Below are 59,957 nucleotides of genomic sequence, written 5' to 3' on the forward strand. Positions count from 1 at the left end.
TTTCCTTATGCTCTGTGGCCCCTGGTAGGTTGTCCATGCCCCAGGGGACAGCCCCACTCCCATTCACATGTGTTAGCACTGATTGGAAAAGAAGAGGACATGAAGCTGGGGGGGTAGGTGCTGGGGTCTGGGAGAAGTTGGAGGAGGTGTTAAGATCACAGAATGGATCAAAATACATTGTTTGCTTCTATGAAATTTTCAAAGAATAAATTAAAAATACAACGATAGAAAAAGATAGTATAAGGTGTTTTGTTTTCTCTTTGTTTATTAAATAGATATCTCTTTTCAGTTCTCCTACGATGCTTGGATAATGCAAGCGTTGTGCCCTGTCAGGCAGAGTCCGCCCCTAATTCACCCACAGACATGGGGATGAGGATACAAGAGCAGCCAGGAATGGCTGTCATCTGCACATGCACCTGGCATTGCTTCTCCTTTTATTTAACCCGCTGAGCTCTGAAGTGCCAGTCCACCTAGAAAGATCCAGTTGATTCTAATGGTTATGCTCTCGGTTCAGTGACAATATACAGCAATGCCCCTAGCTATAAAACACACATAAATAGCATATTACCATGATATAGGACAACAAAAACATTTTGAAAGTCATGGCAGAATCCAGTCCTGTCTGCCTTTTGTTGGGTTAGCAAGCAGGAGTGTCAATCCACGAGGAATATCTCCATGACAGACCATCAGGTTTTGCTCAGTCACTTTAAGGAATTCACCAAAACCATGAGACATTTCAAAATCAAATTCTTCTTGGTATGAGGAAAACCGACTCCTCCTGTCACGATAAAGCATCAGCTTCGGTGACTCCAAGGTGGCCTCTTTGGCAAAGTTGAGGCCCAGTCTCAGGATGGAGAGGAAGATGGTATCAACTTGGTGGGTGTGCACAAAGTACAGCCATGAGAGGTCTTTACTATACCAACGTTGCATTTCTGACCTTCCGAGGACTGGCGACGTCAAAGGAAACCCGTGGATGACTCGCTGGGCTGGGCTGGCGTGTTTTGGGTTCCTGGTAACAAAGGCAGAAAGGTCAGTGCTCACCTGAGAAGCACGAGGGGTCAGAGATGAACAACTGTATAGAGACACACCCTCTCCTCCGTTTCCTTCAGCGACACACGCTCTGGTGTGTCCCAACCCAAGAGCAAGCTCATCCCCAGAATCCAAGACCCACTTTTAACAAACGATGTTACAGATGCAAAGATTCCGTTTTGTTTTGTTTGCTAATTTTCCCGTGGAAGTTCTTGTTTTACTTGGTAGGGTTTTTTTTTCCATTTAAAACATAAGATATTTGTGGACATCTTCAAATAACACATATTCCTTCTAAAAGAGCAAAAGCAAACCAGAAGCGCTGACCAGAAATTTGCCACTCCATATCTCCTGTGGCATTGTGTGGTGCTGGTGTCTCATTCAGAAACCTTCCAAATTAACCTGGGCTCCTCTACAAGGCCAGTGACACAAGCCTAACACGTGCTGGTAAGCCTAGCCCCTGGGAGACTGAGACAAGAGTTCAAATTAGCCTGAGCCACCCGGGGAGATCCTGTCTCAAAAGCAAAGAAATTGCATGCAACCCATTTTCCCTGCCAGCCCGGGGAGCCGCAGTTCAGACTGCAGGGCACGGTAAGCACATCGAATATCTTAAATAATGCAGGGGGGCAGGATGAATTATTCAGCAGCAGTGGAACGTTGTGGATCTGTGGGAAAAGTCTTGTGGCTTTCAGTTACAGGCTTCCAATAAGGAAAGGAAGCCTGCTTGGCGGATGGAGCTGTCTACGCCAGGGTCTCTCTGGAGGGCGCCTTCTGCTGGGAGTGCTGGGGTTTTGGCAGTTGTTTGCTTCTGTTTGCGCTGCTGGGTTGCACAAATGTACTGCCGCTTTCTAAATTTATCACGGGTTTATTTCTGTTTATCTCAACAGGAGGAATGGATTAGTGGGCAAGGCACAAGCCGGGTTATGAAACATTCATATGCCCTCGAAAACTGAATGGTAAAGAGATGGAATTGCTAAAAACAACCAGAAAAATTGACTGACAGCAAGTGAAGGCCCCAGAAGAGAAGAAGGAAGGATGGCCATTTGTGTTAAATATTCATCTAGGTATAAAACATTCTTAAAGTCCATGGTTTTAGCCCAAAATGGAAAGAGTTCACTTGTCCAATGAGCTGGGTGTGATTCATAGCAAAAAAATTAAATCCTTGTGAGTTCTGTCCTAGGATGTGTCTACCATGCTACACCTGAGCTCTCTCTACTACCCAGCATGCTCTCTTCTAATAATCAATGGCCTGTTTCATACCTAATCACACACCCTATTGAGACAGAAGCCAGCAATGAAGAGCAGTCACACTTGGCATGTGCCCATTTTGACAATCTATATTTTTTTCCTTCTAACTTTCTTAGACATTTAATGCCTGAGCCGAGGCCTGCAGCCTAAAATCTTAGTCTTTCACCTATATTGAATGTGGTCTGTCTTAGGATGCATCGAAAACACTGGAAACTGAAGAAAATGCTGCCACAGATGACGGGGTGTGTGAGCCTCGTAACTTTACACTTGGTGCTGATCACAGCACCCCAGAAACATCTCAACCTCTTCCTATGATGTAAGGAGCTCACCACAGTGGGCACACCAGGCACAGCTTAGGAAGCCTTCTGGAACTCAGAGAGGGCCCTGCCTTAGAAACAGGCCTGTGTCTACAAAAACATTGTCCCCAAGAATACCACATGGGAACATTTGAAAAGACTGGTTCTTAGGCCTGACTTGGTCTAGATGGTCTGAAAGAGCCCCAAGAGCTTGCACAAGTACACCAAGTGCTTCCAGGGTACCAGACATAGGTTTCTATAGGCTCCATGCATATTCAGCACATACTCTTTAGGAATCCAGGAATCCAGCATCTGGAACCATACCCCAAGTGTCTATCAGGGTATGGCATGAATCAGGCTATACATTCCTAAGTCAAAAGCCCCCTGAGGCATATGCTGCTCTCATAGAAGACCCAAGTCCTCTTCCGAGCAACCACACAGCAGCTCAGAGCCATCCATCCATAGCTTCACTTCCCGAGTGCCTGACTCCTCCTCTGGTCTCTCATGGCACTGCACACACAAGAACATATATAACACTCATACACATGAAATAAGTGAAGCTTTAATACTTCAGTGCTCAGGAAAGACCCCATGAGAGGAAAGGCTGAAATGGGATTGAGCAAAAAAGAGCTTCAGGCATCGGAGGGGTAAGTGATTCTGGAAGCCTGCATCTTACCCCACGGATAGAGCTCACCATCTTCCGTGGTGACTGACCCACAGCAGCCCCTGTCCTCCCACAGCTTCTAGTCACAATGCCTGGTCTTCTGTGGGCACACCTAGAACCACCGGTCCCCTAAGACTCTGTCCCTATGACAATCCCTCACCCTTCTGAAGTTTTACAAGTCTGTGCTGAAACTATCAGAAGATGAAGAAGGGTCTGACCCAAGAGCATCACCTCCACCCTCACAAGACATCACTGTGGCATCACGGACACCAGCACCCTGGAAAGACATGGGACAGAAAAAGTTACAGGAGATGGGGGGGTCTCCTAGACTTCCAAACTGAGCTTTCCTGCAGGGTAACTGCTAGATCTAGGTTGTAACTAGAATCATGCCACACAGCCCGGGATGAAGATGCATATGTAGAAACTTTCACCAGCCTGTAGATGCATACTTCTGTGTAGATCTCAGAGGTTCTAGAAGCTGGGGCAAAGACAGGAAACCTCTGAATAGCCCCATACACTACTGCTTCTTGAGCTGTACATAGCCCTGAGCTCCTGGTTGGCAGCTGTTGTGCTATTTACAGAATTAAGCTTTGCCTGTTCCAAGGCCTATTAGTGCCAAGCAGGAGCCTTTGTTGCTGGTGGCACCCCGTGTCTCTATGGATAGGCCATTTATCTGGCCCACTGAGCTCCCCAGCAGCCCAGACTAGGAATGGTACTGGCTGCAGCCTGGCTCACAGCTAGAGAGCTCGGTTTAGACTGCAGGGTGGAAGGTGGGAGGGTCTGCAAAGCAGCAAAGATGTAGTCAACAGCCCTGAACTCTAACTGGCCAGCATCTCGAGCTGGAGAAGAGCTGGGAGCCAGCACTGACCCTAAGGGGCATGTGTGTACAGAAATGTCCCTTGCCAATGTGAGGGGGGCTGTGACAAATGGGAGCCACACTGAGGCAGCAAAAGGGAGGATAAAAAGACAAAGGATACGCTCTCAGACGCCTCTCTTCGCGTTCCAGGAGCAGGGATCAGAGCGGGGTGGAAGAGAACTGGAGGACAGAGGGAACACAGATGGTAACATCCTCACAGGAGTCAAGAGTTCTGAGAACAGTGCCCATCACACCCTTAAGACTCCCAGACTAGACTGGGATGTGGGATCTGGCCTTCAGAAAGCTCTACAAATGAACCTCTGGTCTTAAGGGTCACCTTGACCATTACTGTAAGAAATGCTTGTGGCCACACTGCAAACTTTCACGTGTCCAGGTGACCTCACAAAATCCCATGTCCTTTTCAAGCCAAACACAGCAGATAGCTGTGCACCTGGCCACAGCCCTCCCTCCAGAATCCCTCCAGCTCATTGACTACTCAATGTGACTCCCAGAGAATACAGCCTATGGCACATTCACACTCCAAATGAGCTACCTAGAGGCAGTGTTGGGACATACACTTGCATAGTCACCTTTTGGCTGAACTTGACCGCCCTGTTCAAGGCATGCTTTCCCTAAAATCCCCACCAGGAATAGAAAGAACCAGTCATTCAATAACTCCACTAAGTTTCTAGCTAGGCAAAGACAGTTCTCTCTGGGGTCTGATTGGTGTTGTACGAACCTCAACACTCTCTGCTGATGCTAAGGTCGCCTTGAAGCTTTGCAGCCCCCCCCCCAGGAAACACAACATAAGCCATTATCGTCAGGTTCAGCACCAGGGCTGCTATCTTATTTTTTTTCCCCACCAACTGATCACTTAACTGGCTATGCATGTCAGTAGCTTGAAACCGTCAAATTTCTCTCCCTGGATATTTTCAGAACAGCTTTGAGAAGCATCCTCTTGAAGTTCTGAAATGTCATCTTTCATTCTCTTGTTCAAGCACCAGCATTCTCATTCCTCTCTCACACCAGAAACATTCCAGATGAAATTATCTAGTGAACCCTATTTGAATCTCTTCCTTGGCAAACACGTGGGTTTGTCTACAGGAAACTTTTGACAGGAAAAGGCAGCCAGAAAGATGTTGGGGAGATGGGGGGCTTATGAAGTGTGTTCTTGGGGTATCCATGTGGGATAGCTTCCCTTCACTGTCAACATGGCTAAACCTGAAATCACCTAAAAGACACACTTTTGAGCCTATCTATGGGGGTGTTTCCAAGGATGTCTAAGGGGAGGGAAGGCCCACCCTGGACATCAGAGCACCATCCTGTGGACTGGGGTCCCATACTGAATCAAAAGGAGGTGCTACAGCAGCACCCATCTCTCTTTATTTTGTGGGACCCATAGTGGACTGTATCTCCAAACCGTGAGCCAAAAGAAACCGTTCCTTCCTTATGTTGCCTTTGCCAGGCATCTTGTTACTTTAACAAGAAGTGTGACTTAGACACAATGCTGATAGCTGGGTGGGAGGGAGCTCCTTGGCCACCTGTATCCTTATCAACCTGTGATTTCACCCAGGTAGAGCTATCAAAACTGGATATATAATACATACACACATAGTTTGCCCATTGCTCCCTTTAACTGTCACTTCTTGGTCACCAGACCAGGGCTTCTAAAGAAAGCCTGTCTCCTTTCCCCTGCTTAAAAAGTTCCAGATCCATCCCGAGACACACAAGCCAAGGATCTGCTTTCCTGAGAAACACTGGCCTCTCTGTTCCCCTGCCACTTCACTTGAGGGGGTGACTACAATGTGTACAATGTATACTAAGAGCTAGTAACCTTCATGTGTGCCACAGTTCCCCCATGTATCTCCTCAGCTGGCTCCCTGTGTTCCCCTAACATCACTTGAGTCCCCAAACTGCCTAACCTAGCATCAGGCAGTCTCCAGCCCATGGAAAACCTAAAAGCTCCATGTCACTGGCAGAATCACGCAGGCAGCTGAATTCCAGAGAGAGGAAGGAAACCACAGAGCAGAACTCCCTGGAAATCTAAGTCAATCCATGTGTTCAAAAAGAATGATCAGAGACCACAAAGGTGCATGTGCTAGGTGCCATCACCACAAGCCAACAGCAATTATTGCACAGATCAAACCACCCAGGGAGTGACTGGAAATCTAGAGGCAGCTTCTCCAAAAGGGATGAGAAGGTTACGCCTCCCTGAATTGGGGCCCCCAGGGTGGGATCCCCTGGAGTGGGCCTCTCTAGGAGTTGCACTTGTACAGGTCAGAGAAGGTTGCTGTCAATGCTCTGTCTACAATTTTATATACAAATTGTTTTCTGTGACATTAACCTCAACTCCTACATGTATGATAACCAGTGTTGATTGTGTGTTAGAAAATGAACATGCTATGTTCACAGTTGACAATTTTAACTGTCTTGTCCATCCAACACTACAGATTTACGCATTCAATTGCACACTGAGTCTCCGATGACATCTAATGGAGACCTCAGAAATGCTCATCATAAATATTGCTCTTTGCACCCAAACCCTCTCATCCCTTAGCAATCTCTGTCAATGGCAGCTCCAATCTCCAAACAGTTCTGGCCATATTCTTGACCAAGGACTCCTTCTACCTCCACCCAAACTCCAATCCCAACAGGATCTTCCTCACTGTCAACCTCATGTCCATAGAACTCACATGCCGGGCAAACCACATCTATTCTCCTGATTTTCAAACCCAGCACCCAGCATGCTTCCATGAGACAAAGAGCCCAAAGTACTAGTGTAGATGTAAATTCTACAGATCCCAGAGAGCCAGAGCAGCAAAGGTCCTGGAGACCGTCAACAAAGTGAACAAAATAAGTGGCATGTTGCTCATGATTTTGTTGGTTCAGGTGACTATTTCCCTAGTCAGAGTACAATCTTCCAAATCACCAACTGGACATACAGCCACTGCTATAGGAAAGCAAGAGCAACTTCCTCTCTCCGCCCCATTCCAGAACTGTCTGCTTGAAACAGAGATGGGGAAGAGAGCCCTTCTTCCGTCATGAATATTCAATGTGTACCTATCACAAGGTATGCATTTTGAAATTATTTTTAAAAATTCCAAAATGTTCTACATCACCTGATAGGGAGAGCTGTAGTTGTGTTGTTTTGGAACGCTGACTTCACCAGATTTAGGAGGAAGAGAAGCAATCTCTGCAATAGAAGAATTTTTTTTCAGTGCAATATATGATTTTTTCTAAGAAACCAGGTTGCATATTCCAATAATTAAATAGTATTTCTACATACGCATATTTGCTCCTATGTAGTTCTGGCTTAAAATAATCTCTGCAGTTCAGACCTGGAATGTTCCTCGAGGCCCATGTACTAAAGACTTAGGGCTATTGGAAATGATGGGTCCTTTAAGGGGTGGAGCCCAGTGGGAAGAAGTTGGCTCACAAGGAAGATGTCCTTAGGGAGAACATTAGACTCTTGCCTCTTCCAGTCTCTCTCTTTGCTTCCTAGCACCATGAAGTGAATACACCACTCCATGATGCTCTGTCTGCCCAGGTCTATGAAACTGTGAGCTAAAATGAACCTTTCTTGCCAGTCTTCGCTGTTGAGCTCAGCTGCCCATGGGTGGTGGGAAGCTAACAGCACTCTGAGCACACAGCTGTTTGTCTCTTTCTGTCACATAAGCTTAGAACTTCATGCTCTATGTAAAAATCAATTTCCTTCTTCACACCATGGCCTTATCTAGACACAAGATAACCCACGGCAGTAGCTGACCATGGAAAATAAACATAGGACACACTGAGAGTAGGGCAGAGAGGTTGGGGTCAAGCCATCATTTCAGTCAAGCTACTTGCAAAATGCTCAAAACACTAATGAGTAATACACACCAGCAAGAAACTCTGGAAGAGGCTGGGGGGTTCTCCAGTATAGCAGCCCATGCTTTGTGGAACTTTTTAATATGATGCATAGAATTTGTGATGCACCAGGGAGGCAGTCAAAGAATGGGGATACTGAAAGCTAGAACCCCAAGCTTAGCAAGGGTCAACTGACTAGGGGTCTGTCCCTGGGATTTTTTTTCCAGCCCACGTGGCTGACAACCCTTTCTAGTGCTAATGGTGTGTGCAGGCTTCCCTTTGGCCTCATCCTTTCAAATCCTACTGCTGTGGTCTTGCCTACACAGAGTCCCTACCCAGTGTGGCTACAGAAGACGAGATTCTGCAGACAACTTCTCAAAGTAGCTTAGCCTTCTAACAACCGTCCTGCCTGGCTGATCAGAAGCAGAGTCTGTGTGTCGGTTGAACTTGAATTGGGTTACATTTGGAAGAAACTGCCTGCATGCAGCACGTTAAAGGGTCATCTCATAGCTTTAAAGGTGAGTAAAATCCTTGAAAGTTATTAACGTTATTTATGCTTTAGGTAGAAAGAGAGAGCGCTTAATTGCTAAATCTACTCCACGTATTGTTCTGTGTGTAGATTTTTCTACTGGAGAAGCTGGTGTCCAGGCAACCCACACATCTTCCTCTGGAGGTCTTCCCGTGCCCGCCTGGTACTCACGTGCCCTCCTTGCTTCTTCTGAACTGTACCCATAATTCTCCTTTCCACTTTTTAACCTTGTCTCAGGCTCTGCTTTGATCGTCTTCACGTTTGCCGTTTTCCTGAAATTGGAACATTTCTGTTACAGCTTCTGCTCAGCAGAGTTAGACAGCCTGTGCATTCGTGCATACCAGCGAGAGGGAGGGATGGGGCTCATTGTGGAAGGTCTGTGGACTCTACTCCCAAAATGCCCTGAAGTAAATACAGGGTCAGTAACCGATGAACCTGAGCCCAACTATTCCACCCTCTGTTGCTGAAATCCGGGCACATCCGCTTGTCATCACAGTTTCTGGGGCTGCCTTCTTGTCACAGCAGAGCTAGGGGTTGTAGACAAGACTTCACGGATGGCAAAACCAAAAGTATTACTGTGTATCCCTTTGTACAAAACAGTGGGTTTGATCCCCGAAATAGAGCAGAGATGAGTGCAGCTCCCCAGGGAGCAAAGTCGGGTGATGGATAGCCAGAGAATGAAAAACATTTATACTCAACTCCCAAGAGCATCTGCTAAGGAAACAATTGTGATATATGCCTGAAGATGGCTCATACACGAGCTACAGAGGACCCAAGGGGCCAACAGAAGTGAGCGAGAGACGTCCGTGCTGCCCATAAAAACGTGACAGACAAGAGCTGCCACATACTGCAGGGGACAGTGGACACAGGACTGCTATTGAACAACTGTGTGTCCAGGCCCTCACTGCAATAGGGATGACACAGAACTCTCAACAAGGTGGGCACTCAAGTTCTCCACAGGGACACGAGAGAACACTCAGAGAATGATACTCCCTCCCTACTGGAGCAAGCTGAAAACTGTCGAAGTCCCACATAAAGCCGAGGAGAATAAACACCAATACAGCTAGAACACAGCATTTTGTCATCAGAAAATATCTCCACCCACATGGCACAGGGTGCATGGTCGTCACTGTAGAAAGTCCTGGAGAGCAGACATGTTTGGATGAGGATGTGTGACGATTCATTTACATAGATCTAAGCTTACGATGTGGGAAAAGATGTCAGTGGTGTGTTACCTTTGGGGGCAAAGAGACAATGGTCTCAGGGAGGTCTGAGAGGAGCGTGGTGGGGCTACTGACTCACAAGTTCTGAATTTTGGCCAAGGTCACATCATAGGTACCTGAGACCTTCATTCTGGGCACACCTTCCTCCACTTACATTGTGAACAAAAGTGTCATGAACCATCACCCTGTAAAACAAACCTATACTGATAAAAATGTTTGACGATGTTTTAAATTAAGCATATATGTATGTGTGTGGTATGAACATGTGACTGCAGCTGCCCATAGGAGTTAAAGGGGGGAGTGTTCAATACCCCGGATCTGGAGTCAGAGGTGGGCATGAGCTGCCTGGCATGAACGCTGAATTCAGGTCCTGCACAAGAGCAGAAAATGTTCTTAACCTCTGAGCCATCTCTCCAGTCACTCTAATAAAATTGCTTTATTTATAAAAAAAAAAAGTCTATAGTGTTTGTTGATATAGGCAGTGGCTTGTGTTTTCCAAGCAGAAAAAGCAGATCCTAAAACTACATACATGCCTTTCATAAAACAATAAAATTAAAACCATCTGAAAAAAAAACCTTTCAGACCAAAGGACCATTTGTTAGCAGAAAAAAAAACCATTCAGAATAGTGTCAGATAAAAAGAATGTGCTGTTAGATAACAGTTGTGAGGGTCTAAATTGTACAAAATGCCTCTGTTCATATCTCTGCTTATATACATGATACACTAACATATGTAACAGTAATTACCTCTAGACAATGGATCTACAGGTAACATTAACATTGTTTCTCAGATCTATTCATGTTTAATTTCTTTTCTACGCTAAATATGTGCTGAATCTTTAAGAAATAATATGTATGGTTATTTTAACGTATAAATGTAAGTGGCTGGAGACAGCAGTGTAGACAAATGGGAAGGAAAAGTGGGGAGATGTGGACAGGCAGTGAGTCATCAGCCTGCCCCCAGGACGAGGCAATCATGCTCGTCCAGGACCTGCACACAGATGAGGGACTGGCTCTAGGAGCAGCTGCCCTCTTTATAACCCTGAATTCACAAGCAGAATGTTAGAAATATCATCTCTCTGCCTCAGTACCCTCAGCCACAAAATGGAAAAGGTCTATACAACCATGGTAAGAAACCAGCAAGACTGAAGCCTGTGCAGAGCTCAGAGCAGCACCCAACTGTTAAGGGAATGAGCACAACAGAGGGAGGGGGTCTTCCCTGTTGTCATGGCTACCCATGTGGTTGTATGTGCCTATTGTTATTCTTCAGCATTTTGCTGAGTAACTATGGATTTCTTTACTGAGCCTTGAAATCCTCTAAGATCCTGAGAATAGAACCAAAGGTCATGGCAACCAGCACCTTGCTCAGCCAAGGAGGAATCCAGGCTATGACCCCCCTGGTAACCATGGTCAGAGAAATACTAAAATGTGCACCAGGATCTGTTTCCTTGCTTTCCCTCATCTCACAACAGGCCCCAAAGAACAGTTTTGAGACTATTGCTGCATGATGTCAGTGTAACTGCCTCTCTCAGAAGAATCTTTTTTTTGTTTGTTTGGTTGGGTTTTTTTGTTTCTTTGTTGTTTTTAACCAGGGCCAGAAGATGAATGAAAGAAACCTGTCGCTTGGTAACCATTACACATTCATTCATGGTACTGTACAGAGCCTAGAAACTATATTATCTAATAAACACTGACTGCTGGATGTGGCTGCAGAAACCTTCAACAAAACTGCTGTATCTGAAACACTCTGGGTGACTCTGTGACTCTGAAAGTAGAGACATTCACACTGGCTACCATGTATTCCTGTGAACATACCAGCTACCATGTATTCCTGTGAACATATCCACTACCGTGTATTCCTGTGAACATACCAGCTACCATGTATTACTATGAACACACTGACTACCCTGTATTTCTGAGAACATGATGACTAGCAAGTACTCTTATGAACGCACTGGCTACTGTGTATCCCTGTGAATATACCAGCTAGCCTGTATTCCTGTGAATCTGGACTTAATTCCCTCAGAAGTGTTTGCAGCAGAGCGGTGGCGGCACACACCTTTAATTCTAGCACTCAAGAGGCAAAGGCAGGTGGATCTCTGTGAGTTCAAGGCCAACCTGGTACAGAGCTAGGACAGAGCTGTTCCAGGACACCTAGGGCTGTTACAGAGAAACCCTGTCTTGAAAAACAATAAATAAATAAAGTGTTTGCGGACCCTCTGGATGGTGTAGGAAGCAGAGGAATTTTTCACTCCTGTCTTCTTAGTGCTGGGACGAGCCGCAGACAGTGTCTAATTTGTCTACCAGAGCAATGCCACATGCCTTATAGGCAACTGTCTGGTACGGCTTTCTGTCCTGCAACACGCCTCAAGTCCTAGTGCAATCTGTGTGGGTGCATTGGCTCAAAGCAGGCAGGACAACAGTCACCAACAGTCACAGGGCACAGCGCCCTCTTGTGGAGAGATCTGCAAATGTCAGCTGCTCAGTCAACCTCCATCTCCTTAGAGAACCTTAGCGAGTCCTCCCAAGGTTGCTTTATAAGTCTGTGATTGGATATGTCTTTCAGAGTGTCTTATTGCAGTACATCCTGAGTAGCATAATCCCCCAAACCCTCAAACATGAGTGTTGCCATGGTTACTTGGCTTAGTTTTGGCAAAAAGCTGAAGAGGTTTCCAACTTACCTTATTTCATTTTGATAGCTAGATTCTGAAAAATATAAGAGGGTGTGGGAGAAAGAAAATCCCATTAGCAAAATGAGGACAGTGGTTCTAAAAACAACTCTATTTTTTATTGACTTGATAAACTTCACTTTGACCTGGTCCGTATTCAGAGTAACCCTGCACTGAATTAGTAGACAACTAAAGCCCAAGAAAAACAGACTCAGTATCAGAAAAGCAAGTACTCTGTGGGAACCTGAAAGATAAGGGATGCCCCTTGTGTACCCATTGAATTCTGGTTGAATTTGATACCCAGTGTTGCGCAGGCTCCATGACCAAGAAGGGCTCTAAGTAGCCAAGCCAGCCCCACAAGCCACTGGTTGCCTACTGTGTGCCTGCCCACCGGAAAGTAGATCCTCATTTGACTATTGCAACCATCCAGGATAGAGATGCTGGTGTTGCCATATTCTGCCAAGAAAGACACCAGTATGTTGATAGAACTTAGTTCCTTAACGCTCAGGTCCATTTTCAATCAATGTCATATGTACCAACAGTGTCATTACACACAGAGCAACAACAAAGCTGCCATTCCTTCCCTAGCCAATGGTACCAATCAACAGACTTTGGGACAAGAGGGATTCCAGAACACAGACTCTAAGCCACATGCCAAGTCTCCTCAGTCTGTGTGCAGGGCCCATGTTCTTCACAACCTCACTCACCTAACCAAGCCTGCTGAGATCTGGAAAATATCCATTTCCCCTATCATTTTTTTTTAGGTAACAGTCTCAACCTATTTTCATTTCTAATAACATCATCTGATTGAGATTTCCAAATAAACTCTGAAACGCTTTTATCTGCATTGCAAGGAACTACGGTGGTCTCCCTCCATCAATACCCTCCATGGGTGGGACAAGCCACATGTCCCAGTCAGGTGGGAATGGGTGCAGGATTTGGGGCCATTCTCTCCACACTGCCATCCCAAGGCCTCTGAGCAGAGGCAGCAGGACCCGCAGACACCCTCAGCCAGCTGTCAATTAACCAGAGACACACGGAGAATTCCCCGGGTGCCAGCAAAGCACCAGAAAACACTCCTGGGGGAAAATGTTTAATGCATTTTATGGATTAAAATGATCATACTGGGAAGACCCAGAAGGTCACTGAGTTTTAACAGTCATATTACTATGCAATATATTCACTGAAGCCACATCTGATCTGGCGGCAGAGGGCAAACATAGTAACTGGGTTGTGGCAGGTCTCTGTTCACAGCCCTAGACTTTTAGCAGCAAGAGAGGAAAAGAAATCCCTCACACTGGCATGGGCTTTTTGAAATTACATAAAGGACAACGATGTGGGATTCCCCTCTGGATGCTGTGAATATATTTTATTACCATTGGTTAATAAATAATCTGCTTTGGCCTATGGCAGGGAAGAATAGAGCTAGGCAGGGAAAACTAAACTGAATGCTGGGAGAAAGAAGGTAGGGTCAGGGAAATGCCATGTAGCTGCTGAAAAACACAGACACTGGAAATTTAACAGTAAGCCACAGCCTCATAGGGATAAACAGATTACTAGAAATGGGTTCATTCAAGATATAAGAACTAGATAGAAATATGCCTGAACCATTGGTCAAGCAATTTTGTAATTAATATAGTTCTTGTGTGGTTATTCAGGTCTGGGCAACCGGGAAACTAAAATTCAGTCTCCATTTACAAGAAGAAATTTAAGATACACATCACAGAAATTTTTTTAAGACAGAGTCTTACTATGTAAACACATGGGCCTGCAATTTACTGTGTAGGCCAGGCTAGCCTCAAAGTTGTGACAATTCTCCAGCCTCAGCTTCTAGAATATTAGAATTGCACACATGGGCCACTGTCCCTGGCTCAGGACTCTTAATATGCATTTTTAATTTGTTTTTTTTTTTGAGACAGGGTTTTTCTGTAGTTTTGGTCCTGGAACTAGCTCTTGTAGACCAGGTTGGCCTCGAACTCATAGAGATCCGCCTGCCTCTGCCTCCCGAGTGCTGGGATTAAAGAAGTGTGCCACCACCGCCTGGGTGCATTTTTAATTTTTAAAACTAATCTATAGGATGGCATTTACAGAAAAGCAAACTAAAAATAAAAAGAAATTACCCAGGCTATTTACAGAACAACACCCACCAATGAACCTTATTAGCGGGCTAAAGTGGGTCAGACAGGAACCTATGAGAAAGGGAATAACCTCAAATCTCAGAACTCCCCACCAGCTTCACTATGTCATGAATGCCCAGCTGAAGGCCCTGCCCAATCCTCAGTACCTCCACAATGAAACGGAATCACTTCAACCGTTCTCTTTTAAAATCCACTACACAGCAAGTGAAGTCTGTGGCACATGGGCAACTCCTTGGTTAAAGCAAAATCTCATCTTGAGTTCACAGACTTTCACTGCTCTCCAGCTTCCCCTTGCCAAGGAATAAAATGAACCCCTAAATCAAAGCCTGATCCATGAAGGAGCTACAGCCAGACCCCGTCCTTACACTAGATCATGAGATTCACCAGGCATGTCTCGCTGAGAGAGACATCAATGGAAAAGAGTCAGTAGATCCACCTGGTGCACACACAAAGTGTTCGCAAATTTAACAACGCAAATCAAGTGACAGGCACCCAAACATCACATCTCAGCTTTTACAAAAAATAATTTAACTGTAGAAGGTGTTCAAATCAGTGAAAAGACAAGGATTCGGCACTTAGGAAGTTCTGGGCTGTCACGTGTCAAATCATCCTTCGGCACTCAAGTTTCAGACTGTCAAACTCTGTAACACGGCCCCTCATCCTAGACCCCGATCTCCAGACCAGCAGCAGCTTCCGCAAAGCTGGGAGTGTCCCGGCACATTCATTCACAGCACGTGTGTGACTTTTCCATTGACTTAGGTGTGCCATGTTTTTCTTTTTACCTCTGCAGCCACCCTCACCTGCACTGCGACATTTTAAACCCCACAGAATGGGGAAAGGCATGTCCTAACCAATGTTATTCTAGAAAGCAATTGTGTGTTATAGGACATATCACCGCAGCTGTCTATCCTTGAAAATCAGTACAGAAGTCAAGTAACTTCCAGTGAGATCTCATCCGACACCTTCTCAGATGTGGGAACAGCCTGGTCTCTGGATAGGGTTTCCTGGGTCCTGGAGGAACGGTTCTCTCTTCCCTGTACCCTTCCCATGGTTCCCGTCAAACACTGAAGGCCTTGCCTCTTAGTTGCAATTTTGCTGTGCTCAGCATTCCTATTTCCTCTGTCCCAGCTCATTAAGGCAGCACAGGAGTGAAAATATAAATATGTAAATTTGCAGGCACTGTGACAAGTTGATGTGAGCAGGCATTGGGAAATTACTAGATGGGGCTGATCTATACACCCATCAACCCATACATGAATCACCTTTAAAGGAAAAACATTTAAGATCTATTTTCAAGCCATGATTTATTATGACTAATACAGGTCAACAGAACACATTTGCTCTAAACAAAGCCTTGCATCCTTTAATCAGCATGTCCCTCATCCCTAACTCTGGAGACCACCATCCCACTTCGCTTCTGTTGTTGAGTATGCCACAAACAAGCAGGATCACACTGCACTTGTCTTTCTGTGACTGACTCCTTTCTCTTAATGTGTTCAGTCTCATCAACAGGATTTCTACATTTACAAAGGCTAAATGGTATCCCCTTGTGTGAATAAATGTTAAGTATGTATGTATATATGTGTATGTTCATGTTCATGCTTGTATGTGTGCTCATGTGCACCTATGTATGGTGCGGGAGAATTGTCTGTATTCTGTCACTCATGTTTTAAATAAACGCTGATTGGTGAGGCAGGAGGTGTAGGTGGGACAACCAGACAGGAAATAAAGGCGATGCAATGAGAACAGGAGAATGTTGGGAAGGAGGAAGCCCATTCCTCCCCAGTCCTGCCCAGATTATACAAGAAGCAAGATGTGATCTGCCCCACTGAAAAAGGTACTGAGCCATGTGGCTAATATATATAAGAATAATGGGCTAATATAAGTTATAAGGCTAATAAGAAGACTGAGATAATGGGCCAATCAGTTTATAAATTATGTAGAACTCTGTGTGATTTTTCTTTGGGACATAATGACTGCGGGAAACAGGCAGGACAGAAACCCCAACAATCAAACCCACAAGTTACATATGTATGTCTTTGTGTGTACGTGTATGTTCATGTATGTATGAATGGATGTGTGTATGCATGTTGGTATATATATATATACATACATACATAGGTATGTGTTCATGTGTGTATATGCATTATATTATTGTGTGAATACATCTGTATGCATGTATGTGTATATATGTGTATGTCTGTGTGTGTTCAGGTATGTATGCACATGTGAATGTAACGTGTGTGTTCATTGTGTATATCCAGATGTGTTCATGTATGTATATGATGCATGTATGTGTACTTGTATACATGTGTGTATGTGCACTCATATGTAGGTGCATGTGTGTAGCACTGCCTTTACACAGTCATCTGCTGATGGACACTCAACCTGTTTTGATATCTTACCTATCATGAACTTCTATGCAATAAACATGGGAAGGCATATGTGTGTCTGAAACATGTGTTTCATTTCCTATGGATATTCATCCTGCAGTGGGAGAGCTGGATCACAGGTAATTCCATTTTAGTCTCTGAAGAACCTCTATACCATTCTTCATGGTGGCCATAGGTGTTCACATTCCAGCCAATAGTGTGTATATTTCCCTGTCAGCTCTTGTCCACTGCCTATGTGATGACAGCCATCTGCCAGGTTGCTGTGACATCTCACTATGGTGAAACTCATCTTTTGAAAACGTTGATAAGCTTGCTCACTTCAACTGCTTGTTCCACAAATTCAAAACCCCATAGAAATTTACATGAAAACAATACCTTCTTTTTCTCTCCTGGAGATGCCACAGCAGCAGAATACTACAATCAGAACGATGATCAGGATCAGGATCAAGGAAAAGGCCACTGCCATCAGTACAATGGCCCAGGTCGGCAGCGATGAGCCTTCCTCACCAATACTGTCTACAACGGCAAGAGGAGAAAGGAGCTTAGCAACATCTGTACCTTGTAGGCTCAGTGGTTCGAGTGGGATCTGAATTATCTTGTGTTATAGTGATACTTTACTTATGTTTTAATAAATAAAACTTGCCTGAAGATCAGAGAGTAAAACTAAGCCACTAGAGGCCGGGCAGTGGTGTCATACACCTTTAATTCTGGGATTTGGGAGACAGAAGCAGATGGATCTCTGTGAGCCAGCATCACCTGGCTCTGTTTCTGCATTCATCTTGTGTAGCCCAGGTTGGCCCTGAACTCACACCACTGTCTGGTCTACAAGAGCTAGTTCCAGGACAGGCTCCAAAAGCAACTGAGAAAACTTGTCTCAAAAAAAAAAAGAAAAACATAAATAAAAAATCACTATGTTGTATCTTGAATAATAGCATAACGTTTCAGCATTATACTATTCAGAAATATGATATATTAATAATGCAGCAGAGCATTCTTGGCCAACCGCCCTCCTCTCCGTTCAGTGACTCAGACCCCAACAGTATCTCCCATCCCAGTGTTTACTGATACAAGTAATCGCTTTGTAACCCAGGTCCAATTATCAGTTGATTGAACCTCCCACATTCCTGAGAGCTGCACAGGGTGGGCCAGCAAGGCTACTCCCAAGGGTTAGAGTTCTGATAACCACACTGGGAAAGCCCTTGGTTAGCCAAACTGTGTACTAGAGAATGGTGGGTCCTGGCATCTATGTTCCCAGCTCGGTGGTTCCACAGACCAAAGGTAACAGGAGCACCCTATGGGAGGGCAAAAGACCCTGGGCACACAGCTTGCCTCGGGGACCACCAAGTCAGAGTCCACCAAGAAATGCATTTCTCCCACAGTTGTGTAAGTTTTCCTAACCTCTTGTGGAGCCGGTACTATTAGTATCTTTCTTTGCCCTCTTACTGTATCCAGTAGGCACGGAGTAAGACAAAGATAAGATGAGACAGAAAAAAAAGCAGGGAATGAAAGGAAAATATGGAAGGAAATAAAAAGGAAAAGGAATGACCTAGGTATTTCTGTTGTTTTGTTTGGTTGGTTGGTTGGTTTTCTTATAACCATGTCTTAGAGCTGACATGCTGGTTTTGGGCAGTCACATAAATTCATTTTTCATTAAAATTAAATACACACTTTTTAAGTTATAGTACCTACGTCACAAGTGCCAAATCAGCCCAAATGGAGCATTTCCACAATCCTTGAAAGTCCTGGTTCATGGAAAGTACGTGGGTTATTCTGAGGGAGCCTTAAACAACATTTCATTCCTCTGTGCCCAAGCAGGAACCACACAGAAGTCAAAGTATAGACAACCACATTGATCTGTGAAACTGTGCATTCGATTCTACAAGGTCTGTCATTCCGCCTCACTGATATCTCAGCGAAAGTGAAGTAAAGACTAGTCCCTAGAAATGTAAATCAGGTTTCCTCTGAAGGAACATGGGGTTTGCTTTGGAACCAGTGGCCAGGGAGGCTAACGGTGAACATCTCTCTTGGGAGCTCTCCCCATATAGAGCTTGCTTAAAATTGATCCTGCAGCTGTAGCTTGCACTTCCTCTGCCAATGTTAAATGATCAGAATACGAGTAAAATGTTTAGAGAGGATCACTTTTGCCTCAGTTCTCAATCAAGAGTAAGCAAGAGTCCAACTGCATAAGAAGTCACAGGCAAGCAAGAACTCAACTGCACAAGAAGTGACAGCAATCAAAAATCCAACTGCACCAAGAGCCACAGGCAAGCCTAGAGAAGCGGCTCAGCAACGAACAGGGCCTGCTGCTCTTGCAAAGGACCAGAGTTCTGTCCCTCATAGGACAGCTCATAAATGTGTATAACTCCAGATCCAGTGGGATCTGAGGCCCTCTTCTGGCCTCTGGGGGCATTGCATTCATATGAGTACACACACACACACACACACACACATACACACACAAATAACCTTTTTAAAAAAGATGAGAGGTGGTGGCGTCACATGCCTTTAATTGCTGCACCCATGACGGAGGCAGGTGAATCTCTGTGAGTTCCAGGCCAGCCTGATCTAAACAGTGAGTTCCAGGAGACCCAGGGTTACACAGTGAAACCATGTCTCGAAAAATTTATTTAAAAAAGCAAAGATTTATCTGAAAACAAACCAGATAACTGTCTATGCTTTGAAGTATTATATGTTATTTTAAAAGATATTTGGTTTTGCTCTTCATGAATTGCTCATATTCCTTTATTTCCTTCCAGAGAATTAGAAAGTGTTGGACAATTTTGATGGATGCTTTATTTTTAACGGCTTATATTTACTGTCACTTCAAACTGTGTTTTTTTTCCATTTCTTCTTATTTATCTTCTACAATCTAAACTGGTCCTAACTCCTTTGAGCTCATGTGTTGTGTATTATATTCCTTATACCCCACATACCTGGAATATACTAGTCATAACAAATGGATTGTGATGGACAATGGATAGATAAATGACAGATGGGTCAGGGGATGGATGAATAGATGGATAACAGAGAGAGAGGATTGGGTAGGTGGGTAGATGGTTAAATGGAAATACAGAAAGATGGGTGGTAGATGGATGGGTAGATGGATGGACGGATGGGTGGATGATGGATGGATAGATGAATGATGGATGGATGGATGGAAGAATGGGTGGATGGATGATGGATGGATAGATGAATAAATGGATAAATGATGGATGGATGGATGAATGATGGATGGATGATGGATGGATGGGTGGATGGATGGGTGGATGATGGATGGATGATGGATGGATAGGTGGATGAATGGGAGGATGGATTAAAGAACTGAGTTCTTATCTTCCTCCTGCACTGGGCAGTCAGATATACTGAGACAGGTCTAGACCTTTCCTTTCTCACCATATAAGATATCCAGAGAAGAATTGCAGGTGTAGGAAGCCCAAACTACTTTTCTAATGCCATCTGTTGCCACTTCCCCCAATATCTTTCTGAAATAAGATAGGAAAGAGAGAGAGCCTTACCCTACACAGAGAACTATAGGCAACTGGGAAATACTGAGAACAGAAGAAATACTTGTCTCCAGGGAAGAACATGCAGATTGTTCACAACCAAAAAGTCAGCCCTGAGAACATGTAAATAAAAGTAGCATTATTCAAACTGAGCAAGTTGTATTTATATATTTAGAAATGCATATATGTATGCATTTAATTGTCATTACACACACATATATATGTATATATGTACATGCACACACACACACACACATATATATATATAAAATGACAATTAAAGAAAAGGGGGCATAAATTTTAAAAAAGAACAAGAGGGGGTATATGAGAGGATTTGAAGGGAAGGAAAGGGAGGGGAAATAACATAATATAATCTCAGAAATGTCAAGAGGACATAACATAATAACATAATATAATAAGAGGAAATAACATAATAATAAGAGGAAATAACATAATATAATCTCAGAAATGTCAAAGAGTCAAGAGGACTGCAAAGGCACGTCATGTGCAAGAGGTTGGTGGCACACACTTTCAGAATATGATTCAGGCTACTGTAGTGGGATTCCCCTCTGTGAGCTCATTAGCAAAGAAGCTGTTTTGGCCTGTGACAGGTCAGACTATAGCTAGGCTGGAAAACTAAACTGAATGCAGAGACAAAGAAGGCAGTGTCAAGCAGACACTATGTAGTTACCCAAGAAGTAAAATGTGAGGTAACAAACCATGAGCTTCATGGTAAAATATAAAATAATAGAAATGGGTTAATTTAAGATGTAAGAGCAAGCTAGGAATATGCCTGAGCCTTTGGCCAAACAGTGCTGTAATTCATATAGTTTTTGTATGATTACTTGGGTTTGGGTGGCCAGGAAATGAAAGCACAGTCTGTTTAGAGACCACTCTGCCCCATTATGGGATATGCCCATGTTTCCCTTACCATGAACACAATAATGATATCATTAAGGTTTGAGCTACGTTCTTGACTCTCACAGTTCAGAATAAAAGCAGACCTCCATCTGTGCGGAAGCCTCTTAATTCTCAGTCATGTTGGGCTTCCCACCAGAGAACCTAATCTATCTTGTGGCCCCTATTTACTTTCTGGGTTTCCTTTGGCCTTTGATTCACTTGCCAGTCACAAGTCTTGCTCTACCAGGTTGTTTAGATTAAAAAAAATGTGTGTGTGAAAGATTCTGAGGTAGAACTCCTGTGTTTACAATCACCATGGACACCCTACATCAAGTTAAATGGACTGCCTTTCTCAAACCTAAGTTTGCAAATGTCACACGTTTTCACGATAAGGGAACTAGCTGGGGTTAGACAGGAGGCCTGGCTCCTGATGTAAGAGATAGGCTTGAATTCTCCCTACTTATGACAGCATGTTTATCAACCACTCAAACATTCCTTGCCCGTGGCCTCTTCTCCTACTTAACATTCCAATCTTCTGTCGAACCAGGCTGGATTCCACAACCTTCCTCGACTGAGTAGAGAGTGACTGCTTTCTCCTTGAGTGTGCATGTGTACAGGGGAAAGGCCGCCTCTTGGGGCTGATGACTGAGTCTAGAAGGGAACGGGAGACTTGTGGTATCACTCACTGTCATCCTACTTCAGCCACCATACCCAGCCACATGCAACAACCCCGCACTGACACCGTCTGGGTATTCACCTCTCCCTGGAAATCCAGTCTTCCTCTGAGTCTCTCCTCTGAGACACACCTGCTCAAGTCTCCTCTACTCCAGTCTATTATGTTTGGGGTCATCAGGAAACATAAAACACTACTGGAACTGTTCAGGTGTCTTATTTTAATAATGTTTTTCATTTACCACCTGTTACATATATGTGTGCACGTGTGTGTGTGTGTGTGTGTGTGTGTGTGTGCATATAAAACATGGACAATCTTGTTTAGTAGAAAGTCATTTTGGAATAAATCATTCACAGCCCATTGAAAACAACAGTCTTATTGTTAAGCCAAAAAAAATGATAATAGATAGAAAAACAGGTTCTTGGAAGGATTCGTGATCCAATCTGTTTGCATGTAGATAAGACAAGAAAGAGCCCTGGGAACCTGCCCCACGGCTCAGCACAAGAAAGCCAGGTTCTTAGCACACTTCCTACTCTGTCACAGACCGTCATTGTGGAACAATCCCTCCAGGGAGGTTCTACCCAGGTCTTAACCTTTTCAGGACATCTGGAAAGGTACACCTGTTGCTTTGCTCAGGGCAGTGAATACATGACTCAGGTGAGTGACAGAGCCCCTGACGAGGGTGGACACACTCTACCTGAGCAACCCACAGTGACTACTAAGGTTATCTTCAGGTTTAAACTCCAAGCCCTGCTCCCTAAGCTCTTCCCACCCCTGTGTGCTCCTCAGGAACACGTCACTGACTTTATGGTGTTCTTGGGGACCATCCTTTCCCAATCTGTGAAGGAAAGAATCATTTCCCCAAATGTTCTGTCTGGAAAGAGTTAGCACAACATTAAAAACAGTTGCGTAGAATTTCTCAACATAAGCTGCATTGCCATAAAATGTCGTCACTGCATGCAAAACCCGTGCTGACCAGAGAGGACATGGGTGTGTGAGGCATTAATGTTTGCGAAAACTGCTCGCCCTTCTGCCCTTCCTGCTCTGGAGCAGGAATCACATTAAAGAATTGTCTTGGACAATTTCTCCAGTACACTGCTTCTCCCAAGGCAAGTGCTACAGTTAGTTCAGCTCCACAGACAACAGAACTGGGGCTCAGAGGGGTGAATTAACTTCTTCCCAAGTCACAGGGTTAGATAGAGCATATGAGAGCTTCTCCATCTATGGTTTGTATAGACTGTGGAACCTGACCAGCTGGAGTAGAGGCAGGACTTTAGATTTTAGGCTAACTACTCTCAAGCCAGTTATTTGGGAACTTAATATCAAAGATATCATATTCCATAAAAACCAATTAAATGGGAGCTTCTAAAAAAGGCTGAGCCTCAGCACATGCATCCAGGCTCCTCCAGTGACTGATTCACAGCCAGGAGACAAGACACTTCAATTCATTGCCTGCCCATCTCACATGCAGGAAAACTGAGCCTCAGATCTCCACATAACATGCCCAGAGTCATGTCATCAAGGAGGCCATGTGGAAATGAAGGTCTAGGTCAGAGGGCTGCTTCTCCATTCCAAGGAACATCAAAGATTGCCAGCAGTCACTGGAAAGAACGGAGAGGCGCAGTATCATTCCTGTCGTGCAAACCCCAGGAGGACACCACCCTGTCTGCCGTGACCTCAGGATGAAACAGGGTCATACTTACCACCTTTTCTGTCTGACTTTGTCAGTTCTCATGGAAATGAATTGAAATCAAACTAGACCATTGCATTTGACAAGATGCTCATGTGCCCTAGAATGCGGCCTCCCTTCACAACCTACACATGAGGAGAACCAATGCTAAGGGGACACCCAAAAAGGCACATCTGGGGCCATGCTGTTCACCGGAATATTTCTTTGTTGGGCTGTTGTGTAACTCCTTCCTCCCAATGGAAGAATCCCACTTAGAGAATGAGAGAGGATCAAAACATTCAGGAAGGTAACGAAAGTCGCAAGACTCACAGGTTCTTCCCAAAGGCTATATAAGCTGTAATAATTGCAGGAAGACCCTTCGATAGAACTGCCTGCATGTCATGCAGAGTGTTCCATAGATACAGTGGTCCCGAATCATCAAACTGGTGATGTATCTGAGTCATTCATACTCCTGTAAGTGACCCCAATAAACTTCTACCTGGAGCGAGTAAGCTTTCATTCACATCTCTCCCCAACACATAAGCAAGGGTCTTTACGTTCTAATGTGGCTATCTGATGCCCAACAGTTTTGTGGTTTCAGTAACTAAGAAAACTGGTTTTTCTAGAACTGAGAAACCAGCTTCTGAAGACAAGCCTTGGCTTCCCACGTGTCTTCTTCAGGGGACTGTTTGATCTCTGGGGCAGCACATCTCTGTGACCAATCCATCAGACTTCCTGAGCTCACCTAAGGAAGGAAAATAATCCCCCAGCCTTGTGGTAGAGATGTGGGTACAGAACTGGGGTTCCCCACCCCCGAGGAAGTCTGGCAACTATCACAGGTGGCCACCTCTCTACTCTCCAGGAACTTGATCCCAGCTCCTCTAGCTCCACAGGCAAGGTGGAATGAGGTCTGCAGCTAATAAAACTTGCATAAAACACACAACACGGAGCCAGATACCAGCTGCTCTGATCTTGATGAATAATTTAGAAATGAATTACCCTTTTGCAAATGAGTCCAATAAAGCAAGACTCATTGCTGCCCACCCGCAGAGCCTTCCTTCCCAGCCCTCTGGCCGACAGCTGCTGTAATTAAGGTGCAGTCCCAGTTAAGGAAGAGTTCCATTGATTGGGGGAACGAAGTGCCTTTTCCTTCAGAGGAAAAGGATGGCAGAGAGCTAATCCGTAAGACTCATTTCTAGAAGGGGCCATCCATCAAGCTCTGTTCTGCATCATTATCTTTGTGAAATGTGAGTTTTCAACAGTCAGTTCTTGCCTGTTTGGTGCCAACAGAATTTTGTCTTTGAGTCTTGCCTGTCAAAGCCTACACCAGACTTCATTGTCTCTAAGAAGCTTGTGGGAGAGCTGGGTTGGACGTGGGCAAAGCAAAATGAATAAGGAGCACCTGGTTGAACGAGAGCCCAAAAGCTAATAAGAAAATGTCAGAAAGTCACCTGAGGGGTGGGAAACCCAAGACCAAGCTGAACACCAAAAATAAGGACAGAAATAGACTATAACGGACAGAATAAAACTGAATTTTTATGAGAGAGAAAGGCTGACAGACAGAGAGAGACAAAGATATGTACAGACACATGCTCACGGAAGCCATGTAAAAATGAAGGTGGGGGGGGATCAGATGGCTACTTTGACAAGCCAAGAAATACTGAAACAGGAAAAGAGAATGAAGAAATTCTCCCTGCTTTCTCCAGGACTTCCTTCCTCCTCTGTAAGATGAGGGGTTTACTGTGAGTCTCCAGGGCTCGTGTGACTGGAGTTCAAGTCAGAGGTAGATCCCTTACTGGCTCATATGAGGCCCTGGGTTTATGCCTAGCAGCATCTCTACCTCCAAATAAACTTCATGTCCTACTACATCACCCCTGTACCCTTGCCAGTTCAGAACTCACAGGTTCCACAGGGTCCTTAAATGAACAAGGTTAGAGTTCCTGCTATGTGACAATGTATTCCTCTGGAAGACAAAAACTTTAAAGTTTTGTCAGCTAGACAATGAGACACTGTTTTGGTTTTTCAAGACAGAATCTCAGTTTATAAACCAGGCTTCCCTGGAACGCACTACATAGCCCAGGTTGGCCTCAAACTCTCATCCATCTTACTACCTCAGCTCCCGAGTGCGAGGATTATAAATATTAGCCACCAGCTTCAGTTTTGAAAAACAGTAAGTCAAGTATTTGTCTCTGAGCCGGGCTGCCTTCTTATCTAAGTAGTGGACAGGGTTTTGCAGGGGTTCATCCGCAGCTAGGAAAAAGAAACACTTTCAAGAAGGAATCGTAAGAACAGGTGAGATCATAGGCTGAGCCCATGCCACTGCATTGACAATATCACTATCTCCACCCAATGTCAAAGTCATAGTCTAGGCTGGCCATGCATAGTGACCAAGAGCCTGACCCTCCCATGAACCTGAAACGGTCACTCCATAGCTTTCTGGCTGGCGAGGCTCACTTACCAGGCGGGGGCTGAGTCACAGTTAGGTTGACAGTTACGGATTTGCTTGCCTGCAGGTTCTTCAGTTCTGCTACACACGTCAAGGTCCCATTGCCCAGCGGTGTGAGAGCCAGGACACTCAAGGTCCTTGTTAAGTTACCCGGTTCCAGAACGGAATAGGAGCTGGACTGGCTGACTGGGACCTCAAGCTCCCAGGAAATGTCTGGGAGTGGGGTCCAGCCCAGGGCAGAGCAAGTCACGTTACAGGGTTCACCCTCTGGGACTACAAGACTGCTGTTGGGAATGTTCAGGGTCCCCATAACTAAAGAGAAGAAAGAAACAAGCCAAGGAATAACAGAATTTGGATTTTTCCAATTATAGCTTCAAATTACATATCAGGCCCCAGGAAGGCTGTGTCTGTCCCAGGAAACCATGGTTCAGGTCTCATCCGCCATGTCTATAAGCACCTGCTGAGCTCTTATGGGAAGGTGAACTGTCTCCTGAGAATAACGAGAAATACAAATCAAGGAGCAATGGTGTGGAGCTACAGGATTCTCTTAGGCAATCCTGGAAACAGAAGCAGAGAGGGGAATAATCTATATTTCTTTTCCCAGAGACTCATAAATAGCAAATCTCTTATGTTAAATCACCTTCATTTTATAATTTGGGGTCATAAACTTTTTTTGTTTTGTTTTGAGACAAAGATTCATGTAGCCCAGGCTGGCTCCAAACATCACTCAGAGTTGGCTTTGGACTCGAGACCCTCTTGCCTCTACCTCCAAGGAGCCAGGAAGACAGGCGTGGGCCACCTCACTTAGCAGTAAACTTCAAAAAAAGAACTGCCTTGGATATTTCTTTAAAATAAGTTTCTAAATTATATCAAAATCAAATCTATTATAAACTGAATTAACCCAACTAAGTCTCAGAATCTTTGACTTAGATCAATATTTTCTCCAAGAACCCACTTGCCAGTGGCAGCCTTCACGCTGCCAGGAATCCATCTGAAAACGATGTTTACTTGGGCTGACATTACTGAACTAGCCTGAAGGATGGCCCCAGCAAAGACACAGCCTTAGTGACATACATATGCATTCAAATGTTCAAATTCAAACGTGCTACCAGGCACCACCCCAGCTGTTGATAATAATGAAAAGAACACGGACCAGGGATGGAAAACTCTGCTCTCATTCAAGGTTCTGCAGCACAACACGGCTCCATCACTCAGAGCAACCATGAAATTTGGGGTCTTCGAGCCCCCACCTCTGCATTTTCTATCCCTAAAGGTGATTAATTTGGCCAGAATACATGATTTTCAAACACGTTGGTTTCAGTTTCTTTTTAAAAGCCACATGAGACACCAATGAACTTCCTTTATGTGGATAGTTCCTCCATAAATTATTCTAAAATATTTACTTAAAAGTAACAAACATAACTCATTACATGTTGATGTAAATGAACACATTTCTGCTAAACTGCATTTTTAAACTAATAAAAAATGAATAAACCAAGTGGCAATGTTGATCTATGCAAATCTGTTATGTTCAGCTAGGTTCCCAAGCTGGTAGCTTCATTCATAGGTAGAAGACTGCTTTGTTTGAAGAGTGCAGCAGGAAATCTGACTTCCACAGATGAGCACAGTGTTGCATAGTCTTTTTAAATAACCATGGCTATCCTTTGATATCATGCCAAAACTCAAACAGGAGTGTTTTCTTGAAGGAAAGCTCACTATAGAACCTGAAACCACAAGGAGGTCTTTCCCTCTCTCTCCCTCTGGATCACAGCCCTAATGTGCATGCCAGAGGTTTTCAGGAAGATGTACAGGCTGAGCGCCTTGGGAGACACTTCAGAACTGTGTGCATTTTCTCAGCTGTACACGTCATGAGCACAGCAGTTAGGAGCCCCGCCTTCCAGTCTGTACTCCTGTGATGCATGGCTACCCACTTCCTCTCCTGACCCCAGAGAACTGGGTGTGGGCTGGAATCCCCACTTCTATCAGTCCCCAGGGGACGGAGTGTAAACTGTGATCCCCATTCCTATCAGCCCTTAGAGGACTGAGCATGGATTAGGGACCCACTCCAACAGCCCCCATGTGGTCTATTTCTACTCTCTCAAAGATACTCCCACGTCAAGAAAACACTATCTATTGGTCTTTAAAATGTCTCTGAAGGTCTGCTGTCCTGAAACTCTCTCTCTCTCTCTCTCTCTCTCTCTCTCTCTCTCTATCTATCTATCTATCTATCTTTCTCTCTCTCTGTGTGTGTGTGTATGCGTGTGCATGTGTTTATGTCAGAGGCCAACATTAGGTGTCTTCCTTAATTATTCTTCATCTTGTTTTTTGAGACAGAGTCTCCCTTCCCACTGAGCCTAGAGCTCACCAGTTTCATTAGTCTGACCGACCAGTAAGCCCCAAGGCCCTTTATGTCTCCACCAGTTGCAAATTGCAGGTATGCACCACCACACCCAGCTTTCCCACGTGGGTTCTGAGGGAACCAAACGCAGGCTCTCGTGTTTGCATAGCGAGCACTTTACCAACTGAGCCAGCCCTCTAGATTGGTATTCTTTTTTTCCAGGAATAAAAAAATGTTCTGTGAGTCAGACACTATGGTAAAGGTTTTCTACCGACTCACCCACCCCATGCTACAACAGCCTGACCATGAGCAACCCAGAGCCAAAGTCACTGTGTGCTTTGTTAAGACTATACAGCTCTAAACAACAAAGACAGAACGGGGAACCCAGGCAGCCAGGTTCCCAAGCCTGCATTTCTAACCACTAGGTCACTCTGGATGCCCAGCTGGATGTACATCAAGCTACATCATCTGGTCCAGGGGTCTCATTGGTGGACAACTGAGAAAGGCAAAAGCAGAACTCATGTCCTGTGTTCTTTTCATTATAACTGAATTAAAATCGGAGAACCTCGGCATGCAAACTAGACCGAGAGTTCTAGGTAACCCCGCAAAAATCACTATATCAATATACCATTAATTGAACAAATTAAAGATACCCCAAAGTAAAGAATCCTGAATTTAATTCAATTTCTAAAGAAAAATTATTGAAAAATGCAAATACAAATTATATATTTTTACATGCTTTTTCACCAAATATTATCACATTTGATTTGACAACAGACAGAATCTGGGATTTCATTGGGGTGAGGAAATAAGTGGATATAAAAAAAATAATCTCAAAGACATAGCTTGTTCTCATAAAAAATACTGTTATAGAAATCAAAACTCTAGAAAACTGGGGACAAAAAATCTGATAGGAATTTTGTAATTCACTAATTACAATTTCTGTCAATAATCTATAAATTTACTTTCTAAAGTGTCAAAGGGTCTTGATTTGGGTAAAATTATCTAAAGCCCCATAAAACACATCCTTTTACCTTTATCATTTTATAATTATCTTCAGGAGACCAAATTACCTTTACATATGAAAATAAGTATAGACTAGTGTCTACCCTTTTCTCTCAAATACATGGCGTATTTGGAAAGCACGCACCTTTGACTTTAACAGCTAAAGTCACTGGGGCAAGAAGAAAAGTAGATTAAAGAAATTCAAAGTCAGAGAGTAGTTAAAGCATTCTTCCACCTTGATAATGGATATAACAAAGTATACGCTGGTAGACAAAGAGCTAGAGAAGGGCCCGTGACCCCCAGGGCCCGTGACCCCCAACTGTGCACATCAGAGGAGCTGCTGCAGCTACATGGCGAAGAGAACTCCAGGAGATGGTTTCAGAAACGCAGTTAGACACTGGAGTAGATTAGATGGGGAAGTGATAAACTCATCTCACGGGGGCTGGGGGAGGAAAGGGTTAAACTAGGAAAGGGAGAAGCAGGAAAGTAGGGAGGGAAAATAGAGGAAAAGAAAGAGGGAATGAGAAAAGGAAGGGAGGGAAGGAGAGAAACACGGAAGGAGAGAGGGAGGGAAGTAGGGAGAGCAGGAAGAAAGGAGGGAGAGAGGGAGGGAGGGAGGGGAAGGATGGAGACATAAGCTCAGCAAGCATTCGCTCAGAATATTCAGAACAATGGAGTCAGACTATGCATGAAAGAATGCAGGGATGGAGGGAAGTAAGGGATATGCACAAAGCAGTCATCAGTGCAGAATTACAATATGCACCACCATACCTGAGCATGGACCCCATGCATCCCGACACATTGTCTCGACTGTGAGCCTGAGAAGGCCCGCCCGCTGACTCACCTTCCACGGAGAGGAAGGCCGTGCCAACCACGACACTGTTCTGCAGGCTGCACTGCACAAGCCCGGAGTCGCTGGGCTGCACAGCGTGGATGATCATCTCCGAAATGAAGCTGTCGCTCCCGTTGTAACTGGCAGAGGTGAAGCGGTCGTCGGTGATGATGGTTTCCTGGGAAGTGATGCTCAGCATCACAACGTTTTTGAGAGTCCACATGATGAGCTTCCAGCCGTGGGTCACAGTGCAGTTGAAGCGTGCTTCTGAGCCCTTTAGGGCTGTTACGTTCTGAGGACCTTCTATGATCTGATAACTGGATCCAGAAGCTAGAAGGCAATCAGTTTTTCAGGGCAGTAAAATGAATTATCTGGCATAAGTCAACGATGTCATTTAACCTGTTTGCCTGCTATCATGCTCTGAGTGTCCATCGGAAGGCTCAGCCTCTCTGCCTTATTGGTCCTGAGGCCAAGGACCAGGACTGCTGGTAGATCCACGGCCAATCCAAGCCTCCAACTGCACTCCCCTAAACAGGCAACCTTGGTTTCACCACCATTCCCTAGAAGCTCTCAGTCACCAACACCACAAAATGCAGCAATTAAGAGTTTTTGCAGATATACTTTGCCAAGGATCCTGATATGAAATCACCCTGGATGTAGGATGGACCTCAGGTTTAAGCCTAGGTTCTCTATAAGAGAAAGGCAGAGGAACCTAAGAGACAGGAATACACAGAGAGGAACTCCATGTGAAGATAGGAACTGACTCAAGTGATGTATTACACATGGAGCAAGGAATGCCAAGGGTTGTGCAATACCCAACAAGCAGAGATGGGAAACCAGATTCTCCTCCACGGCCTCCTAAGGCGACCAGTCCTGTCCACAGGACACCCGGGACTTACAGCCACAGCAGTAGAACTGGAACCTGAGTTCAGGCTTTGCCACAGACTCTTTCCTTTCTGATCATATATATGTATATGAATAGATATATGATATTTATTCTGAAAAATATGTATCAGAAAAACTAAGCCCACAGTTCATTCAATTCTCTCCAGTCTTTAAAGGACCTTTGTAACCTCAAAATGTCCCTAAAGTGTGGATTAAGGGTGGCCTGTTAGCCCCAGGCTCAGTCCCTAAACTGTCCCTGGACCTGGTTGTCCTCTCCACTCTACTGAAAATGTCCAGCAGGCCCCTGCAGGCTGTTTCTCACTGTGAGCTGTTAGATGGGGGATTGCCACACCTTTGCCTCTGGACTCCTCAGCCAGCTGCTCCTCGACGTCACATACAAAAACACCCAAAAGTGGAATTTCACAAACCTGCTGTTTCCTACTTAGTTTCGCTCTGTTTTACTTCCTTTACCACGGCCACAGTCAGCTTTTGAAAGCTCAGCATCTACCCATCCAGAACGGAGCACACAAGCTTCAGAAGGACAAACAAGCACGGCTGCCCACACAGTTAGTAGAACTAGGGGCATCTGGGGAGGGAAGGGACGGCTGCTCATTGGATGTTCTTGTCTCCAGGTTGACCCAAGAATGACTTGGCTTGTGACACATCATGCATGGCCCCTTGGCCTGCAATTTTCCCCGCATCACTTCTGTTCTTCTAGCACAGCAAGTCGTCAAGTTACCATAATAGGAGACACAGAGAAATGAGAAGCCAGATCCCAGAGGCAGCGGACAACGGGTCAAGACCTAATCAGCCCAAAGCTGGGTACACAGACTCTAAAGGTTTTAAGACCTTCAGAGTCAGCCCAGTCCACTCTCCACGGGCCTTGGACCCTCAGGAGTCCACTCCAGCTGATGCCCCGAAGAACTCCGGTTATCATGGCTGTGATGAGGGGTCAGAGAAGTGACTGCCATATTATGAGGCTTGGGGATCCCACCCCAGATATCACAAAAGCCAAGAAGACACAGACAGGAGACACTTGAACCAGCCTTCCCTTGAAAACTACAAAGAGATTGAAGATGAGAGAAGCAAGTGGGACAAGTATCTCAAAAAGTGAAATAATTCATGTCTAATGGGATAAGGAAAAATTCTAATGGGGGCCAGGTGAGGTATCAGAGACACCAAGGGGATTTTCTTGGGGTAGAGTTACAATAACAGGAATGAGAGCTCTTGAGGGGCTGGCCATGAGAGAGACACGCTGGGGTGGTGATGGAGGAGGGTTAACTGTCTATGTGTTACTTTCATTGGTTAATAAAGAAACTGCCTTGACTTTTGATAGGACAGCAGCTTAGATAGGTGGAGTAGACAGAACAGAATGCTGGGAGGAAGAAGGCAATGAGGCAGTCGCCATGACTCTCCTTTCTGAGACAGCTGCAGGTTAGAATCCTCCTGGTAAGCCACCACCTCGTGGTGCTACACAGATTATTAGAAATGGGTTAGATCAATATGTAAGAGTTAGCTAATAAGAGGCTACAGATAATGGGCCAAGCAGTGTTTAAAAGAATACAATTTCCGTGTAATTATTTCAGGTGTAAAGCTAGCTGGGAGGTGGGTGGCGGGAAGCGGCCCACCGCTCCTTCTACAGGGTGGGGGGGGGTACCTAAGGAGGACCACCCGAGGAGACCACCGCTCCTTCTACAGGGTGGGGGGTACCTAAGGAGGACCACCCGAGGAGAACCAACTGTAGCCAGTCCTGCTGCATCTTCTGCTCACCCTGCCTCCCACCCTGCTTCTGAAGTCTGTAAACAGACCACCCACCCACTCCACCTACCTGTCAGCCCAGCCAGGAGGACCAGCACAGCCAGGACTCCTCTCCACCTGCCCTCCATCTCAGCATGATCCTCCTTCCCTGAAAAGTGAAGGGAGGAGGTGATGTTTAGAGCAAAGAGATCTACCAACCCTTTGGATACCCCCAGGGCCCTGCCTATGAGACAGGGCAGTATTCTCTCAGAAGATGCATAGGGGCTCACATGTGGGAAGCTGGACATGGCCCCATCACTGTGTTTACACAGACCTCCAAGAACGCTGGTGTGGCTCACCTTACAGAGTGAAGGACCAAGACCTGCCCTTAAGCCCATGTATAACTGACAAGACTCAGCAGGACAGCCAAACTCAGAGTTCCTGACCAAAAAGTACAATGAGGTTGCCTGCTCTTCAGTTCCACCTCCCAGACAATCCCCTGTCCATCATGAGCTCAAGGGAAGACGGGGCAGTGGCATTTCGAAAGCGGCGAGGCAGAGGAAGAGAAATAGAACTAGGTATTGGCAGTCACTTCAAGCAGGTGCTCACGGACAGGCTCCTGGCAGCAGCCACGTTAACGCTAGTGGAAAAATAGAAGAAAGGACTGGTGCAAAGGGCCTGGGGCGGAGCCATGCTGGGCACGGTTGAGGTGCTACAGAGAGGGTCCTGTGCGGAGTGAAGGGTTAGTGGAAGGAGTGAGGTCATACTCATGAAGCTTAAGGCAGATGTAGTGAGCTCTATTGGCCGTTTGGCAGCACAAGAGCTTCCCCTTGGGCTCACCCTCCTTCTGACGCCTGCTTCTTTGATGATCCGCCCGCCCATCCTTCAGATATTTCCTTTCGTTTTCCCTTCCGGCAGCATCGTGGGTCCCACTGGAGAGTCTGGCACTAACTAGCTGCACAGTAAACCGTCATGAGTCATCTGCAAAAGTATTGCTCCTGCCCTCGGGACAGGGTCTGTTTACCAAATCCGCCCCCCGCCCCCATCAGTTGCAGAGCGGAGACACAGAGAGTCCAGAGAGGCCTCCACAGCCACCACTGCCTGCAGACACCTGGTCCCTCAAAGCTGAGCAATGCTGGGTCCCCGCGGGACTCTGGTGGTGGGATTTTGTCACGTGAAGACACGCCTCTTCAGTCCTCTGCTCTCCTTTCTTCTCTGCTGAGCCCTGAAGCACCACAGCCAGCCCTGTGACCACACTGGCAGAGGAAATGACTACCACCTCTCGGACTGTGCGTATCCCGGAAATGAGACTGAGAGTTTCCATTCCATCGGCACAGATGCTGACGCCTGTTACTCTCCCGTTACACCTAAATTCATCCCCAGGTTCCCCCACTCCGGGGAAAAGGTGGGATTTTACCCCTTTGTCTCTTTGAGGCCAAACCCCAGCATATGCAGTGAACTTTCCACATTCCACCTGAGGGCTGAAACACCTCCACTAAGGTACTGCCCCGCTGTGGGCCTGAAGGACTGGGCAGAACTGGAGACTATGCTTCCTCCACAGGGGTCACCTGGCAGCCACACTGCTGCTGAAGTCACAACCTTTTGAGACTTAGCCCTGAGCCCAGAACCAGTCTTACAAAGTAGGGAATAAATCGTTTGCTAATTTTCAAGCTTAATTAACACAAGCTCGCAAAGGAATGGCTCTATCGGTCAGCTACCTGGAATGCCCGGTCAGCAGGAGAGGAGGGGGATTGAACTGCCCAGTTCTGAATGCTTAACACGTTTTGTTGTTGATGTTCTGGTTGGTTGACTTGTTTTGTTTATTTTAGGATAGGGTCTTGTGCAGCCCAGGCTGGACTCAAAGATACTACAGAGCAAAGGATGTTCCCCATCTCCTCAGATGACTGGTGTGTGCCACTAGGCCCAGCCTGAAAGCTGCACGTTTTAGAGACAGCTACTGATCATTACCGAAACTGCAATAAAGGATGGGCAAAGGTCATCAGGAAATGCTTCAACCACTGATAAATGAGTTATAGAATAAGGACACAGTCATCACACCCCAGGAAGAGCTCCCCTTGGGAGCTTCCTGCCTGCCGGTGTCACTGTGTCTGTCCCATAGACCTATCTCAGCTGCCTCATTGCTGTCCCATGCCAGCAGCAGAATCTAGGAGTCAGCAGTGAGGCCACTGCACCAGGATGTGATGTATATGGACACAGAATCTGACAGTGTGTGCAGCCGCTGACATCATCGAAAAATGGACATTTACAGGATACCCAAAATGATGTGTGTGACTTTAATTAAATGTGAATCTAGGCCAGAAATCTTTAGTTGATACCTCTGTGTGTGTGTGTGGGGGGGGGGTTGATCCAAATGTTGTGGAATATTATTTTGAGATGTGTTACATTTGTTTATGCTGTGTAATGTTTGTTTAATGATGCAAAGATGTGTTACATTCTTTCATGTTGCATTTATTTAATTCTGTGAAGCTATGCTACTTTGCCTGTCTAAAACACCTGATTGGTCTAATAAAGAACTGAATGCCAATAACTAGGCAGGAGAGAGGGAGGCAGGGCTGTCAGGCAGAGAGTAAAGACAAGAGTGAGAACTGAGGAAGGAATGAGAAAAAGAGGATACCAGCCAGGTACAGAGGAAGAAGTAAAGAAAGGGATATAGAATAGAGAAACATAAAAGCCCAGGGGCTAAAGATGGATGGGATAATTTAAGAAAAGCTGGCCAGAAACAAGCCATGCTAAGCACTGGCATTTATAAGTAAGAATAAGTAAGCACCCATGTATTTATTTGGGAGATGGGTGGTGGGCCCCCAAAGAGCAAAGAGAAAAAAAAAATAAAAACAATTACACCCAAACCTTAGACTCAATTTCTCATTCATTTGCTACAAAAATCTTTGAAAAAAATGCCTGTCATCTTCTCAAGAACGTAAGTCTTCTTAAGTTTTGTGAACATCCTACCCCTTCCTCGCTGGCCTGACAACGGAGGAAAACCACTAGGAAAACTTGACAGGTCTCCCAGCAACTTGAAAGACCATGAATCTGCTGCTTCAGAACACTCGCTCCTTGTTTCTAAACTGCTGAAACTATTTTATACTGGGGAGGGTCGAAAGGGGCTGTCTCAGGCAGAGCAGAGAACCAAGGCTTCTCGGGGACAGTAGATTCAGTCAGAGCAAAGCTGAGCAAGGGGCTTCCTCTGACTGACCTCCAGAGCAAGATCCCAGCATTCCTGCCTCACTTTGGAGCCTGGAACTGAGCTCCTGCCTTCAGAACTGCTTCCTCACTGCAGTGTCCCTCCTGACGGGGCCTTTCACCTCCCAAGGATCCTGCCTCCTCACTGGCACCTGTCTCTTAGCTGGGGCCCTGCCTTCCCTTGCAGTCCGCCCTCGCTGAACCCCCAGTGACAACAGCAGCGACCCACGAAGCTACTCATCAGGGAGATGGCAAATCACAAGTTTGCCCAGGAATGAGGAGACTGCTTTCCCTGCTTGTGAATCTGAGGCCCTCCACTGAATTCCACCAGAGTCTGAGCCTATCCCCAGAACAGCTATGTAGGAAGGGGAGGCTCACTGATAAATCACTGGGATTTTTAGCCCCGAGAGCAGCCTCCCTGTTTAATTTTCAACCCTGTGGAAGCTGGAAGGCAAACACTTTGGGCATTTTTGTGAGGAGCCCCAACAATGGCCTACCAGGCACCCACAGAGCCCTTGAGAAGAAACGAGGGAAAACGCTCGTTACAGGATTGCCACACTGGCCTTCCCTCCCTTACCTCAGACAGGTAAAACTCTTGTATTCTGTTCACGCAGGGCTTCCTGGTTGTTGTCTGTACTCCACACAAACACAGGAACACTTCTGACTGGACACTCCTTACCCGGTAACAGGAAGTTTCTTGTGAAGTGGCCCTATCCCGTCTGTGACCCAGACTATAAACATGGAGGTGCAGAACGGTGTGGGTGCCCCTAGCTGCAGGGACATTCCCAGTTAACCATTAGCCAGTCCAAACACAGGAAGTCCAGGCCCAGGCTAAGAAACAGAGGCGGAGTCTCCACTCTTCCTCCTGGAGCCTTTTCCAGTCCTTCGGAGTCAGGGCTGTCCGGTGTCTTTGCTCAGTAGTCCTTTGCTATGGAGTCTGACAGTCTCAGTCAGCCCCAAAGGCTGAGCCAAAACACTTTGGCCTGGCCATCCACCTGCCTTCAGCAGAGGCCCAAGGTCTGGTGAAACCGGTTTCCTCCCCAAGCAAACAGGACAGCCAAAGGAGCAAAGCCTTGGAGAAAGACAAAGCCCTCTGAGTGGGTGAGCCGGGCCTGACAGCTGAAGTTCCTGGACAAAGCTTCCCCTTGAAGACTCTGCAGAGTGACTGGCAGCGTAGGAATTCCTGGTTGTAGGAAGTGAGAATGTGGTAGATCAAAAACCAACTTATCTTGGACTACCTTTAGTCCTCATCTCTGTGTCTGCAGCATCGTTTTGGTTTATCAAGGAAAAACCTTTGTGATTATTATTTACTAACCATTGCATCCACCAAACTAAGACCTGGGAATGTGTCAGATAGGACCTGAAACCTGCAACAGAGACTCGAGTGTCCCAGGAACACACATACCCAATGTCCCACCAGCGTGACGGACCCGTGATTGTCTTTAGTTCTCTGACGAAAAGTTCATGTAGCCACTTCCACCGTAAAACCTGCCATCCAAGGAGAACTGAGTCTGGTTTCCTGAGCCAGGGTTACTCACTTTGGCTCAGAACAAACCATCCCTTACTCCTTTGGAACTATTGATGGTTTCTCTGTTTATCTTATTTTCCTGCAAAGCGTTTGAGAACAGAGTACAGATGAACATTGCCTGCAGGTTCCTCAGCAGCTCCTGGAAGAAGGAGCATGGGCTGCTGCTCCAATTCCTTTCAGCCCCTAGAGGACTGAGCTTGGACTCAGGGCCCCCCACTCCTGCCAACCCCTGGAAGACTGAATATGTAGTGTGATCCCCATCCCTACAGCCCCCACATAGCCTCTTTCTACTCTCAGATATACCCCCTCTTTTCTATAAACATAGGTCTCTGAAGGTCTGCTGTCCTGAGGCACTGTGTGTGTTTGGGAGATTTGCATCTTGTCTTAAGGGTGAGCCAGAAAGAGAAACTTTAGTGATAATTTTAGCCCTCACTATTTTAAATTCACAAAGTTCAAATCTGCATAACACATATTCATAAGGCAATTCAGATGGCAGGGAGGCTTTGAAGGAAAGTGAGGAATGGGAGGAGGCCCTGGGAGGCCCCAGTAAACCAGGACTGAGTTCAGATGAATATGGATGTGTTGATGGTCACGGAAAGGAAGCTGGACCGAGGAGACAACCAGTCGGTCCTCAGGCAGAGGGAACCATGTGATCCGACAGCATGTCATGTCAGGAGGCCAGTGACTCTGTGGCCCCTGAAGAGGTTAGAAGGCCCTGAATGCGAAGAGGCAGAGCTGGAGTGGTCTTAGATGCACCCATAGGAGGTTCCAGAAGGTCTGGCCAGGCTTGGTTTCTATATTGGGCATTATACAAAGGCGCAGGGAGCAAAGTTGTGATGACTTGGGACTGGGAAAGGATTGTAGAGGTCTGAGTTCTTAGGAAGAACTCATGACGCCTCAGCTGCGGACAGAGGCTGTATCTAGGATGGGGTGAGCAAGAAGCGTTCTTTGAGCTCTCTGGTGATTCTGCTCCAACATCATGCTGGTCCCTCATCAACCGATGCATTAAATGAATCTTCAGCACGTGTTACACTCTAGACTTTCAAGAAAACCATTTTATCTTTTTATTGAGGAATGTACATATATGACCATTGGAGAGATTTTTTAAAAACTGAAAAAAGTGAGCCAATATTCAACTCTATCCTATCTCTCCAAGAATTTATGTATATGAGTGTTTGCCAACATGTATGTATATGAGTGTTTGCCGACATGTATGTATATGAGTGTTTGCCGACATGTATGTATATGAGTGTTTGCTGACATGTTTGTATGTGCACTGTATGCCTGCAGCACCCACGGAAGACAGAGAAGGAGCCAGATCCCCTACACTGGAATTATGGGTGGTTGTAAACTGCCTTGAGAATGCTGGAAGCCAAACCTAAGTCCTCTACTAGAGCAGCAAGAGTTCTGAACCACTGAGTTATCTCTGTGGCCCCCAGAAAAAGCAATTATATATCAGATTCAACTTCACATAAAGAAGTAAAAACATGAAATAATTTCACCATCCTGCATAAGTAAGCATTATAAATTTTTAATGAGAAGCTTTAATCTTTTTCCTTGTTAAAGAGATGATACATATTTACTATAGAATATGAGAAAATAGTCGGACAGAGGTGGCACACACCCTTGATCCCAGCACTTGGGAGGCAGAGGCAGGTGGATCTCTGAGTTCAGGCCAGCCTAATTTATAGAGAGTTCCAGGCCAGCCAGGGCCACACAGAGAAACCCTGTCTTGAAAAACCAAAAGAAAATAAGAAAATACAGGAAAACAAAAAGGAGATACTATCCTCTCTCTCTCTCTCTCTCTCTCTCTCTCTCTCTCTCTCTCTCTCTGTGTGTGTGTGTGTGTGTGTGTGTGTGTGTGTGTGTGTGTGTGTGTGTAGGTCAGAAGACAATTTGCAGGAGTTACTTTTCTGCTTCTACTATATGGGTTCTGGGGCTTGAACTCAAGTCCTTGGGTTCAACAAAAGCCCCTTTACTCATTGAGCCATATCACTGACCCAAAAAGGAGGAAAATTTTTAAATAGAATGGGGCTAAGACCACCACACCATGACAAGCACTATGAATACCCCTACATTTTTTAATATGTAATGATTTAAAATGTATTGGTGTAGTGACCTAATAACCAGATTCTAATCCTTTATCTATTATAATCCAGGAGCAGGAGAGATGGTTCAGCGGTTAGCACTGGCTGCTCTTCCAGAGGACCCAGGTTCAATTCCTGGCAGCTCACAACCATCTGGTCCCAAGAGGATCTGACGTCACACTTTCCTCTACTTTTATTTTGAAATAGATTCTAAGTTGCCCAGGCTGGTTTAAACTCATCCTGCAGTTCAGGTCAGGCCTTGGACTTGGATTTTTCCTGCCTCTGTCAGCTGAATAACTGAAATTATGGGCCTGTACCAGCAGGGCTCAAACGTGTTATTCTTAGTGGTTAAGCATACCCTGCCCTCTAGAGGCAGCAAGGCTGATCCCTGTGGAACAGGTTCCAGCTGCTGGCCTTTCTCCCAGCATCCTCTGCGTGCTGACGTCATAGTAGAGTTCTACCACTTGGCACACCCAGCACACCCAGCTTGCATGCAGGTTTATCTGTGTAAGTGATGAACACTGTAAGGAGTGAATCCGAGAGGAAGGTGCATGGAGTGGTTTCTGCAGGGTCAGTTCTGGGGAAAATGCAGTTGACGGTAAAAAGTCAATAGAAAGCTCAGTGGTTGGCCGGAGCAGAACGAGAGCTGAACTTACAAAGCATGGAGGATTTGGGGACTGGGGCTTCCTGCTCCATGTGAGGGTGCAATTGGAATGCATGTCAGTGCGTGTCAGAGTACAGGTGTTGGCCCAAACCCAGAGTGTCCTACGGTCAGAGAAAGCCCTGAAGTAAATTGACAGTACGAGAGTCAATGCAGGGTCAACTCACCGTTCACACACAGGCCCACTGCTCAGAGGGCAGTGGTGCGGAACTGCACACGTAGGGGACCAAGATAAATGACTCTCGGCGTCATCTGCTCAATTTTACAGTGACCCTAAAGCCTCTCTAAAAACGTGAAGTTTATCATCATCATTATTATTATTATTTTGGTTTTCTTAGATAGGGTGCCACATAGTATCCTAGGCTAGCCTCAAACTATCTTAGTAGCCAAAAATGACCCTGAACTTCTGACCTTCCTCCTCCATCTCCCCACCCGGCTTTTATGTGTTTTGAGCACAGGCTTCACACTTGCTAGGTCCTCAGCAGACACCGCCCAGCACATCACTCCTGGCTTAGGATGCAACACTAGCGGTGTGTTCCACTGGCAGTCCAGGACCGCCAACATACCCGGGCAGCCCCAAGTTGTACATGAGCTTTTGTTTCCTCATGACGCTATTTTTTTGAAAAGCAAAGCAGCATTTTTTTTATAGCTATACCAATAGTTATTTTAAAAAATCATTTATTCTAAAGCATTCAATCACGCCTACAGTTTAACTATTAGAAATATTTTAATTCAACAACTATACATTTCCACATATTATGTAGGAGGATATAGTGGTTGTATATACAGCTTTATAGCCTTTCTAATTTAAGGCTATTAAAACCATGGTTCCATATCATTAAAAGCTACTCACAAACGTTGTTTTAATGGCTCCATAATAATACGTTACATTATGATCACAATATCATTATAATATATCACAGCAACTATAAGAACACCCATCTGGTTAAGCATTATGCTGGGCCCAGTTTCCAAAAACTGCAAATAATACTGAGATGAATGTACATATGCACACGGGGGCCTTTGTTTTTTCTTTTATTTTCCATTTGGCCCTTTTAATTAGAATCATATGTCAAAACATTGATCACTTTAAAACTGAGGATAGAGGCCATTTTGTTCCCAGCACCATACCCAATTTCAGACCCACCTGAGTGGTTTGAGACGGTTCATGCACCGCACCCTTGGCAGAACTATTGGCTTTTTTTTTTTCTGAAAGTAGCATACTAGGTACCAGGCCCATATATCCTCCTATAGCCAAAAGTTTGAAAAATGACCTCTGTCCATGCCTACGAGGCCTATGGACCAGGGCCGTGTTGCAGTGGGATTGCAAAAACTGCATCTCGTCCTGAGAAACTGGTCTTTATAGATGCCACCAACCAGGTCACCAGAGCATTGTTGGTGGCAACCAAGTCACCGTCATCATTGTTGGTGGCAAGCCCAGAAAATCCTATCCACTTCTCTAACACACACCATAATGACTGCGGAAAAGAGCAGTCTGTTAACCCTGTAGCCCGGGAAGATGCATTAAGCAGCGTTCTCCAGAGGAGCAGACTGACAAAATGCCTATGCATGGGGCTTTACCGAAACGAAGCACACAACAGGGGTCGGATAGTACCGCCACGGCCATCTGCACCCTGAGGAGGCTGAGTGCCCTGCGGCTGCTCAGTTCAGGAAGATGTTGCCTCTGTAGTCCCAATCCAGTGGTGAAGGCCTGCAACGCCCTGGGCAGTCTCTAGTCTCCAGTCCATTTGGAAGGCCAAAGCCGACGATCTCTGATGGCAGCAGGGGAGGGCAGCAACAAGTTCAAGAGGAAATGTAGACATTAGACTCACGTGTTCTCTAATTGAACCACTTTGTCTCTAGGTCGCCCATTCGGAGCTGCCTGCTGAGAGGGAGGATCTAACCAGTTAATCTCTTAAAAGACTTTTACAGAAAAAAATGCCTAGAGGGTGAGGAAGAATTTCAGAGTAATTCTAGATTCTCCCAAGTTGGGAATCAAAACCAACCATCTGATGCTCCTTGATGTCCTTTTGTGTCAGTTGGGGCCATTTTTTAAAAAATTTGGTTTTATTGAGCTATATATTTTTCTCAGCTCCCTTCAATTCCTCGCCCCTTCCCTTCTGCCCTCTTCCACGATCCCCATGCTCCCAATTTACGTAGGATGTCTTGTCTTTTTCTACTTCCCATATACATTAGATCCATGTATGTCTCTCTTAGGGTCCTCTTTGTTGTCTAGGTTCTCTGGGATTGTGAACTGTAGGCTATTTTGTCTTTGCTTTATGTCTAAAAACCATTTATGCGTGAGTACGTATTATGTTTGTCTTTCTGGGTCTGGGTTTCATCAATATGATGTTTTCTAGATCCATCCATTTGCCTACAAATTTCAAGATGTCATTATTGTTTTCCTGATAAGTAGTACTCCACTGTGTACCACATTTTCTTTATCTATGCTTGACTCTGCCTACTCTCCCTACATATCTCTGCTCAGATTTCCCACTTGGCTTTATTCTGCTAAGCCATTGGCTGAAACAGGTTTATTAATCAACTAATAAGAGCATCATATATACAAAAGGACATCAAATATCATCTCCCCTTTATTGTCTAATTAAAAAGGACAGTTTTAACTTTAACATAGTAAAACTACATATAACAAAACAGGTATCAAGCAAGAACTGCATTTACAATATTTAGTCTATTTGTAAACAGAGACTACTTTTTAGTTTCCTGGCCACCCTGACCCAAATAATCACACAAAATCTATATTAATTACAGCATAATTTGGCCAATGACTCAAGCATATTTCTAACTAGCTCTTAGATCTTAAGAGAACCCATTTCTATTAATCTGTGTATTGCCCCAAGGTTGTGGCTTCCCTGAGAAAGTTCTGGGTGTCTGTCTCCTTCACCATTTCTATTAATCTGTGTATTGCCCCAAGGTTGGGGCTTCCCTGAGAAAGTTCTGGGTGTCTGTCTCCTTCAGCAGCTACATGGAGTTTCCTTGACTCTGCCTACTCTCTGTGTTCGGATTTCCTGCCTGGCTTTACTCTGCGAAGCCATTGGCCAAAACAACTTTATTAATCAACCAATAAGAGCATCACATATGCAAAAGGACACCCCACATCACAGGCAGGTGTAGTGCTGAAGACGCAGCTGAGAGTCCTGTCTGACCCGTAAGTTACAGGCAGAGAGAAAGAGACCAGGCTTGGCATAAACTTTTGTTGTTGTTGTTTTATTTTTGTTTTGTTTTGTTTTGTTTTTCTTTCTTTTTTTCTTTTCTGTTTATTCAAGTATTCGAAAACACTCTTTCCTCTTCCTCCCCTCCTTCCAATACCCTCCCGCTCCCCCCACTCCCTCTCCTCCTCCCTCACCATTCCCAAGAGCAGGCAGGGTTTCCTGTCCTGTGGGGAATCCAAGTTCCTCCCCCCTCCCTCTGGGTCCAGGAAGGTGAGCATCCAAACAGGCCAGGATCCCAAAAAGTCAGTCCATGCAGACGAAACAAGACCCAGTGCCATTGCCAATGGCTTCTCAGTCTTCATTTGGACCTCAGGGGCTCAGTCAGCCCCCATGTCAGCCACGTTCAGAGAATCCGGTTTGATCAAATGCTCGTTCAGTCCCAGTCCAGCTGGCCTTGGTGAGCTCTCATTCGATCAGTCCCCTTGTATCAGTGGGTGAACGCACCTTTCGCGGTCCTGACTTGCAGTGCTCCAATGTGGGTCTCCGTCTCTATCTCCTTCCATCGTCGTATGAAGGCCCCCGCTGATTTTGCTTTCCTTGCTCACGATCTCCCTCCCTCTGCTTCTCATTTGGACCTAGGGAGTTAAGTCCAGTGTTTCAATATGTGTCTCTGTCTCTATCTCCATCTATCGCCATATGAAGGTTCTGTGGTGACATGCAAAATATTCGTCAGTATGGTTATGGGCCAAGGCCAGTTCAGGCACCTCTCCTCTGCTGCCCAGAGTACGAAGCTAAATAAGAAGGTGAACCTGAAGAAAATCATATAGTTATCCTCCTGGATATTAGAACTAGGCAAGATTGCCAGGCAAACTCGGGTGCATGGGGGGTGGGGGGGTGGAAATAGGGGAAGATGGTTAGGGAGAGGGGAGGGGGGAGGATTGGGGATGGCTTGGGGGAATGGGGGGGGAGGAAGGATGGTTCTGGGAGCAGGGAAGTTTATATCTCAACTAAGGGAGCCATTTTAGGGTTTGCAAGAAACTTGATTCTGGAGGGGTTCCCAGGCCCAAGGAGAGGTTCCCAGATGGCATAAACTTTTGAAACCTCAAAGCCCACTCCCCATGACATACCTCCTCCAATAAGCCATACCTTATAATAATTCCCAAACAGTTCCACCAACTGGGAACCAAACATTCAAATATATGAGCCTGTGAGGGACTTTCTCATTCAAAAACACTACAGCCGGCCTGCCAAGAAGCCTAGTTACAGTGATCTGAGGGCCTGGGTTACTGTCCATGTGGATCCTTCCATGAGGTTTCAGGAGCTTTTTCCCAGCTTGGAGCTGGGTCTCTAGGGCCATTGCTTCTGAGATCCATGACATGGAAGCTTCTAGATTTTCACAGTGTGGACCTAGAAACTGCCACAATGTCACCCTATCAGTTTTTTGTTGCCAAGTAACAAAGGACCACAAATGTGGTTGGCTATAGAAGTTTTCAGTCAGTGCCTTGCAGTTTTGAGGGTCAGAAGTCTAGGCTGGTATGGCTTGATTCTCTACTCAGGGTCAGTGCTGACTGGTCTTATGTCACCTTGATACAAACTAGAGTTATCTGAAAGGAGGGAACCTCAACTGAGAAAATGCCTCCATAGGATCCAGCTGTAAGGCATTTTCTTAATTAGTGATTGGTGGAGGAGGGCCCAGCCCACTGTAGGTGGAGTCATGGCTGGGTTGGTAGTCCTGGGTTCTGCGAGAAAACAACCTGAGAAAGCCATGAAGACCAAGTCAGTAACCAGCACCCCTCCTGCCTACAGGAGCCTGTCCTGTTTGAGTTCTTTTCCTGACTTTCTCCAATAAAAAAAAAATATATATATATATATATATGATCTGGAAGTGTAAGTCAAATATACCCTTTCCTCCCCAGCTTGCTTTTGGTCATGGACTTTTATCACAGCAATACTAACACTAAGACAGAATCTCATAAGAATTTTGCTAGGCTATGTTTGTCTCTCACTCCCCATCTTCAAATCCAGAATAATTCAGCCAGCTCTGTTCCTGTGTCTGGCTTCCTCTTCTGTTGCCAGTTGGAAAGAAACTCTGTGCTTTCCAAGGAAACCTGTGAATAATGGAGGCAATCCCTTTTCTGTCCTTTGATGCCACCTTATTCATCTCACCAGGTCCTCCTAATATGTCACTGGAAGGAAAGAGGATCGCAGATATCTTTAATGGAGGACATCTGTGACCTCACCGACCACATTCACACCCATGATGTTCTATCTTCCATCCTGCGATGGCACCTTATTGACAAGCAATCTCACTCAAAGAGAAGGGGACTACAGGGCAAGTGCCTCAATGGGGGACATCCATGACCTCATCGACCACATTCACACTCATGGTGCACTTTCTGCTGAAGAGTCTAGGTGGAGGGACAGAAGACTTAGGGCCCACACCCACACCCTGCCGCTGGAGGAATGCTGAAGAGCCTGTGGGTTATAGGTAGATGGTTTAATCATTTTGCCTGTGAGAAGATGCAAACCATATTAACAACATCCTAGATACGTTCACACTAGCCTTCTGCTATTGCTATTGCTGCCAACTCTGAGGCTGGTTAGTTTCTAAGTTTTCTAAGTTTCTAAGTTTTCTAAGGAAAAGAGGTCCATTTCCCTCATAGCTCTAGAGGTTTGAGTTAGCGTCTTACCAATGAGGCAAAGCAATTGAGGAAATCAGCTTGAAAGGAGGAGAGGTTTGTTTTGGCCTGGAGGTTTCCATCCTTGCTCATTTGGCTCCATGACTTCAATAATGTGGTGAGGCTGAGATTCATGGCTGGAAGCCTGTGGTGGATAGGTGTGGCCTGTTCAACAAGCTGCGAAGCAAAGAGAGAAAGTGGAGGGACTGGGGTTCCAATATGCCCCCAAGGCAATGTCTGCAACAGCCTAACTTCCTTCTCACCTCCTCCTAATATCTGCACAGGCTACTGATTGTCACACCACTAATTCAAGGCCTTTGAGTGGAGGTTGCTTCAGATCCAAACCACAGCAAGGTCCAAGGTCCTGACTAGCCTCAGCTTGGCTTCATGAAAACAGGGTATGCAAAAGACCTCATGTGAATGAATTATCTTAAAACCAGGTGCCAGATAGACAATCCCTCCTGAGAACATGTGCCTAACTGACCTAAGTACCTCACCAGGTCCTCCTAATATCCCACACCTCCACACCTTTAAATACAGGCCCTTGATCTGATGAAGATCACATCAGAACCACAGCCCTGGGCAGGTGGGTTCCCACACCTGGACCTGAATCCACAAGACCCACATGTCTTCCTGGGGACAAGAAGCCTGTTGGGACAACCCAACTTGTTGACAAGCTTCTATCAAGCTTCTATGAGTGGTACATAGTGGTATCCTCCAAACCTAACAGATTTTTTTTTTGGCATCTTCAACAGCAGTGTCTGTAACTGCAAACAGGACCTGTTGACATTCCCCCCCCACACACACAAAATGAAGTGTTGTGGAATATTAATTGAAGATGTGTTACATTGTTTATGCTGTGGATTATTTGCTTGATGATGCAAAGATGTGTTGCATTCTTTTATGTTGCATTTGTTTAACTCTGTGAAGCTGTGTAACTTTGACTGCCTAAATTACCTGATTGGTCTAATGAACAGCTGAGTGACCAGTAGGTAGGCAGGAGAAAGAATAGGCAGGGCTGACAGGCAGAGAGAACAAAAAGAAGGAAAGAGAAGATGAGGGAGGAGGAAGATGACAGGAGCCAGGCACCCAGCAACACAGCCACCCAGTGAGTAAGAAGGAAAGAAAGGTATATAGATTTTAAAAAGGTAAAAGCCCAGAGGCAAAGGTAGACGGGATAATTTGAGATAGCAAAACTGGCTAGAAATAAGCCAAGCTAAGTCTGGGCATTAATAAGTAAGCATAAATCTCCATGTATTTATTTGGGAGCTGGGTGGTGGGCCCTCTAAGAGTAACGAGTAAAAGGGTCATCAGAAACTGTTCTAAAATCTCAGATACTCCCTCCTGCACCCCACTCCCACTTATTCAGAGTTCTGCCCCAATCAGATGTGACCTTGTGGTATCACACGGTAGAATATTCAGGCTGGGGACAGCTAAATGATAGGACCCCACCTAAGCAGCTGTGAGGAAGCCATCATCCCTGCTGGTGAGCATTTCGGTGAGATCGCTTTGGAGTGAGTCACCCTGTGTGTAGATGATCCTTCATCCTCTTCATCCACGCTCTGTAAGCAGCAAACTCATTGGCTCCCCAGGTTGGACTTGGCACGATCACACCTCCTTTCTCACTGGTGCGGTCGGAAGAGGTGTTTGTTGTCTCCCCAGGAAAATGTTCAAACAATAGTAGTGTTTTGTCCCAGGTCTTCCAAGAGAATGTAGGACATTTGAGGACTTCTACCGTTCCCCAGGACCTGCACAAGAAGTTCCCCCATTGGGTAGTTATTCTTAAAGTCACAGAGTCCATACACGAAAAATTGTCTAAAGGTAAAATGAACATTGTCCTTGAGAGAAAGCTTAGGTTTTCAAAGGCAACATGTGTTTTGAAAACAGAGGAGAGAGAAGCATAGATTGCCTTTGGGACCTCCTAGTCTAGTTTATTCTGTTCTATTTTTACTGATGAATCCTGCCTCGGTCGTGACTTGATGCCTGCCACCACACAGGTATGCATGCTGAGAAATACACACGGCCTCCTTTTATGGCCATGGATGCTTGCTCCAGAGCCGCTAGTTGCTGAGGAAACAAAACTCCCCAGATGTTTTCGTTAGCTTCAGAGGGACTCTCCTTGTTTCTGGGGAGGAGAATTGAATTTTCTTTGGCTTCAGATAGGAACATCCATCAGACGAGCTATTATTATGGGTTGAAATACAACTCCTCAAATCAGACTGAATCTTAACCTCCAGTACCTGTGGATGTCTCCTTATTTGGGAATGGAACCGTTCCTTACTAGCCGAGTTCAAACAGGGTTAGTAAAGTAAGCCTCAGAGACAGGAGTAAGAAAGACCATGTGGGAAGACCCCAGAAAAGCCAGGCAGTGGCAGATAGAGACTGAAAGAAGATACCATACCCAAGAGAAGGTCTGTGGTCACCAGAAGCCTGAAGAAGCTCAGAATAATCCTTCCTCTGCAGCTCTGAAGGGTGTGTGGCTGCTGACACCCAGATCCCTGACTAGCAGCCTCCTCACAAGGCATTCCTTCTGTGCAAACCACTGGGTTAGGTCTCTCAGTTACAGCGCCCTCTTTATAATTGGGCTGCTGGCTGGACAGTAACCTTCCCACCTCAACGCATCCTCTCTGTAAATATCCTCAGACCCACGTCTCAAGGTGTGCCTCCTAGATGACTCCAACCCCCACCAGGCTGACAAGTAACCCCCACACCTAGTGAATTATATGCTTTTTGCGGCTGCAAATAAACACCACGATTAAAAGCAACTTATAGAGGACAGAGTTCATTTTGGCTTGTGGTTCCAGAGGGAGATTCCTTGGTGGGAGGCATGGCAGCAGATGACCAGAACCAGAAACTAAGAGACCAATCGCAAATGCATAGCACAGAGATCGAACTGTAAACAGAATGAGGCCAACAACTCCAAAAGCCCACTCCCAGTGGAGTGGCATAAGCCCTTCAGTGAGGCTCCATCTTCTAGAGGTTCAATAACCCCCTAACACAGCCAACCAGGAGCCACGAATTCAAATACGTGAGGCTACGGAGGACATCACTCATCCAAACCGACATAATTAGTATATCTGAGCTTGTCGCTATCTCACTCCAGTTTCTACCTCTGCAGTCACCCAGCTTCTCCTCGTGGATCTGCCCACTTTCTTCTTATCAGGATGCCAGGCCCATAGGATTAAAAGCCAACCATCCCTCCTCTAGCGTACCCTCTTCTTCACTAGCCTGAATCTGCAAAGTTCTTGTTTCCAAATGAGGTCACAGTCACAGGTGCAAACACTACCAGTAAGGCAGAAAATGGAGAAATGCCAGTGTTGCCAAGGAAACAGCTATGGATGGTGGGACTTAGACCTCCTGGGAAGCATACAAGATACTCTAGACCCTGCCCCCTGAAAGACGAGAGGGCGTTCACTCATTCATCATCACTCTGATGGTATAAACCACCCACAGTTTTAAGTCTTCCTCGTGCATGGCTTGTGTGAAGTCTACAGAAGAAAGTAAGGTCCTGCAGCCCAGGTTTGCAGCAAGCCGCTGTCAGCGTTGAGTGACCCACCATGAGACACGGAGGCTGCCCCTTACCCCTCCTGGATCATCACGACTGCACATTAGTTCTGCTCTGTTACCATGACTACAAGGCCATGACCGGACACAATCTACAAACATGGGCAGGTGGGTGAACATGTGTGTGGCAGTTCCTACTCTCATCACCAGGGCAACTCAGGGGACTTAGTTGCTAGCCTCATTCTGTTTCCAGTTCCATCTCTGTGCTGTGCATTTGCCATTGGTCTCTTAGTTTCCGGTTCTGGCCGTGCCTCCCACCAAGGACTCATGATTTTGGAGGTGTCAGTCCACTGTGGAGGGGAGAGCCCTGCACAGCAGCCCGTTCAAGGTGTGACGGCAGGAAGCTGAGAAAGGGGACAGTAAGATATTACATGGTCATTTCCTCTAAATTGAAACATCCCCCTCACTAAGGAGGTGGGATGCTCCTGAGAGTGGGCAGTAGTAAATAGATTAAACAAACCTCTTGTGACTAGGAAAGTCAACTTTGTGCATTTCACGGGAGTCCCTCCCCAAGGTTAGAGAAGCAGCTGAGTTCCTGGAAGGAGAATCGCAGATCTGTGGAGCAGCCTGCAAGCCCAGAAGAGAGCTCCAGAAATGCAAATCTCCTGAGTCCTATGGGTTTTCCATGAGGCGGTTGCTTTGGAGTTATTGCTGCCCCTGTAAGTAATCTCTTATCCACACTCTTGTAGGTAAGTCTCAATAAACTCATTGGTCCGCCTGTGTCTTAGGGTCCACGCTTGCTCTCCAGACACCCTATACATTTCTCTAAATTGGGCCTGAACTACCCTCGCCAGGATCCTGAGAGCTGCATTCCTGCCTCCCTCACCTTCCCGCGGTCCCTATCCTTTCTCTCTTCTCCCGGGTTTTGCCTGCAGGCAATCTCCTTGCTTCTCTTGCTGTCTGTATTTCATGCTTTCGTCTGATTGCTCTTCCTGTTTCCCAGCTTTTTCCTTTCTGGGATGCTCACGCCAATTCTGCCCGTGCTTCCCAGCCAGGCTGGGACTCATGCCCAGTACAGGCCCGCTGTTTGACTCCTCCCCCAACAGCCTGGGAGACCGCAGCTCAATGGGCAGCCACGTGACTCCTGCCCCTCTGCCGCTGTTTTGTTTCTTCCTGCGCCTTCTCCTCGCTCAGGGCAGTGAGCTGTCCCAACCTGAAAGGAGCTGCCTTAACGCCATAAAATGTCTTTCATTCTTACGGTCTCTTTCTTACTTGAGGATTTTTAAGTTGGTCATCTGACGCGGTTTCCCAGAAAGAGTTTTGTTCGTCCTTTTTATTAAAGTTTTGTTTCTCTTAAAAGTCTTGTCTGCTCCTTACATTTGGATAAAAATGTGCAAATAAGGCGACCACAGTCTGCTTGTTTACGCCTGTATGTGTAGGTATGCTTGTTTTAAAGTCTATAAAACTTACAGTTCCAGACTACAACTACTCTAAAAACATCGTGTGGTCTGTCAATAACCTACAGCCCTTGGGCAGGCACCTTTTAGGCTAAGCTCGGATACAGAGATCATATAATTCCTACTCTGTAACTGATTGAGTAAACTATATGTCCAACATTAACTTATACGTCTAATTTAGATATTCCTAACAGGTAATGGTACCCTGATTCTCAAGTGCCTTTACAGATCTGAGAGTATGACATTTAAATAAAAGATCTTATGATAGACACGCAACTCCTGCAGCATCCTATATCTCCAAGAAGATGTGTGGCTGCAGAACTTCCTCCTGGAGGTTTGCGTTTGCATATAGCAAAGCCACTCACACAGCAAAAAGCTGCCTTTCACCTCATCGGCTGCCTGGACCCTCCCTAAAATGGACAACACTACACCAGGGAATCGATCATCTCATTCTGCAGACGGTGGACTGAACCCGACCTCCGCAGGAAAACCTGTCAGGCCTTCTAAGCTCATCAGCTACAGGCAAGCACTGCTTCTAAGACTGGTGTTCGCTAAAGGCCACGGAGAGACTTGGGACTGCCTGGGCAGCTGGAAAAAGCTGTCTCCCTTCCGCTCATTTATTTATCCCTCTCAGATCTGTCAAACAGCATTTGATGACTTAGGGTATTGGTAGCTCATTACTACATTAGTTAAGTTTCCTGCGAAAAGTGCAGACAGGAGTGCCTCTTTCACAGGCTGTTTTTCAAATATAACTTCAGAGGTTCGGAGTTTTAAATTTCCTCTCATTGTCTTCTGATGGGGAAGCTCAGCCAATCACATCTGGCTAGGGTGTGGCCTCCTGGAGCCGGTAGATAAACCGGGGTAGGTAAGTGCGTGCACGCGCTCTCTGCACGTGCTCGCCGGACCCGTTTGGACTTCGAACCTTTTAATCAGATAGCATGAGTTTCCCCATTTTTCAATTATTAAATTATATCTGTTGGTTTGAGCTGGTCTGGTTATTCAGCGTACCGATCGAGCCAGCCGGCCGCTCTTATTACTACAGTCTTCTAAATTCCTCATGCCTCTTAACCTAAAGCCATTGCCTTTGGCTATGACACAAAGACGTAACTCCGTCCCAGCTGTCTTACTGATAGACACCTGCAGGTTCCTGGGAGAAGTTCTGCTGCTCTATCAAGAAATCTGGTCTGGTAAAACAGTCTCCAGAACCTATTTTGACCCCACCCATTTTTGAGCAGAGTTTACAAGTCACTCCTGCTGCCTGCGCCAAGGCCAATTTACAGAGGGTTCTCCAGATAACACCAGCACCAGCACCAACTCTGGGGACTTCACCATTGGTACCACCTCTCCAGGCTCAAATGGGCACCTACCCAGCAACTGAAATCTGGTTTTAAAGGGCACATCTGCTCTCATGCTTCAGTCATTCACCCTTCCTCTCTGGTATACCTGGAGTACGTCTCCATCCTGTTTTTTTCTGGTTGTTTTCAACCTTTCCATGGGTAGCCCTGTGCATGGGACTGATAATAACTGTTTTTTCTCCGAGAAACCTGCCTTCTCGGCTTTCTCAAGGAACATATGCCTGAGGTCTCCAGGACTGTAGTCAACTGGATGCCTCTCCCTTTCCCGCTGAGCTTGAGCCCACCAACTCCCAACTTCCCTCTCTGCCACGTTGCCCCATGCCCACAGGAAGTAGCCAGACTTGAACCAGTGCCCCTATACCCAAAGAGTCTGCCATGTTGGGGTGAAGGAAGTTGCCAGCCCCTGACATCCATATATCCAAAGAGTCTGGAGTGTTTGGGTAGGGGTTTCAGCCCAAGTCTCTGCCCCTGAAAAAGTCTGCCATGTTTGGATGAAGGTTTCACTCCAGCCCCTGACATCCATATATCCAAAGAGTCTGGAGTGTTTGGGTAGGGGTTTCAGCCCAAGTCTCTGCCCCTGAAAAAGTCTGCCATTGGTGGCTCTACCTCCGAGAGTATTAAAAGCCCCCACCTCATGGTTTCCCCTTGTGGTCTCCTCAACTTCCTCTGGGGCCACTCAGGAATGCTATACTCAGAATAAACCCGGATTCCGTTTATTCTGATTATTTATTCGGTTTGGCTGGTTTATTACCTCAGTGGCGGCTGATTCCCATTAACCAGGATTTCACTTTAACGCCGTCTACCATAGGAAGTTACAGTGGCAAGAGTGTGAGGTAGCAGTCACCTTAGGAAGCAGAAAGAGATGGATTCTGATGCTCAGCTCACCTTCTCCTTCACATGGTATCCCAACCCATGCTGTCACCCACATTTGAAACCAAATCTAGAAAGTTTCTCACAGATATGCCCAAGGGTTTGTCACACAGCTGACTCTAGGTCCTGCCAAGTTTTAACCAACAAGGTTCCTGTTCTGTGAAGCATCCATCTCGGAGGCACTCACACCATATGGCTGGCTGGAAATAAATTCCTCCCTCGAGGGGACGGGGTCTCATGTCATCAGCTTTCGGTGAAGTAGAGGTTGGTTCCCCAAGGCTAGAAGCACAGGATGAACCTGACAGACATTCAGTAGGTGCAGGAGGTATGGCAGCCATGAAGAGGAATCACACATTACCCTCACTTCCCTGCACCATCACAGCCATCCCTTTTCTAGCATTGCTCGAGCAGTTGGAGGACTGGGGATGAGGTCATTCACATTACAAACCGGCCTTCTATCCACTTGAGTCTTCTGTTGTCGTCCTCCCCCCCCTCCCCACTGGTATTCTCTTATTATTCATTAACTTGATTTCCCTTTCAAAACACAGTTGCCAACTTCAGCCTTATTCTAAGTGGAATGTGTTAGGTAACTCCCAACACTGACAAGCTGGCTGCTGTCAGCTCTGACTTCACTCTCACCAGGTAAACAGAAAGATTGTTAGCAGATGAACAAAAAGCCTATGCTCAACATTCCTCAGAAACCTGTGAAGCGGGTTTGCCTGTCAGTGAGAGCCACTACTTCCCTTATGTCTGGCGATGGGGCACCTAGTTCTCCATTAGCATGAACCTATAACATATCCAAGCCCCCACATGAGCTTCCGGGATCTCTGGTCCACAAACCTCCTCCATTGCTTCCCTATCTTAGTTTGCAGGCTCCCTCTCATCCAGGCAGCTTCTTTAGAACCAGGAAGTCCTTCTCACATCTTTTTCTGTTCTCTCTGCCTCCAAAGGGTCGTCATAGCATCTTTCAGTTTCCCCCAAATGAACTTTTCTTCCACCCATGGGGTGGTTCCACGCTGTTCTTGCTTACAGTGAGATCTGTGAAGTCATGAATGGGGTGGTTGTGGCTCTCCTTCACACTTTACACAAATGTGTGACTGAGACTGAGATTGTATGTCTGTGCTCCAGAGGGTGACTTGTGGTCCGCTTGGGAAAACGATGACCTTCTGTCTAATCAGGTCCTAGGGACAGAGACCTGGTCTACCCGCTGAGGAGGAGACCTGTTCTCTTCCAGATCTGTGGACAGGCATAAACACCTAGATTCGTCCTTCCACTTGGAGCTGCCAGCATCCTCTTTATCTTAGCCACATCAGGGAAGAAAGTGGTCTTGCTGCTCTCAAATGTTGAAACCCTACTGTGAGGCACCTGTGATGTTAGAAAAACAAGTCATTTTGATCCCACACAGAACAAGTGAAACTATTTTGGCTCCCTTAAAGTAGGGCTAGTGGCATCTGAAGTCTTTAACACTGAACAGTGTTTAGGAACTGTCACTATTTCTTATAGTAGCTATGTTGTATTAATTCCTCCATTTAAACACTTTGGCATGTTCACAGGGGCAAAGGATTAACAGTTCAGGGTTTCACATGCAGAAGTAGAACCCAGTGTCCTGGATCCCAAGGCAGTGACTCTGTTTAAAATCATGGCATTTCACAAGAACAAGAGTTGTGTGGAGCAGAGAAAAGAGTAATGTCTGAAGACGTCTAAAATCTTGTCTCATGTGCTCACAGCCTGACAAGGTAGAACCCATGTTTCATGTGCAAATGTCATCTGTGACTCAGGATTGATCTCAGCCATGTACAATTCAGACATAAGAATATTTTCACTCTTCTTTCAGAGGACTTGAGTTCAGTTCCCAACACCCACGTCGGTGGCTCACAGCCACCTGTTCCTCCAGTTCCCGGAGATTTGGCCCCTGTCCTGGCTTCCATGAGCACCTGTACACAGTGTGCATACCCACACAGAGATACACACACATAAACACATAACTAATGATAAGAATTAAGTTTTTGGCTGCACCCCATATTTATTATGGTATTACAATAGCTAAGATATAGAATCAGGCTTTGTATCTATTAATGGTTGAGTAGAGAAAAAATATGCAGCATCCATAATAACAGAATATGACTCATCCTTTAAGTAAGGAGACGGTACCTTTTATGGCACCATGGAGGACATGACACTACATGAAGTAAATCAGGTACACGGAAACAAATGTTTCAGTTATTTGCAGTCTCGGAACATTAAACTCAAGAATGTAGTAGAAAAGTTCTTCTCATGGGACAGAAGTAGGGAAGATGCTAGAAAGTAGCCATTTTTAAGTTCAACAATGGATATATTTTATAGACCTAATAATAATAAACAGCTCAATAACTGCAGTTAATAATGATGGGTTATCTTCCTGAAATGTTCTATGAGAATAAACCTTAAATAATCTTACCACACCACATGCAAGGTGACAGGTATATTAATTTAACCCTGGTGATCATTTCATGCCGTATCCTGAATATCATGTATTACTGAAATATATACAAGTCTTACTAGTCAGTTATAACTTGATAAATCTAGTGGCATAACTGACAGAATTTGGGATATTGAGAAAAGAAGTGGGTAAGGAAGGCGATTTGTTTGGCATAGATAAATTGAGGCTCTGGGTACCCAGGTTAAAATATATGTGTTTTAGATATTGTGATCCTGGACTCGAAACAGATTTGCAGATAAGTGTGAACTCGCCTTTCTCCACCTGAGCTGGGGCAGGCTTTGCTGTCTCTGTTCCCAGGTGGTTTCTGCTGGAGGAATAAAGTTGCTGTTGGACATTGAGTTTGTTCTGTAGTGAAAACAATGTGACCCCCTCCAAGCACACTGTGCTTTATAGACAAAAACCACATTCATAAGTGACCACTTTTCTTCTCTTGTTATTGTGCTAACCTTGTAGAGTGGGAAAGACCCAATATCTTTATTTTCCCTTTACTGATGAAATTACTGCTAAGTGTGTTTGAAATTTGTGAACGTCATCTAGGTAGTAAATTACAAAGCTCAGTCACATTTTTCTTTATAGTTTTCATTGAACTATGCATTTCTCTCCACTCCCATCCTGTCCTCCCCAGTCCCCTTCTACCATTCTCCATAATCTCCATGCTCCCAATTTACTCAGGAGATCTTGTCTTCTTCTACTTTCCATGTAGATTACATCCATGTATGTCTCTCTTAGGGTTGTCTAGGTTCTCTGGGGTTGTCAATTGTAGGCCGGTTTTTCTTTGTTTTGGGTCTAAAAGCCACTTATGAATGAGTACATATTATATTTGTCTTTCTGGGTCTGGGGTACCTCACTCAATATGATGTTTTCTAGATCCATCCATTTGCCTGTTTATCTGTTGAGGTTTGTTTTGTTACCCAGTGAGGTCAATTTTTGAGAAGATTGCATGAGGTACTGAGAAGAAAGGTATATTCATTTATCTTTGAATGGAATGTTCTATGAATGTCTGTTAAATCCATTTGAGTCATAACATCTGTTAGTTCCCTTATTTATTTCTCTGTTAAGTTTCTGTCTGGCAGACCTGTCCAGTGTGAGAATGGGGTGTTGAAGTCTCCCACTATTAGTGTGTGGGGTTTAATGTATGATTTAAGCTTTAGAAGTGTTTCTTTTACATATGAAGGTGCCCCTGTATTGGGGGCATAGAAGTTCAGTATTGAGATTTCCTCTTGATGGAGTTCCCTCTGACTAATATAAAATGTCCTTCTTTGTCTCTTTAATTGATTTTAGTTTGAAGTCTATTTTTTTTAGATATTAGGATAGCTATATCAGCTTGCTTCTTAGATCCATTAGATTTGAAAACTTTTTCTCAACCATTTAATCTGAGGTGATGTCTGTCTTTGTGGTTGAGGTATGTTTCTTGTATACAGCAGAAGGATGGATTCTGTTTTCATATCCAGTCTCTTAGCCTGTGTCGTTTTGTAGATTTATGTTAAGGGATATTAATGACCAGTGATTGCTAGTTCCTGTTATTTTAGTTTTTGTTGGTGATGATGTTATTGTGCATGTTTTTTTTTTCTTCTTTGGGATTTGCTGCAGTGAGATCATCTATTATCTGTGGTTTTGTGGATGTAGCTAACTTCTGTGGGTTGGAGTTTTCCTTCTAGTATTTTTCTGTAGGGCTGAATTTGTGGCTTTGTGGCTAGGTATTGGTTAAATCTTGTTCTGTCTTGAAATATCTTGTTTTCTCCGTCTATGATAATAGAAAGTTTTGCTGGGTATAGTAGTCTGGGCTGGCATCTATGGTCTCTTAATGGCTGCATAATGCTTAACCACGACCTTCTGGCTTCCATTCTTTTCATTGATAAATCAGGTAGAATTCTGATGGGTCTGCCTTTCTATGTTACTTGGCCTTTTTTCTTTGCCACTCTTAATATTCTTTCTTTATTCTGTGTGTTTAGTGTTTTGAATATTATGTGGTGAGGGGACTTTTTTTGATCCAATCTATCTGGTGTTCGGTAAACTTTCTGTATCTTCATATGCATATCATGTTTTAGATTGGGAAAGTTTTCTTCTATGATTTTATTGAGTATGTTTTCTGTGCTTTTGAATTAGGAATTCTTATTCTTTTATCCATATTGTTCTTAAGGTCTTTTCTTGAGTCCCAGATTTCATGAATATTTTGTGTTAAGTTTTTGATACATTTAAGATTTTGTTTGACTGATGAGTCTATTTCCTCTATTATATCTTCAACAATTGAGATTCTCTCTTCCATCTCTTGTATTCTGCTCTTTATGCTTGCATTTGTGATTTCTGATAATTTTCAGAATTCCTTCAGTTTGTGGTTTTTTTATTGTCTTTCTTTCAGTTTTCAAATCTTGAATCACCTTTTGCTTTTTCTTTGTTTTTTTCAAGATATTTGTTGTTTTCTCCCAATTTTTTGTTTGTCTTTTCCTCCATTTTTTTGAGGGAATTTTCATTTCCTCTTTAAGGGCCTCAAACCTTCTCCTATAGTTATTTTTAGGTTATTTTCTTCTGCTTCATTTGTATTGAGTGGTGTTCAAATCTTGCTGTTGTAGAGCCACTAGCTTTTTGGTGGTATTGTATTGCTCCTTGGAGTACTGAGTGTGTTCCTACCTTGTCTACCCATCTTTTCCTCTGATTTGTATAGTTGGGGCTGTGCCTCTGGTGAGCGTTCACCCAAGGTTCAGATGGTTGCTCCTTGTAGTGGAGTTGGGGCCACAGTTCCAGTTACTCTGAAGATTGCTCATCATTCTCAGAGGTCACTCTGCAAACCCAGAGGTCCTTCGGGCTGGCTCCCACAGCAGTCACTTGCTTGGGCTTGCTCCTCCAGGGGACACTGGCTCAGGCCTGGTCCCACAGAGGTCGTTGGCCTGGACTTGCCCTGGCAGAGGTTGCTGGCTCGGGCCTGCTCCAGTAGAGGTCACTGGTTCCTGCCTAGTTCTGTAGAGATTGCTCGTTCAGGTCTGGGCCTGCTCCTTCAGAGGTTGCTTGCTCATACCTAGTCCTGTGGAGGTTGCTGGCTTGGGCCTTGCTATCATGGAGGTCACTGACTTGGGCCTGTTCCCTTGGAAATCACTCAGATCAAAACTTAAATATTAAATGCTACTTTTAAAAGCAAGAATCTTCAGGTGACAGACTTCTGCATATCGAGTATGATTCTCTTCCACAAAGAGGGTCCCCTGGTCAGTGGTCCTGAATGAGGCCACAAAGTCTTGAGGCGAATACTCCTCCTCTGCTTCTGCCATCCTCAATTCACATGATTACCATCAAAAAAAGATCAAAAAAGCCATATGTATTTCAAACTTTCACTTTTCTAGGCCTTAGAGAAAGGTTGCCTTTATTCTGATTGTGATTGTACGTGTGTATATGTGCATGTTCATATGTGTATGTGTGTGCGTGCACATGTGTATGTGTGTTTGTGTGTGCATGCAGAGGCCAGATGTTGACATCGGGAATTTCCCTCCATCATTCTCCACCTTGCTTTTGAGCAGGGTTTCTCACTGAACCTTGTGCCCACTGACTGACTGACTTGTCTAGCAGGAACCCCTGGGGATTCTCCTCTCTTTTACCCCCATGCTAGGATTACAGAAGCAAGCTGCTCCACCTGGCCTTCATATGGGTATTGAGAATCCAAACTTGGGTCTTCATGGTTGTGCAGGAAACCATTCCCCTCTCTCTGTCTCCTGACTTTATTCTTCAAGTCCTATGTATAGAACTCAAAGGGAAAATACTAATACACCCATCTTAGTGCAGAGACCCACCTCTGGATCCACTGCAATGGCCCTGCCAGGAAGGTGATTGAATGGGCACTTACACACAAAAGGCACAAGAGGAGCAATAGATGGGAAGTGTCCCACAGTCAGGGAAAGAAACCATGATGTAAGAAGTCCTCTGTCACTTGGTAGGCACGTTCACAGTTGCTTGCTTGTCAGCCTGCAGACACGAGCTTCAGGTTCTTCCACACCCTGCTCCAAATCCCACATATCTCAAGATCTTCTGAACCTCCTGGTGTTTCCTTGTGTGATGCTGCGCCTTCCACTGTCCCCAGGAAAATGCCAGAGATCACCTCTATTC

At 45.3% G+C, this 59,957-nt stretch overlaps 1 protein-coding gene across 3 annotated transcripts; it reads right to left on the reverse strand.

The window, feature by feature from the left end:
- Positions 1-240: 240 nt before the first annotated feature.
- On the reverse strand, positions 241-37,001 carry Igsf5 (immunoglobulin superfamily member 5). 3 transcript variants are annotated; one of them, XM_087898712.1, is made up of 10 exons: positions 36,654-37,001; positions 33,716-33,830; positions 32,967-33,044; positions 30,266-30,583; positions 26,091-26,390; positions 17,263-17,403; positions 12,369-12,393; positions 8,637-8,737; positions 7,210-7,283; positions 241-1,009 (listed from the first exon to the last, which is right to left on the reverse strand). In XM_087898712.1, exons 3-10 carry the CDS (start codon positions 33,022-33,024, stop codon positions 914-916), a joined length of 1,113 nt encoding a protein of 370 aa, XP_087754838.1. In that variant the 5' UTR covers positions 33,025-33,044; positions 33,716-33,830; positions 36,654-37,001; the 3' UTR covers positions 241-913. The 3 variants fall into 3 exon arrangements, with proteins under 3 accessions (XP_087754838.1, XP_048278532.2, XP_048278534.2); XM_048422575.3 differs by lacking the exon at positions 33,716-33,830 and having other exon boundaries at positions 36,654-36,994; XM_048422577.3 differs by lacking the exons at positions 26,091-26,390; positions 33,716-33,830 and having other exon boundaries at positions 36,654-36,993.
- Positions 37,002-59,957: the final 22,956 nt, after the last annotated feature.

The sequence above is a fragment of the Myodes glareolus genome, chromosome 2, assembly GCF_982192425.1.
Source record: "Myodes glareolus chromosome 2, mMyoGla1.1, whole genome shotgun sequence".
Lineage (NCBI taxonomy): Eukaryota > Metazoa > Chordata > Mammalia > Rodentia > Cricetidae > Myodes > Myodes glareolus.

What these genes read in the sequence shown, in the direction of transcription:
- Igsf5 (XM_087898712.1), bottom strand. Translation starts at nt 33,024, where the DNA reads ATGGAGGGCAGGTGGAGAGGAGTCCTGGCTGTGCTGGTCCTCCTGGCT. An exon ending in GGCCTTCCTCTCCGTGGAAG is followed by an intron (nt 26,391 to 30,265) that starts GTGAGTCAGCGG and finishes TCTTCTCTTTAG; the next exon opens with TTATGGGGACCCTGAACATT. An exon ending in CTCCAGGAGAGAAAAAGAAG is followed by an intron (nt 12,394 to 17,262) that starts GTATTGTTTTCA and finishes TATATTTTTCAG; the next exon opens with AATCTAGCTATCAAAATGAA.